The sequence below is a fragment of the Phacochoerus africanus genome, chromosome 2, assembly GCF_016906955.1.
Source record: "Phacochoerus africanus isolate WHEZ1 chromosome 2, ROS_Pafr_v1, whole genome shotgun sequence".
Classification (NCBI taxonomy): Eukaryota; Metazoa; Chordata; class Mammalia; order Artiodactyla; family Suidae; genus Phacochoerus; species Phacochoerus africanus.
Window position 1 is genome coordinate 233,204,917 of NC_062545.1, and position 71,630 is coordinate 233,276,546.

The 71,630-nt window shown below is 43.7% G+C and overlaps 1 protein-coding gene across 2 annotated transcripts; it reads left to right on the top strand.

Annotated features, from left to right (window-relative positions):
- The first annotated feature begins 579 nt into the window (after positions 1–579).
- PSAT1 (phosphoserine aminotransferase 1) lies at positions 580–29,710 on the top strand. Of its 2 annotated transcripts, XM_047767812.1 has the most exons (10): positions 680–733; positions 1,717–1,825; positions 4,243–4,303; positions 5,241–5,310; positions 8,234–8,439; positions 9,253–9,425; positions 11,683–11,852; positions 17,434–17,562; positions 27,555–27,692; positions 28,590–29,710. In XM_047767812.1, the coding sequence occupies exons 2-10, from the start codon at positions 1,718–1,720 to the stop codon at positions 28,693–28,695; spliced, it is 1,161 nt and encodes a 386-aa protein (XP_047623768.1). In that variant the 5' UTR covers positions 680–733; position 1,717; the 3' UTR covers positions 28,696–29,710. The 2 variants fall into 2 exon arrangements, with proteins under 2 accessions (XP_047623769.1, XP_047623768.1); XM_047767813.1 differs by lacking the exon at positions 1,717–1,825 and having other exon boundaries at positions 580–733.
- The last annotated feature ends 41,920 nt before the right edge of the window (positions 29,711–71,630 follow it).

A 71,630-nucleotide genomic window follows, 5' to 3' on the forward strand; every position in this document is an offset into this window, starting at 1 on the left:
CTTGGCAAAGAACATCATCCCCCCATCCACTTCCCCCACCCACATCTCCCGCTCACAGTTTCCCCTGCAATGCCATTATTGGAGGACCCGCCTCTCCCCTAGAGTATCTGGCACCCATGGGGGTGCTTACCAAAGTTTGGCGATTTAATGATCGCTAGTTGAAATATGCATCAGAGCCCAGCCCAGAATGTGGTGAAGATGTGGTTGAATTGGGGGCGAGGGGGTATTTATTTCGCATCTTCCTGTGCAGCGGAGGGAGAGGGGCTGCGGTCAAGGTTGGAGGACTGGAACGGGCCTCGTCGAGGGTGCAGAAGCACCAGTGCAAGTTGGCAGGGGCAGCCTCTTCTCGCCTCCCACGATTCTCCGGCGGGCAAGCAGCCGAAATGCCTGGCTGGTGCAATCTCCCACGCGACTTGCACTGATCAAAAAAGGGGCTGAAACTGTAAACGCGAGGAGGAGCAACAGCTCCTGAGCCTCCACTGGGAGCACGACCAATGGGGATGCGAGCTCCTTTGCAAGGACCAATCAGAGCAAGGCCAGCGACAGCGCGGGCCAATGGGGGCGCTGGCTCGGGGCTGCAAGAAAACGGAGCAGAAGCTGGCTGCAAGACTTGGGCTGCCCACGCGATCGGTCCTCTCCGACAGACTCTCCGTCCCGATTGCCGCACCGCACCATGGACTCCCTGATGCAGGTGGTCAATTTCGGGGCCGGGCCAGCCAAGCTGCCGCGCTCGGTAAGTCACCTCGAGTGCGCGCCGGGAGTGCGCTCCGGTCGGGAGCAGGCGCGCTTGTGGCTGTGCATCCCCGCTCGGGGCGCCCCGATTCCCCCCTCCCCGCCCCGCACGTCTCGAGGTCCCCGAACGCTCTGCGCAGTGCGCACTTCCAGTTGAGGGTCTCTCGAAAGTGAACCTCTGGAAGAATACTTTGGGGAGGGAAGCTTGGCGATGTTTGCCTGTGCAGCTGCTCTTGGCGCCAGTTGCCTGTACACCAGGTGCAGAAATCTGCTTGCTGGGGCGCACTCGGCCTCACCGCTGCGCACCTACAGATTCCCGTGCGGAGCCTTCTCCCTAGCAGGGCCGGAGACGCGTCGGAAAAGAAAAAGCTCTCATCTCCTCGTTCGCGAGCCAGGCAGTGTCGAATGGATGCATGAATGGACGCTAAGAATGAAGGGTGAATGGGATTTGCCTTAACTGGAAGAGATTGCAAACTGGAGGTCTGCGCACGACCCCTTGTAAGCCAATGTTGGCTTTAACCAGCACTTGAGATCATTACTTTACAGAAATGGAAATGTAAAAGCTTTCAATCTAGCCCAGACTTTCCCTCGTAGTCTCTCGGAGAAACTTCCTTCCCTAAAGCCTTTTTTCTCCGCTCTGTTTCACGTTTAGTTTTTTTTTTTTTTTTTGAATTGGCGTGTCCCTTAAAGGCATTCGAGTATTCAGACTCTGGTAGGCGTTGGGCTGCTAGCCCAGTTCACTTTACTTTGTTCCCGAGCAAGTGAATGATTGAATTCTCCCCTGGGCCACAATTAGACCTTTCAAGTAAGTGCAAGTGGAACTCTCTCCCTGCCTTCCCAGCTCCCAGCCAAGTTCCAGCTCCTCTCCCTGACCCCCACCCCGCTGTCCACTTCCCCCCAGCTGTGAAAGAGGCCAAGTTTCTGATAGGCTTTGAACTGCTTGGACCAGTTGCCAATGCTGATATATATATTTTTTCTAACCAGGATGATTCTGATAATATGTTGTAGCAACATGAGGCACAGTTGCTTTTACAATTATCTATTGTTGAACAGAGTAGAAATCTCCCTGGGACAGAGCCTCCTCTGTGTTGTGGTAAGAACAAAGAATTTTATAATTTTGGAAAGGAAAGGACGTTTTTCTGTTCTAAGGGCAGCACTCTCAGGAACTGAGAGAACAGGGCTTATTTTTCTCTTAGTTTTTGCTGTCAATTTTAGATGAGATTCCTTGCCAGAGCTCTGCAAATGTTTCCTCTGAAGTCACCATGAACCCCTCTCTGTGTTTTGGTTTTCTGCATATTTGTTTCATACATAATTTGTTCTGAATTTATTATAAAGGCAGTTGTCAGTATTACAATTGTTAATTATTTATTTTCTCTGGGGGGATTTATGCCCTCATATGTGCTCTCTAACCTGGGGGCAGATGTTACTTTTTATGTCTCTTTTTGGTTTAGTTGAATTGTAAGCATTAGACAAACTTTTCAAACTTTTTTTGGACTGTAACCACAGCCTTTCACAGGAGTTTGCTTGTGGCACAGAGGGTTAAAGATCTGGCAATGTCACTGCTGTGTCATGGGTTCCATTCCTGGCCCAGGATCTTCCCAAGCCATGGGTGCAGCCAAAAAAAGAAAGAGAAGAAAAATACATTTCACAAAACTAGCAAGTACCTGAACATAATTGAAACAAAAAGTTTATGAAATGTTTAACCTGATGTTTATAACATGCAGAATTTTGTATTCTATTCTGGCCTAATCTATTTTAGATCATTTAAAAAATTAGTTGTGACCCATTAAAGTGATTGAATTTTGCATTTTGAAAAAGATAAACTGCTGAATTAGAGGGGTGTGCTTTTTGGGCAGAAGTTTAAAATTCTTTATAATGATTTTGGTTATAAACTTTTATAGATGTCTTTTCAAGGAATATTATCTGTAAGAGAAATATGGTCTCAACAGAAGTTCAAGGATAATTCTGTCACAGACAGATGTTTCTTTTACTAAAGGAAATGATTTGCTAAAAGTTTGTTTGATCAGCTAGTGCTAATAACTGTCCAACAGTTTATAAAAATGACAAAGTCTTGACTTCCCTTTTTTGTCTAATTCTTTACTGTTAAAAAAATTTTTTTAGACAAGTTGCAATCCAGTGTAGATTATGTTTTATGAGGTCTTTAGCCTGTATCTTTTAAGAGAACCTCCTTTGATAGCAGGATGCTTCTATTTTGTGTACATTTTTAGAGATATTCCTTCTCTTTACTTTATGGCAATTCGCTCACACACAAAGGTAGAAAGGGAATGATCTTGGACCCATCCAAGATTTAACTACTGAGGACGTTTTGCCAATCTTATTTCAATAGTCCCTCCTTCATATCCACTTTCTCCCCTTCTGCCCTGAATTATTATTATTTTTTTCTTTTTCAGTCACACTCATGGCATATGGAAGTTCCCAGGCCAGGGCTGGAACCTGTGCCACTGCAAAGACAGCACGGGATCCTTAGTCTGATGTGCCATAGCAGGAATTCCAGCCCATGGATTATTTTTAAAGCCAATACCAGATGTGTCATTTCATTCCTAAATACTGCCACATGTATCTCTGATAAGGGCTTTCTATTCTTCCTACTAAAATGTGTATGTATATAATATATAAAAATGATAGGTGTTTTTCTTTTCAGTGTATAGTAATTTGGGGCTGGGGAATGAGTCTTGCCTCTTCTCCCCTTTCCTGGCACTGGGGTATTGGCCATAAGATGGGTCTAGTCTGTCCAGTTGTCCCTGTAAGGTAGACCATGTTTATGGGATTGTAGGGACCTTATAAGGCAGGTCAAGGGGCCGGGCAGGGGCAGGCAGCTGAATACCATTGGAAGCTCAGCTGAGATTCCCCATCTGTAAATTGGGGATGAGACTATCACCTTCAAGGCTGTTGTTGGAGAAGGAAGGAGATCAGTCCAGCAGCACTCCCAACCCCCAGGCCAAAACTTAATTCCTAGCAGGTGCTTCCTAATTCTTGCCCATTCCACCCATCCTGGTGGACCAAAAAGATGGAAAATTGAGTTACCAAATTTGGGCCTAATTGACTTTTTTTGTTGTTCTCTGAAGCCTGAACTTTTTGCCTTTTGTGCTTTAGCCTTTAGAGAGTGGCAAATGCAATTGGGGAGGGGACGTTTTCTAGGGAATCAGATTTTCCCTAAAGGGCTTATGTTGCCCGTTAAAAGAAATGTTATCAGAAAAATTCAATACTTTTTTTTTAAGTCTCAGTGAATTTTTATATCTAAGTGAATTCATGCCTGTCTCAATATTGGTCATGTTGCATAATTTCACACTCAACTTGAGTGTAAATTGCATCATCCGGGCTCTGTGGGAACCAGGGAAGGAAGTGGATTGGCTGTGGGCAGGGACTAAAGCTTCCTCACAGGCTGGTGGGTGGAACCTCTCTCCTCCCCCCACCCACCCTGCAGTTTGTGTGTCCAGGGAGAGTTGTGCATGGCATATTGAAATCATCTTTCTTTTATTTTTTTTCTAGGTATTGTTGGAGATACAAAAAGAATTATTAGACTACAAAGGAGTTGGGATTAGTGTTCTTGGTAAGATTTACTTTTGGAGTCTGTGAATGTCTAGGATTCAATAATTTAAATGCATCATCAAGCCTGGAATTTGCGCAGGGTCTTCCTTTAGGCCTTTGTAGATTTATTTTTAAATTTTGATAACTGCCATCGCCTGTTTGACAGAAGCAATTTTGAAATCGACCTAAATGCTGGTGAGGGGTTTATACATTTCAGCTTATTCTTCCATAATTGGTTTTTGCTATTCATTGGATCTGAGATCAAAAGATACTCTACATTTACATAACAGTGCCCAAACATTTATAACATTGCTTCACAATCATTTTACAGTTTTTGCTATTCTTAAACAAAAACTCATTAAATGTTTAGAAAGTACACAAGTCCTTTTTTGAATATTCTGCATGTTAAGAGTTTCATTAAGTTTGCCTCCCCTATATTATTGGGAAAGGAGACCTTTGAGTTCTCAAATTGACTTTTAAAAATTTTAATTTCCTTTTTCTTTTGTGGTAGTTCCAGAGACTTCAGTGCATTAAGAGACGGTAGGGTTAACTTTGTGCTTATTGCTATTAAATTTTGCTCCTGTGGATTTGGCACATATACTTAGATTTCTGTGAAGTTAGAGCACAGTTTAGAATTCTGTGCTGTTATGCACACAGATTCCTGTTTGTAAGAAAGATATGAGAAATCAGAGACTGAAAGATAAAACTAGTAAAAGCCTTATTCTGTGAATATTGCCACTTGAAAAGTCACTCTGCTGATTTTGGCCAAAATGTTTGCAATTTGAAAATCAGTTCGGATTTTCCCTTATAGTAATTGTGGCCTACAATTTGAATGCAAAATAACTGACATTTCCTATTATTATTTTATTTGCAAATTTTGTAGTTACATCCACAGTTACTTTTGTTCCTTTGGTTTTGAGCTGGAGCTTTTTTCATTTTGTTTATCTTTCCTTCCCCAGAAATGAGCCACAGGTCATCAGATTTTTCTAAAATTATTAACAACACAGAGAATCTTGTGCGGGAATTGCTGTAAGTTTAAATCTTTTAAGACAAAATTGTGTTACTCTTGTATGATAATCCATATATGTGGGCGTCTGTTGCATTATTTGCTAGAGTCAGTTGTGTGTTCAGCATATTGCATACTTAAATATAATTTTTAAGAGACTCCCAGATTCACTAAATCACTACATAATGCTTTTTGTTTGCTCCTTATCTTGTGTTTACTTGTTTATTTTTGTTTTATGTGGTTTTTCCAAAGATTGAGATCATTGTCTGTGGGAAACATTTTCCAGCACTGTGAAAGTTAAACTGGCTTCAAAGGGATATAAACTACAAGGAAATGGTCATCTTTGTCAGCATAATTAACTATAATTTAGCTCACTGGCTCTTGAAGTATGGGCCTCATACCACCCATCAGAATCACCTGTTGGAGGAAGTATCAAAAAATTCAAGTGCTGGACTCCACACTGTCCTGTCAAATCAGAGTCAAAATAGAAACTTTATTTTTAACAGGCTCTTTGGGCAATTCTAAGAGCTCTGAACTTGGAGCTTCCTCTACAGCACAATGGAATTAGTGGCATCTCTGGAGCACTGGGATGCAGGTTCGATCCCTGACCTGGCACAGTGGGTTAAGGATCCAGCTTTGCTGCCGCTGTGATATAGGTCACAACTGTGGTTTGAATCTGATCCCTGGCCCCGGAACTCCATGCAGTGGCTAAAAAAGGAAAAAAAAAAAAAAAAAAGAAAAGAAAAGAAATAAAAAGAAAAGAGCTCTGAACTCTGGGAATTGCTCCTCAAAACTCTCCTAGTTATCCACATTTCATTCCTTATCCAGAAAAAAACCATATTCTTTTTTTTTTGTCTTTTGTCTTTTTTGTTGTTGTTGTTGCTATTTCTTGGGCCGCTCCCGCGGCATATGGAGGTTCCCAGGCTAGGGGTTGAATCGGAGCTGTAGCCACCGGCCTACGCCAGAGCCACAGCAACGCAGGATCCGAGCCGAGTCTGCAACCTACACCACAGCTCACGGCAACGCCGGATCGTTAACCCACTGAGCAAGGGCAGGGACCGAACCCGCAACCTCATGGTTCCTAGTCGGATTCGTTAACCACTGCGCCACGACGGGAACTCCAAAACCATATTCTTAAATAGATTGCTGCTTACAAGAAAGGTTTTATATATTATATAAATTTATTCACATAGACACACAAAAATGGTCACCTTGAAAACAAAACACTTGTATCTTTTTTGTCTGTTTAGTTTATTTATTTATTTTCTGTTCATAAAACTAGAGCGTGTTCAGGGTGGAAAGGTGAGAGAAAAAAGAAACTCACAAATTCAACTGGAATTGTTCATAACCTCACTGGTCATGGGTAATCATTGTTAACGTTTTAGGGCCCATCCTTGCCTCATTTCATCAGCAAAATTGGAATTGTACTCTTTATTTCATAATTTTCCCTTTAAAGTGCCTTGATATAATAATGCTTCAGATGGGGCAGGCTGGGTGACATTTTTGTGAGGAGCACTGGAAACCCGTAGCAATGTGTGTGTTCAGAGCTGGTTGTTGTCTGCTTGGCTTAGCATTCCAGGGCTGCCTGCCGGGTCCTCTGTCATGCTCAGTGAACAATCCTGTCCTTCATGGGGTGGGTACTTGGAATGTTGGCCCAAGATATGTGGCGTTTGACCCGCATGGCTGTGAGCCTCTCCACTCTAGACTTCCAGTTCAATTTAGGGACCAATCCCTTTGTCTCCTAACCAGGTTTCTACTTTGTACCCCTGTACCTAGGCCACTATCTGGTGTCCTGCTGCCCAGTTCTTGGCCATGTTCACTGCCCTGCATCTGGGTAAATTAACCAGGAATCCTGCCTTGGGCTGCCTTCCTCCCAGCTGCTGAGAACCTCATGGTTAGAGTTTCCTAGGACTTGCTTGTGTGCTTTGCTATCTTCCTGAGCACTGGATAGAGGCAGGCATGGTTCAGAACCAGACATATGCATACCACCTCTCATGCTGATGAGGCCAGGACCCCCTCACATTACCCAGCCCTTTGGTGCTTTCCTTTTGCCCCTGTGTGCTGAAGGCCATCTGCCTTCTGTATAGCCTGTGTCTAAGCTCTGACATTGCCCAGAGGCTCAGGTACAGTTTCCATGGCATAATGCCTCTGGAACTGGCTTTACCCGACTGCCTGTAGCCATTCCAGCCATCATCTTAATTTTCCATGCTGAGTCAAATAATTTGATGTATCTCAGTAGGTGATACATGCTCAGGCCTAAAGCATTATCAAAGATCCTTCTCCAGTGTCTACTTGGTTCATTGCATGGACCAGCACATACAACTTTTAGGACTTTTGGTTGCAAGGGACAGAAACCCAACTCTTGGTTTAAGCACAAAAGGGAATGCATTATCTCTGATAACAGAAAAGTGCAGGAGTGATTTAGGAGCTCACCTCGTGTCAGGAAGTACTTTTTCTCATCTCCTAGCTCAGCTTTTTTATTTATTAGCTTCACCAGATGGCCACCAGTAGTTGCATGATTAGCTCCTACAAGTTCCTTCTTTCCCTTGATAGAAAGAGCTCCTCTTTCTTAGAAGTTTGATCCAAGGTCTCAGAACCAAACCCCACTGGCCAGCTTGGGTCACATGTTTATCCCCCAGAGCTGGGATTGGCCACCCTTGAGCCAGGTGGCCCGAGAGTGGCAGTGGGATGCTTCCTTAAAGGAACAGCAGGGTACTAATAGCTTCTGTCCAAACAGTACCCATAGGCTCCCACCTTAGGGCCCAGTACATATTTGTACAAGGAACTGAGTAGATAAAAAGTGGATTGGGGAAGGCAGAATAATAATGAATTTTACTATCATTCTTGTAGTGGATCCACCCAGGGTAAAGTGCTGGAAGAGCATCAGTCATTCTCAATCTTTGATCCTGTGAGTCTCTATTTACTGTCACCTCTGTTTTGGCTCAGATCCATTCCAGACAACTACAAGGTGATTTTTGTGCAAGGAGGTGGGTGTGGCCAGTTCAGTGCTGTCCCCTTAAACCTGATTGGCCTGAAAGCAGGAAGGTGTGCTGACTATGTGGTGACAGGATCCTGGTCAGCTAAGGCTGCAGAAGAAGCCAAGAAATTTGGGACTGTGAATATTGTCCACCCTAAACTTGGGAGTTACACAAGTAAGTGCTGGGAGCTGAGCTGGAGAGTGAAATGCTGGCTGGTGGCTGGTTCCTTCTTAGCTAGCAGGTTATTCCTGCCTGGGGCAATTCTTTCTTCCCCTTGTCTGTCGTTAGATAACATTTAGATTGGCTGGCTGTACCCGTTAAGATTACTGCTGCAGAAAGATTAATTCTAGGCTAACTTAGCTGCAAAGCTTGGGAGCCTATTTAGCTTTAGGTATGGTTTGATCAGGGGCCTCCACAGTGTCTCATGGTCCTGGTGTCTCTCCCTATCTCCTCCACAGTCAATAAAGTTGCCCTTTCCATTGTAACAGATGGCTACAGCTGCTCCTGACTTTATATTCTCCCACATTTCAATGGCTTTGCTCAAGGGTGCCCAATGACAGTCTCATGTCTCCTATACCCCTTTCCACATCAGTCACATGGCCATGCCTGTGTGGCATTCTGCCTTCCAGGATGTGGGTGGAATTGGCTCTACTGGATCTCCATGGGCCGAGAGTTGGGGAGGCTGGTGCTGGAAGAGGCCATAGGATGGATGGATACTGGGTACTAAGAAAAAAACCCACAAATTCCCACCACACCATTCTTAAAGAGTATTTTCCCCCAGTAACGGTCCAAAAGGGTGGGATAGATCATCCTTTTAGGGTGTTGGTGGTGATTGTAGTGTAGGGTGGATAGGGCGTTTTCACTCGTGAATGTTCTGGAATCCATCTTGTACCGCTAGGGGAGGGGCGTCATTCCTGATGGACATCCATCTCTCTAAGGAAAGAGGGATGTAAATGTGCAGAGTCCCCAGCTTGTCTCCTGTGATAGAAATTCCAGATCCGAGCACCTGGAACCTCAGCCCAGACGCTTCCTATGTATATTACTGTGCCAATGAGACCGTGCATGGAGTGGAGTTTGACTTTATCCCGGATGTCAAAGGAGCAGTGCTGGTCTCTGACATGTCCTCAAACTTCCTGTCCAAACCAGTGGATGTGTCCAAGGTAGAGACTAAATGAGGCTTGGGTTGGGGATGGGGATGGGGAACCCAGCGTCTCAATTCCTTTAAGGACATTTTAACGTATGCTAGAACAGGGAAAGGCTGACACGACTGGTTGTCAGAATGTCTAAGTCCTGACATTCCCAGCCCTGTGTTAACCATCTCCTCCAGGGTCATGCTCCAGTCCTTGGGAGTGGCTTTTAGAAAATATTTTTGGTCAACACATTGGTAGTTGCTTGCAGTCATCAGTGGAAGATGCTCGTGCTCTAAGCTGGGGGTGGGTGATATGAAGGAGCCCTGCTTTGCTTTGTACCTTCCTCAGCTGCAAGAGCATCAAAAACGAGTGGCACATTAGGGTGGGCAATGGGAGCAGTGTGCCAGAGGCATGTCATGGGGAGGAGGTTGTATCTGTAAGGAACTTAAAACAAAGTGGTCTGCCTTTTTTTTTTTTTTTTTTTCTTTTTTAGGGCCACATCTGTGGCATGTGGAAGTTCCCAAGCTAGGCTTGGAATGGGAGCTGCAGCTGCCAGCCTACACCACAGCTCTCGGCACCACTGCATCCTTAACCCACTGAGTGAGGCCAGGGATTGAACCCACATCCTCATGGATACTAGTCAGGTCCTTAATCTGCTGAGCCACAATGGGAACTCCCCATTTTAACTATTTTTAAGCATACAGTTTTGTAACATTAAATACATGCATACTGTTATACAGCCATCATTGTTATTTATCTCCAGAACTTTTTCTTCCCAAACTGAAACTCTGTCGCCATTAATCAATAAGCCCAGTCCTCCTTTCCCACATAGCCCCAGCCCCCGGCAACCACTATTCTACTCTGTGTCTCTGTGAATCTGAGTGTTCAACATAAACTCATATAAGTGGAGTCATGCAATATTTGTTTTTTTGTGTCTGGCTTATTTCACTTAGCATAATGTCCCCTAGGTTTGCCCATGTGGTAGCATGTGTCAGAACTTCATTCCTTTTTAAGGCTGAGTAATATTTTGTTGTATGGATGTACCGTTTTGTTTATAGCCTGCTTTTTATTATCAGTCACCATGCACTGGCAATTCTAAACAATGTCAACTATAAAATACTTCTCCCTGCTGTCCCCCCTCCTCCCACTTAGGATGCCACTGAATTTTCCCAAAGGTTTCGTGGGACTACATGTATGTCTTATTCAAAAAAATTTCCTGGAGTTCCTTTTTTTTTTTAAACTTTTTAAACTTTTTAATTAATTCAAGTACAGTTGATTTACAATGTTGTGCCAATTTATGCTGTACAGCAAAGGGACCCAGTCATGTATATGTATGTACACACACACACATTCCCTTATATTATCTTCTATCATGGTCTATCCCAAGAGACTGCATATAATTCCATGTGCTACAGCAGGACTTCATTGCTTATCCATTCTAAATGTAGTAGTTTGCACCTACTAATTCCAGTTCCCAGTCCATCCCACTCCCTCCCCAGCCCTCTTGGGAATTTGTTCTCCATGTCTGTGAGTCTGTTTCTGTTTTATAGATGGGTTCATTTGTCCAAAGTACCTTTAAACATTTTTTTTTCTGAAATTTCTTCTCTTTCAGGCAACTTGTCTCATTATTTCTCAGTATTTTCTGATTGTCCCTTTATGCAAATATAAATGGATAAAAAATTGGTTTCTTTAGGTTGCCAAAGCAAAGTAGTCTTACTTTGGATGTAGAAAAAAGGTATAGAGTGAATATGGTAGATACAAGGTTAGAAGGTCTTCATAGTGATGGGGGTGGGCTGGCCCCTTCCTGGAGAGAAGGCCTGGGCATATTCATAATCTGCAGGCTCTGAATTTATGAGTATTTTTTTTTTCTTCTTAGGGCCACACCCATGGCACATGGGAGTTCCCAGGCTAGGGGTCGAATTGGAGCTATAGCTGCCAGCCTATGCCACAACCAGGGCAACGCAAGATCTGAGCCATGTCTGTGACCTACACCACAGCTCATGGCAACACTGGATCCTTAACCCACTGAGCAAGGCCAGGGATTGAACCCAAGTCCTCATGGTTACTAGTCAGGTTCATTACAGCTGAGCCACAAGGGAACTCCTGAACTTGTGGGTATTGATGTATTGTCCCAGATAGAGATTTTGTTAGAGAAAAAATATATACTCGAATACTTATAGTCAGTTCCTCATAAACATTGCGCTTTGGAAGGAGACTGAGAAGTATGACCACATTTATGAAAAAATGACTTAAGAGCATCTGAAACAGCAGGCTTTCTCCTTTTCAGTTTGGTGTGATTTTTGCTGGTGCCCAGAAGAACGTTGGCTCTGCAGGGGTCACGGTGGTGATCGTCCGAGATGACCTGCTGGGGTTTGCCCTCAGAGAGTGTCCCTCAATCCTGGATTACAAAGTGCAGGCTGGGAATAACTCCCTGTACAACACACCTCCCTGCTTCAGGTAACTCCGGGGTGTGGTTTGGGGGCCAGTGAATGGGGGGGGGGCTCAGTATTTCCCATCAGTATGAGGTGATTTCTTAAAGTAAGGCATGGGCCTCCCTGGTTAGGATTCAGCATCATCACTGCTGTGGCTTGGGTTTAAACCCAGGCCCAGAAACTTCTTCATGCCGCAGGTATGGCTAAGAAAAGAAAAAAAAGTAGGGCATGATTCCATGAATCAATCCCTGACCTTAGTCCAGTTAGACTGTCCAGATTCTTTGCCCAGCTCACCTTTCTCTCATCACCCTCTGTGTACTGATTGATCAGCTTTTCTTGCCTTTCTTTTTTTTGGGTATTTTTGTTTGATCTCGGTAGCCTTGGTGGTTCACCATTAACCCAAAGGTTTTTGCACATGAAGTGACATGCCTGCCTCTCAAACAACCAGGGCAGCTTTGGAGAAGGAGTTTCAAAGGCGGAGCCACTGGCCTTTTTCTTTCCTCACTGGACCTGCTTGAAGCTGGCTGCCTGGCATCAAACACATTGTCTGGAATAAACACCCCTGTATTCTTTTACCCAGTTGGTAGGGGTCCTTGTTTTCTTGGAGCAAGGCTATCCTGTCTTATAGTCTTCAGTCCAAGAGAGTCTCAAGTAGTTTTTTAAATTCATTGTGATGCCTAGGATTTAACAATTGCCTGAGAAATTTTACTACTAACTAGCTGTATGACCTTGGGCAAGTTGCTTAACCTATGTGCATAGCAGGTGTTTCTGGGAACAATTGGTTGCACGGTGGGTGGCAGGAGGTGTTGTCCTTACCTGTTAGAACGTGCAGCCAGGGCCTGGCTGGCAGACAGGGCGAGGCAAAGGCCATGATGCTCTGGGAGTGAAAAGATGGGAGGAGGCAGGGCAGCACTGGCCCTGCACTGTGGCCTGAAGGCCGGCAGATTCCGGTCTGAGCACAGGCTAGAGGACCAGGAGGAGTTGTCAGCCCTCTTTGGCACCTTCTCCATGACTAACCTTGAAACAAATTTTTTTAAAGAGAAATTTTTTTAAAGACATAATCAAGAGGTTAAAATGTGATCTGTTAATATTAGAGTGAAAAATCAGCAGGAAAGCTGATCAGTGAGAAAGCAGACCAGTCTGATGGGAGGTAATAATGGAGTCAGATCCATGAAGACACTGAGAAAGTTCTCCTTTCTGAGCCAGACACACAAAAACAAGGGCTGAAAAAGAGTGAAGTTTCTTTTCCAGACAGATTAGGATAGGGAAAACAGATCATCTCTGGGCAGAATTGCTAATAATATTTGATGAGAACTGTTAAAAGATGGAGAATGATTAGAGATTGGGTTAAATGTGCTCTGATCCAAAATAACCCCTGGTATCTTGTTTCTTTTACCCTGAAGGAAGAGAAAAGAAAAAACGTAAAACTCTGTATAATTGAGCAGTTACCCTGAATCTATGACTTGAAAAACTTAGGTTTCATTTGGGGTACTTCAGTTTCTAAGGTTAGGAAATTGTAACTCACCCGGTGAGAACAAGTAACAAATGGAGGGAAGAAAGTTTGTGCAGAACACCCTCCCCGGTCCCTGGATGCAAGCTGATAAGGCACCCAGATCACTTCAAACTTTGTATCACATGCAAGTTCTTGAAAAGAAGCTTTTTTCCCCTTTTCTTTTCAAATCGGAGCTAAATGACCACAGGCCCTGGGCAGTTTATTTGAACTGAGCTGGATGACTGGCCCTCACAAAAAGTTGCCTGTAGCCCTGAGCAGTGAATTGGGGAGGAACGAAGGACCACATGGGTGTTCTGTTTAACCCTTTAGTGGAACTCACTAAGCACAGTTTGTGGACAAGCAAACAGATGCCTAACCTTCCCTTCTAACCCCACAAGGCAGTTATGCTTGTCATGATATACTGAATCCATAAGTACAAATTCATTTTAGCTGTAGTATGAGGTAAAGTAACTAATAAGAAACAGGAGTTCCTGCTGTGGTGCAGTGGGTTAAGGATCTGGCTTTGTCTCTGCAGTCGCTCCAGTCACTGCTGAGGCAAGTTCAATCCCTGGCCCAGCACAGTGGGTTAAGGATCCTGCATTGTGGTAACTGTGGCATGGGTTGCAGCTGCAGCTCAGATTTGATCCCTGGCCTGGGAGCTTCCATATGGTGCAGGTGGGGCCATAAAAAGTTAAAAAAAAGAAAGAATATAAACAAAGTAACTCTACTCACCCAGGCAACCATTCTTATCAGAATGGGAGTGTGGGCCTGCCCAGGGGGCTTAGTTCTTTAGGGAAAGTTTCTTGGGGGACTTTCTGGTGTGCTTTTCTAATCCATAGTGCCCAGAGAGGATTTTGTATTCCTTTAAAAAGTTAACACATGATCTTGGCAGAGATTTCTGAGGCGGGCAGAGCCTGCCAGGGTAATCACTGTTAACTGCTTGCTGTGTATCCTAACCCTTGACTGGGCACATGCAGATATACAGAGCTGTATAATTATGCAAGTGGAACTTTACCATGCAGGCTGTTTTGTGAATTCTTTTTTCCACCCAGCAATGTACTATGAACCCTGCCATGTCAGCTCAGCTGCCTGCCTTTTTTTCCATTTGAGTTGCTGTGTCATATTCCATCAAATGGACCTACGGTAATTTTATTGGTCATTTAATGCATGGGCTTAGACAGTACACCTGTGCTGTGTGGAGCAGATGGGCATTTGAGAGATGAAGGCAAACATAAGTTAAATGTGTTACCCTGATTAGTGGGGAGAATGGAGACCAAGTTGCAAAGATGCATAAGTGTTTTAGGGCCTGTGTATTTTGAAGATTTTGGATTATAGGAGGGTAGAAGCATGAGTTAATAATGAATTGAAAGCTGCAGTGGATTCACAGGGCATGACATCCTTCCTCTCCAGGGTGTCTGTTCTCCAGGAGAGCATGCCTCCTTCTGAGCCATCTGCCTCATGCTGAAACTTTGTATGTGGAGGCTAAAGGTGCTGGTTCTGGGCAGTATGTAAAATGGGTGGGCTCCCTGCTGACTGCACCTGCCTGGATCCCATTAAGATTAGTCAGAGAGCACGGGCAGTGGTCTGCATGTGGGGGTAAGTCACACAAGGGAAGTGTGATGGTGCTGAAGTCTGGCTGGGACTGTGGCCTCAGCCTTTGCTGCAGCCTTGATTTGATGAGTGAAATAGCAGCTTGGGAACCCTGGGATAACAGAGCTTCAACTGGAAGTTAAGCTTGGCCTCTGAAAAATACTGTTGTTGAACAGGTGACTCTACTTGGCTTATGTGCAGAGGTTTTTCTATGCTTCCTGGGGGAGTGAGTGGTTTGGGGTTAGATGGAAATTCTAGAGTATCTTACAGAACAGAGGAGTGGGAGGGCAGCATCTTATCTGGAACCTGCACATACACGTCTACACACATGCATGTGTGTTGTGATGCCACTGGAGCAGCTGCTCTTTGTAGCCATGTCCATGAGGCTTGGTGCTAGGCTGGCTGCCCTGCTAGCAGGTAAGATAGTGGTTGAGGGCGCTTGAGGTCCTAGTAAATGAGAGGCCTTTGGGCTTGGGAGTCTGACCAAGTAGGGTTGGAATCCTGGCTTTATCAGCCACTTAGTGGATGACTTGAACCAAGTTAAGCTCTCTGAGCCTATTTCCTTATCTGTAAAATGGGATAATGGCAGCTCAGACCTCAGATCGTTTCAATCAATAAAAGGGAGAGCAGCTAACAGGGCACCTGGCCTGCACTTGACCTTAACGAATATTCACCCTCTTCCCTTACTTTCCTTTCTCCGTTGACTCTCTGATTTCTCAGCCTGTCCATAGCGCTCCAGTAGAGACTATAAATTACTCAGCGGCTGTTTTCATTCCTCCCAGGACTTTGGGGGAGCTAGGCTGGGGAAGCTTCTGGAGAGGCTATATTGAACTTCTGGGTGCTAGCTGCTGGCTGCTTGGTGGCCACTGGGCAGCCCAGAGTTGGCTTCTGCTACCTAATGGGGGTAGAAATGCCTGGGTCTGCTCACCTGGAGACAGTGAATGAGCCAGTCAGCATCGTGGGCTTCCCTGGGACAAGCTGCTGGCTCTTAGAGCTTTTTCCAGATCCAGTGATCTGCCCCCCCAGCCCTCACCCTGTCATGGTGTCAGTAGACTCATGGCATTAATAAAGGAGGAGGCAGCTGTGTCCAGGGTCACCACCCCAGATCTTGGCGGGGCATTGACACCCAGCAACTAAGTTGACACAAATTCCTGTGAGGGACCTTTGTCCCCCTCCTGGAGAGGGCATAGCTGAGTGCTGACCTTCTCCCAACTCCAGCTCAAGGAAGGTGGTGTCTTTTCCCTGGAGGTCTCCACTCCCGCCCCATGAGCCTTCAGCAACGTGCACACAGGGCCCTTGACACCTTTTTAAACAGAGAGTCTTTCAGAAGATCATTGGGAAAACCATCCACTGCTCTCAAAAACCTGCATTTTGGGCTTAGTTTTGAGCACTTAACTACTAAAGGTACTGCTAACTACACTGTGTGGCCCACTTGCCATGTGCCAGTTTCTCACTAAGCACGTTTCCCAACTCATTTTCTGCAGTCCCCACAAGGACCCTGAGGTCTCTAGGTAACAGAATTGAAATTTTGGCTCAGAAAGGGATGTTCCAAGCTCCGTGAAGGACCAGGATGCAGCGGGTCCTCCTGGAGCCAGAGATCTGAATCCCACCTCATCTGCACTCCTAATTCATAGTTGAGCCTCCTTCAGATGTTCCCTGTGGCTCTTTCCTCATTTCTCCCAGTCATCAATACACCATTCTGCCTCTTCTCACTCCCAATTCAGAAAGTCCCATGGAAGGCTGTGATTGGTCCAGTTAAGTCCCCTGTCCAACTCTGAGACCAGGGGAGCAAGGTCCTGCTGGGTCTTCCTATTTTAAGAGCAGGGAAGTTCAAATGCTGGGTGTTCACCATGGCTTGGTAGGCCTCCCTGTTTCTAGTTGGGAAAGCCAAGGTTTGGATTCCTGAGGTGATGAATCTTGGGTAATCTGTTAGTGGCAGCACTGGGACTAGAGTCAGGACTGGAGCCCTACACTCTGTGACACTCTGCCTCAGCCAGGTGGTGGGCCCTGCATGCTGGGCTGTGCTTCCAGCCTTCTGTGTGTGTTTAGACACACAGATATAGAAAATATAGGAGCTAGTATTACAGTCTATGGGAAGTATTGGCAGAGGGCTCTGGGCATTCAGGAAGTGAATCGTTACCTGGGTGGGGGTGGGGAGCTGGGGATTAAAGGATACTGGTGGCAGGGATAAAATGTCAGATATGGAGACAGGGAGCTGTGCTCCAGGTGTCATGAAGAATTTGCACTGAGACTTGGGGCAGCTGGAGACTGATGTGACCTCCAATGAGGAGTCTAAATAACCCTCTTTGGAAGCACCCTCAGGGGCCTAGAGTTGGGTTGGTAATAGTTTTTGCTTCATGACACGGTCTTGTCTTTGGCCTCCACATGGCCCTCTTTCTTCTTATTGGTGTCTCAGTGTCCTTAAGTCTGTTTTAATACAACTTCAGTTTGCTTGGATGTCTTTCCACCTGTACAAAGCTGAACTAAATGGCTATACATGTATTTTTTTTCATCTTTATTTTAGCGTCTATGTCATGGGCTTGGTCCTGGAGTGGATTAAGAACAACGGCGGTGCCGCAGCCATGGAGAAGCTTAGCTGCATCAAATCACAAATGATTTATGATATTATCGATAATTCTCAAGGATTCTATGTGTAAGTCGATGGGGTTTTATCTCACATTTTGCCACTCATGAATTTACAAATGTGTGTAAACCATGTCCTTTTGGAATATGGAGGCAGCTACCTTTCTCTGAGACACTGAAGTCCCCAGGAACATGAAGCAGGTGGGTCTTCCCTCCTGTGTCCCTACCCCAGGTATCCAAGGCTTTGGGACCCGTCTCCCATTGGGTGGTCATGTTTCTTATACCAAGGACATAGCCCAGGGGAAGAGTCTCAATTCACCCCCAGAGGCCAACCCCCTATCTTCCTGCCTGTTTCCTCTGAGTGTCTCCTGAGGGCAAAATACACACTTGCTAGAAGTCTCAGCTTTACCCCAGGACTCCACTGGAGGGTATAGACACCCACTTATGACCCCTCCTCTGGGTTCTTTAGCTTTTGGGGAAAGTTTACTATTTCCCTTATTATAGAACAAATGCTCCCATCCCAGGCCTGCAGCCAGTGAATGGAATTTGCTGATAAGAATTGACTCCTAGTTAAACATTTTTGTGACCAATTGATTTGAATGTGTGTTGACCACAGGACCAGCGCCAGAAAACATATGGGCCTTGTATTAGTTTCCTAGTGCTGCTGGAGCAACTTGTTGGCTTAAAATAAGAGCAATTTATTTTCAGGGTTCTGGAGCCCAAAAGTTCAAAATCAAGATGTCAGCAAGGCTTTGCACCCTTCAGAGACTCTAGGGAAGAATCCATTCCTTGCCTGTTCCAGCTTCTGGATGCTCCAGGCACTCCTTGGCTGTGGCCACCTCACCCCAGTCTCTGCCTGTGCCTTCACATGGCCTCCTCCTTTCTTGAGTGTCTTCTCTTCTGACTCTTCCAAGGATGTCATTGGATTTAGGCCCCACCCAGATAATCCAGGATGATTTATCTCATCTAGAAATCCTTATTAGCTTAATTGCATTAACAAAGACCCTTTCTCTTTCTGTCTGTCTGTCTGTCTTTCTGTCTTTTTAGGGCTACACCTGCAGCATATGGAGGTTCCCAGGCTAGGGGTCCAATCAGAGCTGTAGGCGCTGGCCTGTGCCTGGGCCACAGCAACTTCGAATCCGAGCTGTGTCTGTGACCTACACCACAACATGCAGCAATGCCAGATCCCTAACCCACTGAGCGAGGCCAGGGATCGAATCCACGTCCTCATGGATGCTAGTCAGGTTCGTTAACTGCTGAGCCATGATGGGAACTTCAAGACCCTTTTTCTAAATAGGTCACATCACAGGTTCTGGAAGTGAGCACATGGATTAACCTTTTCAGAGGCCCCCTTTCAGCCCTCTACAATGGGCCCCTCACCAAAATACCAGCTCTAAAGTGCCTAGTACAGTGCCTGGCATATGAAGAGTGTAACAGATGATGTTTTCATTTCTTTTCCACTCCTTCAGTGTGGGGACAGCTGTCTGAGGACCAGACTTTGTCCTATGTCTAAATGCACGTGCATAAACATTCTCATTTACCAAGCTCGGATCCCCTTCTTAGTAGTTTGTACTCTTTGGACTTTAATATTGTAACAAAAATATCTGGCAGATAGTAAAAAGGGAGTTTTCACTCTCTTTTGAGGATTTGGTGGGCCACATAAGACAAAAAATGATGCCTCAATCTCAAATTAAAATTGTGTTTCACCCAGGGTTTGCTAACACATCTCCATAACCATCTATGGGATGTGGGTGGATGTGTACTTTTGGGGGCAGCCCTAACTGCTCTTACCACCTCTGCCCTTGAATGCTTGTCTGCTCCAGTGAGTTCTTGGCATGCAGTGACCTCCAGTCACAAGCCTCAGGGACTCGGACTTGGCTGAATGCCTTGCCCTTTGGGATGCTCTTCCATGTGCCATCTGGGGGAAGGTACCCTGTATTTCTGCCTGCTCTGTGGTTCTGTGCACCAGAGGCAAGTGCAAGGTCAGGGCTTGGTCTGGGAATTTTCCACCTTAGACCCTGATGTGTGAGTTGGGAGGCCACATTACTCCACGAGCGCTTCTGGGAGCCATTTTAAGATGCGTGGTCCAAGGTGTTCATGGCCAGGGGCTAAATAATGTGGCGTGAGCTGGGCGCAGGAAGATACTGCTTTCCCTAGAGGTGAAGGGAAGGCTTTTGGATGAGCTTGAGCCTTGGGCATAAGTAGAATTGGCAGAGAAGAGGACAAAAGTACTTTTATGAATTCTGGGGAAAGCAGGGAATGGACCCTGCAAAGGTACTGAGGGAGGAAAATACAGTGTTTTTGGAGAGCAGAGAGTGGGCTACCTGGAGGGCATAGCTTGTGCTCGGATTAGAAAAAAGGTTTATGGAAAGGTCTAAAGATGTTCAGTTCATGAGTGCATTTATCCCTTTGCCTCTCTACCCATCCATTGACTTACACATTTGTCTATCCATCCACCCACCCATCCACTTGTCCATCTACCTATCCATCCACCTTTCCATCCATCCATCCATCCACCCATCCATCCATCCATCCACCTTTCCATATACCCATCCATCCATTCATCCATCTGTCCATCCATCCAATGGTACCTGAGCACTACCCCAGGCTAGCCTTGTTCTAGGCTCTGGGGATACCCAGAGTAAGTCATCTTTCCTGTCTCCCTAAGAGTTCTCAGAACCTGAACGTAAGTGAGAGCCCTTGGCAGCTATTGTAGACTAGAGACCAATTTTCCATTAGTTTTTGGCTCCATATATTTCTCAAGAGATGTGTAGGCACAAAATGGAAGGAAAGAATTATGATGCCTCTGGAAGAAATCCAGGAAATTAGAAACAAAATAAAGTGTAGCAGTTACACCAAGAATCTCCTGAATTCTTCCCCCCTCCTCTGAGATCCTTTCACTCCAAGCACCTAGGCTGGCATTCTCCAGAAGGGAATCTGTTAAAGCCAATGTAGCAGGTGAGTTGTCTTCTGGGGAATCCGTCACCTTCCCACACAAAACTCCTTATTCACCTCTGAACTGTCTCTACACATACTTGCATCCTCTTCTGAATAAACCTCTTTCTGGGAACTTCCATTCACCCCCTGGGCCACCTGCCCAGGAATTTCATCCCAGTTCATGGTGTCCCTGTGGGACCTTGTTACCAGGGTTAGGGGAAGACTTGGCTCCCTCTCTCCTCTGTGTTTGAAATTGTGCTCCTTAGCTGTCCCTGTGTGCACTTGGGTTTTCAGGAAATTCTTCACAATGGAAATAGGGCCCCAAAGAGGTGTTGCACAGTTTGTAGGAGGAATGCCAGGTAGCCTAGAATGGGAACTTGAAGTTTACCATCACGTTTGCTTCTTATCTTTGCTTCTCTGTGCCCCCTGACTCATAACTCAGCCCCTTTACTGAACACAGTTCTGGGCAATTTGCTAGGGGTTGTACAGTTCTGCTAGGGACCCTGGCAGGGTACTCCAGGACTTGAGAAGGCACCCACTGAAGTCCCTACATCCATTCCATAGCCTAACCACCCACAGGCGTTGGTGGGCTGCAGGTTGAGCCCATGTGGGCAGAACAGCACTGTGGCCTTAGAAGCTCTGCTTTGCTAGTTTCTAGCATGTGGCTTTGGGCTAATGTCCTAACTGTTCTAGACTCAGTTTCCTCATCTGTACAACGGACATATTATGTCCATGATATCTTAGGACTGTCATGAGGAGTCAATGAAAATGCATGTGAATGAAGAATGATAATATTGGAGTTAAGAACATGGGCTCTTGCACTAGGTTCATTTGTGTAAAGCAGCAGAAACCATACCTGGCACATAGGGAGCATTCCTTAAGAGTTAGCTCTTAATGTTGTGATTTGTGCTTATTATGGAAAGCTCCTAGGGTGTTTCTGACGCTGCTTTTAATATGTGTTAAATTTTTAATATGATAAAGATGTGCAAGGGATAGAGTCCATATCCAGATCTGAGGTCACCTTTTCTCACCCCCTTTGTGTGGGGACCAGGCCTTAGGAAAGAAATTAAAGTAAAGCAGGCAGAGCTCTTAGTGCTTTACAGATATTCATACATTTTATTATCATCAGGACCTTGTGAGCAGACAGTGTTTGACGGCAGCACAGGCAGGTTAAGGTCAGTGGCAGCAGCGACATAGGCTCAGAAGATGAAGAGGGTCAAGGAGGGTTGGTTCCAGAGCCTTTACCTAAAGAAACAAGAAAAATCACAGATGATGTGACTTTCTATTCAAAATGTAGGAGTCAATGGAAAAACTTAGAAAGATCAAGTTCAGAATTGTGCGTAGTTACATCTAAATATGTAAAATTCCTATACTCCAAAAATAACAATAAAAAAAGAGGAAAGATCTCATTCACAATAGTCACGAAAATTAGCAAATATCTAGAAGTTAGTTCAGCATTCATCTGGGGAAGATAGTGCAAAAGGATAGCTGAAAAATTCTAAACATATAGGTTAACATTAATAAAATGTAATGTTAACACATGATCTATTAAAATATAAAGCCACTGGTAGAGGGAAAGACAGATCGGTGGAAAAGTCCAGAAACCAATCTATGTTTCCTTGAGGATTGCATTTTATGAGACTGATACGCTGCCTGCTGTGCTAAGAGGGCAGATGAGGATTGCATTTTAAATTAGACAAAAAAGCATGTTTGTAACCCATTGAAGCCTTGATAATTCATTGGAACAAAAACTAGAGTTACATATTTGCATACACAGGTTCTAATCACTTGAAAAATACAAATGCGCCTAAATGCAAGAAATAAATATAAAATACAGGAGAAAATTTCTGTTTAAGTGTAGAGAGTACAGAGGGCTTCCTAAATAAGCCAGAAAACTCAGAGGCCGTAGAGTAAAAGACATTTAATTACATGAAAATTTAAAACTTTTCTATAGTTCGACATAAAATGACAGACATGAAAAAAATTTGATAGCATATAACAGAAAGTTTACTGTTGATACAGGGAAGAACTCACAAATAAATGAAAAAGGATAACAAAATTTTAAAAGGGTAGGGGGTAGTTTCTAACTGTATGAGCACACAACCTAGAAGAAACATAGCTGGCTAATAGATACGTGAGAAGGGGCCAGCTTCCTTAGGAAATGCAGATTAAAACCATGATATTTTCTCCCTTCAGAAATTCTATTTATTCATTATTTATTTATTTAATTTTGCCTTTTGTCTTTTTAGGGCCACACCCGGGGCATATGGAGGTTCCCAGGCTAGGGGTCCAATCGGAGCTGTAGCTCTGGGCCTACGCCAGGGCCACAACAATGCGGAATCTGAGCCGCGTCTGTGACCTACGCCACAGCTCATGGGAACGCTGGATCCTGAACCCACTGAGCAAGGCCAGGGATCGAACCCACAAGTGCATGGTTCCTAGTTGGATTTGTTTCTGTTGTGCCACGATGGGAACTCCTAGTGTGCAAATTTTAAATTATTTTTTTTTTAATTTAAAAATCAAGGAGTTCCCATTATGTTTCAATGGGTTAAGAACCTGACATGGTGTGCATGAGGATGCGGGTTTGATACCTGGCCTTTCTCAATGGGTTACGGAGCTGGTGTTGCGGTGAGCTGTGGTGTAGGTCGCAGATTGGGCTCGGATCTGGTGGTGGTGTGGCTGTGGTGTAGGCTGGCTGCAGCTCCTATTCAACCCCTAGCCTGAGAACTTCCATATGCCACGGGTGTGGCTCTAAAAAGAAAAGAAAAGAAAAAAAGCAATCAGGAGAGACCTAGTGACTATTCTGTGGGCTTCTATCACCTCAGGATGCACTTTTCATGCCCTCCCTGTTTCTGTTATGTCTTGGAGTGGACGTCACTGAAATGGGTGTCTTATAATTGCTGGCCAACTGCCTGTGGTTTTCTTGCACCCTCCTGACTCTCACCACCTTCGTGAGATGGTCTCTCCCGTGGAGGCCATACCCCTCTGGTGCCTTGGAAAGTCCCGATGATTCTCAGGGGATATTTGAGGACGCGAATCCCAGATACGCAAAGGGTTTCTCAGGCACATGCATTTGGGGAAAACTGCGTCTATGTGAATAATCCTCCTGGGAATTCAAAATTCACAGCTACTCTAGAAGTTGTGCCAAGAAACCTGTGCAGCCCAGTTAATGCAGGATTTCCTAAATTTCTATGACTCCGGAACTGCTTTTCTGGTGATATCTATCAACAACTGTCCACTTTGGCTTCTATCATAGACTCGCCAGGAAGCAGTGCTCAGACTTTGTCCTGAAATCTTTTTAGTTGTAGGATTACCCAGCTGGTTCCATGCCCACCCGGCCCCACACTAACCCTCTGTCAGCCTTGGCATCTTCTTCCTGCACTCCAATGCATCCAGGCAACAGATCCTGCCTTTCTCTGAAGTTTAGTGATAATGTTTGAAAGCAGCGGCCCAGCTCAGCCCACAGCTGTACGGTGCTCGGTGTGGCTCGCAGTGTTGAAAACACAGTTTGAGCCATAATTGGAACATGGGAAGACCTTTAAAATCCAGATTTCTGGGAGTTCCTGTTGTGGCTCAGTGGTAATGAACCAGACTAGTGCCCATGAGGATGCAGGTTCTATCCATGGCTTCACTGTCGATAAGGATTATCATGGCTGTGGTGTAGGCTGGCGGCTGTAGCTCCGATTTGACCCCTATTGAAACTTTCATATGCCACAAGTGCAGCCCTAAAAAGCAATAAATAAGTAAATAAATCCAGATTTCTTATTCCGAAATCCACATATCTCTGAAAGTGGAAGAAAAGGAACAGACTGGGAGGGCCTTGAGTTTCAAGAAAAAAGGGAGGGAATCTTTCTCTATGGAAGTAAACAATAGGCTCACATGTTTAATTCCTAACTTAGGGAGTTGTGCTGAGTCTGTGCTGAGTCTGTCACTTTGGGCCCATTATACTCATTTGTAGGACAACTGGGTCTCTATCGCCATTTGAATTTTCTACCCGTGCTAGAAGTGGGTCTCAGCCATGGGCCCTAATTCCTTTGATCTAGAAAGTTCCTTGTAAGAACTAGAAATTGAGGACTCAGCTGGCATGCAGCATATCTGCACAGTGCCCAAGCGTATCTCTGGCAATGTCCCCACCCTTCAGTTTCTTTGCCGTAGTTAATTTTTTTTTTTTTTTTTTTTTTTAAGAATCAGGAGTTCCCATCTTGGTTCACTGGGTCCCAAAGTCCCCAGCCTTCGGCCTCTTTGTGTGTCATAGTTCTTTGTCTAAAAATGCAGATCTCCTTGTGCAAACCTCCTTGCTCTCCTTTGCTCAAGGATCCAAACCAGTTTCCAGGAGATTGTATCTGCAGCATCCACCGTTCATGGTTCTGGCCCCAGCCAGGCCCTCAGCACTTCAGCTGCTGCAGAGAACTTGCCAGGGTCCCCCGTGCCTTGGCAGACACAGCTGTCTGCCACGTGCCCCTCCTTGTCTCACCCTGTCCTAACCACACTCTTCCTCCAGGACCTTTCTACCTTCTCTCAGGCAAAATTACTTGCTCAGCTCTCTGCTTCCATGGTTCTTGTCCTGTGGAATTTTTTCTTATAATGATCTTTATTTTTTCCATTATAGCTGGTTTACAGTGTTCTGTCAATTTTTGACTGTACAGCAGGTGACCCAGTCACACATACATACATGTATATATTCTTTTTCTCACATTATCACGCTCCATCATAAGTGACTAGATATAGTTCCCAGTGCTATACAGCAGGATCTCATTGCTTATCCATTCCAAAGGCAATAGTTTGTATCTATTAACCCAAATTCCCAGTCCATCCCACTCCTTCCCTGTAGAATTTTAGTTCCCTACACAGCCATCTTGCTAGGTTGGGAGCTTCTAATTCCACATCATCTTCCCCCGCTCCTTCCCTCAGCCCCACACCAGAGATACACTCAGGCACTGTGCAGTTATCTGTTACATGCCAACTGAATCCTCCATTTCTAGTTGTTCTAACATTGTTGCTGTCGTCATACCATCTACTTTCACGATAGGATGGGCAAATTTGTGGTGGTGAACTGTAAATAGAGATTCCATGTAAATCCAGATTCTTAATTCTTCCCTCTTATAAATGTTTCCCTTAAATCACATATCTTTTTTGCCACTCCAGATCTATAATTGGACCCTTGCATGGGGAGCCAGAGGTAGCAGAATATCAAAAGAGAGTAGACTCTAAATTTTTAATTTAAATGTCAACCAGGAAACCCACTACCTGTGAAAATGGGGGGAACCAGATTTTTGGCTCAAAGTCTCTTATCAGATACTTGATTTCCCTCCTTGCCTTTCTTCTGCCTGTAGATATGCACTTGACTCCTAATAACTAGCAGAAATGATGTGTGTGCCCTCAGGGGTGACCATAACTTTTAATAGGGGCTTCCTCACACTGCTTTTATTTGCCATTTAATTTTAATGCATTCCACTCTGTAGAAGTGTAAGAATAAAACAGGAGGTGCTTGAGAAAATAGAGAGAGTTACTACATATTTTCTTTGTGTTTCAGAGTAGCAAGTCAGCTTTCTTTCTGTTTATCTCCTGTGGTTGTCAATAGAAAGTAATTTTAGCTTGCTTGCTTTCCAAACCAGAAACCGAAGTCAAATACTAACCTATCCTAGATGAAAATGGACTCATTCTATTTTTTTCTTCTTTTTTTTTTAGGGCTGCACCTGTGGCATACGGAAGTTCCCAGGCTAGGGGTCGAATTGGAGCTGCAGCTGCCAGCCTATGCCACAGCCCCAGCAACGCAGGATCTGAGCCCTGTTTGCAACCTACACCACAGCTCGTGGCAACGCTGGATCCTTAACCCTCTGAGCAAGGCCAGGGATCGAACCCGCAACCTCATGATTCCTAGTGGAATTCGTTTCCTTTGCACCAGGACGGGAACTCCTGGACTCATTCACTTTGGAGAGTCTGTATGAACACTGTCCAAGCTGGGAATAAAAAGACAGATTTATTGACTTTAACAGATACTTATGTAGCATGCACTGTGTTCCAGACACTGTTCTAAATTCTGTCAGTTTTCTACTTTTGCATCACAGAACACTCGAAGACAGTAACTTAAAACCACTGCCATTTTCTTTGCTCAGGATTCTTTTTGGTCAGCAGGTTGGGCTGCGCTCAGCTGGGTGGTTTCCTCTGCTGGTCTCATCTGAGATCGCTTATGCAGCTGAAGTCATCTGGTGATTCACCTGGAGGCATTGGTCTAAAATAGCCCTCACTCACCTGTCTGGTAACTTAGTGCTGCCTGCTGGCTGGGTCTGTTATTTCCAGCAGGCTAGCTCAGGCTTGCTTATATGGCAGTGATGTTTTAAGAGGATAGGTATGAAGCTGCATGCCCCTTGAGGCCTCTGCTTGGAAGCTGCACGGCATCGCTTCTGTTGTAATCTCTTGGCCAAAGCAAGTCACAACACCGACCCAGATTCAAAAGGTATGCAGAATTAGACCCCTTCTCTTGTGGGAGGGCTGCAGGGAATTTTTGGCCATTAAAAAATATACCACAGAAATTCTCTGTAAAGACTGGCTCATTTAATCCTCACATCAGCCTTATGTGGGAGGTGCCATTATTCTTCCCCCTGTTTAATAGATGAAGAAAGTGGAGCACAACAGAGAGATTTAGTAACTTGTTCAAGGTCACACAGTTTGGGACAATACTGTGTTATAAATGCTTTGAAAGCTGCCGCTCATTATTTTTAAGTCTTACAGCCACTATGGGGACCAACTTACTTCTTTTCTCCACAGCCTTGTAGAGCGAATGTCACTCTCGTTGCTGTGGGCCACCTGCCATGTGTTGGAAACTTCATATATGTTGTACCACTCCATTGTCACAACTAGTCCGAAATGGAGATATTATTCTCAATATTTAGATGAGGAAACTGAGGGTTGTGGAAATTAAGTGAAGTCGCATAAGAGAATGCTAACTCACTATTCCATATCCAAGGTCACTCTAAGTAAAATATAATAAACGTCCTGGGGTAGATCTTTTTCTTAAAAATCTTGTTTGCATCTAGAACATGGTTTCTAAACAATTTCTGCTGATTCGTTAATGGCAGTTGCACATTGCAGAAAAATAGCTGGAATAATAAATCTGTCTTTCAGATGTCCAGTGGAGCCCCAGAACAGAAGCAAAATGAATATTCCATTTCACATTGGCAACACCAAAGGAGATGATGCTCTAGAGAAAAGGTTTCTTGATAAAGCTCTTGAGCTGAAAATGATCTCCCTGAAAGGGCACAGGTGAGTACGTGTCCCATCCAGAAGTTTGTCAGAGAACTGGTTTAGTTTTTGGATGCAGAATGAAACACATCTAGGAGCCTGCCCAGCAGTTATAATAAGTCATTGGGAAAATCAGTTGTTACAGGGTGATCCTCCTGTAGCCTACAGAACCCTGAGCATGACTCCTCGGCAGAGAGTGTGGTGGGGCCACATTTGCAGGGCTTTTTGTCAGAATCACCTTTGAAAATCCCTGTGCTCTGACATCGAAGAGGTTGCCGCCTCATCTCTGGTGCAGCGTTCAGTGTAAGAACAGGTCACGCTTGCTGCCACTGAATGTGGGAGAGAGTAGTTGACCTTGCGTGCTCTATAAAAAATGTATGACTTTATTCAGGGGAATAGCTGACAGCTCCCTGCCCCCTGTATGGCAGACTCACCGAACTGCTGAGTTAATCTAGGTTACATGTGGCCATGATGGTCCTTTGCTGCCTTAGGAAGAATTTTCTTTTTCTTTTTCTTTTGCTTTTTTGGGGGGCTGTACCTGCAGCATACAGAAGTTCTCAGGCTAAGGGTAGAATTAGAGCTGCAGCTGCCAGTCTACACAATGCCAGATCCGAGCCACATCTGTGACCTACGCTGGATCCTTAACCCACTGAGCGAGGCCAGGGATCAAACCTGCATTCTCATGGATACTAGTTGGGTTCATTACCACTGAGCCACAACAGGAACTCCCCAGGAAGAATTTTCTAGTGACGGAGGTGCCTGAAGCTCTTGGCCACCTGTGGGGACTTTCAGGTGGGTGGTTGGACACGGTCAGGTGCCAAGACTCTCTCAGGAGAAGGTGACTGACTGGAAGAAGGGCTGCCTTGATGCTGATTCAGATGATTTTGTTCTTAATGGCTGCATCCGTGGTTGTTCTAGATCCGTGGGAGGCATCCGGGCGTCTCTCTATAATGCTGTGACCATTGAAGACGTCCAGAAGCTGGCAGCCTTCATGAAGAATTTTTTGGAGATGCACCAGCTATGAGCACATCCTAACCAATACACACTGTTCCCTTGAACAATGTACAGAATTGAAAGTCACTTGGGAATGGGTACACAAATTTAAGAAACACGGTATTTTTCTTGAATGGGCACACTTATGATAGATTCTTCTTTTTTCAGAGAACAACAAGCTGTTGGGACTTAACGTTAATGCTGACTTGAACTGTAAGGCTTTAAAAAAAACTTCCTCTTGCTTTTCTAACGAATTCTAGCTTATGTTGTCTTTGCTGCTAACTTTTTCTACCTAGATCTCATTCAGAGCTGCCTGTGGGTTTAATTATGCAAATTGCAGGTAATTATTTTTAGAGACAAACAGACACACGGCATGGAGGGTGGATGGGGCCCTCCAGTTGCTGAATTTTGATCCTTTGCAAAATGACAGCAGTGGGGTCTCCTGGGTTCTGAAACTATTAATTCAGGTCAGCACCGACCGTATGGTGAGTGTTTAGGAGTTCTAGACTGAAGGGCAAACTGGAGATTTCTTTATACTGTTATTCTCATGAAAAGGTAAAAATGACATACTACATTTTATATAGTGAGGCCTGTTTTTAATACAAAATCATTTATATCTATGCATTTATATTTCTAATAATACTGTTCTTGTTGGTATATGTTGAGACTGAGAATTTGTTAGAATCCTTGACCTTTGCCTTATGGTGTTACATTCTCAACGGTTATGTCCTTCCCTGCCCCCTCCCCCTCTAGGCTGCTTCATAAGGTTGAGAAGCTGCTTGATTCACTTTTACTTACCTGTCAGTGGGTAGAAGAAATGTTGGTTGGTTGGTTGGTTGGTTGATTGGTTCTTTGTTGATCAGGTATGCTGTTAAACTAAAAATCTCTGTTAAACTCCTCTCTTGTTTGTTCACATGCTTCTTCTGTTTGACCTGTGAAGCTGTGAGTTCTGGAAGGTCTTTGCTGAAGACTCTTTTTCCCTATTGTACATCCCTTGTGTTTTATGTTGAACATGTAAAGGACATTAAAGTCCTAAAACATCTAAACCTTTGTCAGTGAATTTCTTTACATGCTCTTTAGACAGATTGCTCTTTCACAAATTTTACAGTGTGAAAACTTGAGTCTAAAAATAGCATTCGAGAAAGGCATTTTGTTCCACCAAAGATGTAAGACTTGAGTCCTGTGCATCCATGTTTTGAATGACTCAGCACCCTGGTAGCTTTCCATTGGCTTTTGCAATGAGCATTATCAACAAATCAGCTTACAACACAGCTCACAGTATAAAGTCCTATGAACTTTGTCCCATTAGGCCAGAAACAAGCCAGTAGGAGAGTTTTGAGTTATCTTTGCGTTTTGTTGGATTGTGTAATGAGGGCCTTACTGATCTTCATTCCAGCTCTGCACCAGTTAGTTGTTTTGGTTGGAATCCTGTTTGGGGCTAAGCCTCCTTAGTCTTGGTTCTCTCACCTGTAACAAAGAGGTTTGAGATAACTCCCTGCTTATCTCAGGGATGTTTGAAGAGCTTAAAACAAAGGCTCCATGCCGGATGTGAATAATAACCACAATAAATGTTTAAATATCAAAAGCCGGACAGTCCACGGAATCCAGCCAAATGTTCACATGTAATAGTGCTCAGAGTCTATTTTGCCTCCTTTGTCATCCATTCATATGATGGTTGCTAGTCCCTGTGGTTTGTGCCAACCCCAGATGTCACTTATTTCCATTCCCATTGCCACAGCCCGCTCGGTCAGCCATAAGGGGACCATTCCAGCACCTTACCTGCCCTGCCTATACCCCACCACCAACCCCAGCACAGCCAGTTTGATGATCACTTCCCTCATGCTCCTCCTTGGTACATAAAAAAGCCCAGGCTTCTTAGCCCAGTAGTCACAACTTCGTAGCATCTGGTCTGGCCTCTTTTTTCTTGTGTGTCTGGTTCTTGGAATGTGGCATACACATGCCCCAGGTAAGCCAAGTGTTCCAGTCCCCATTCTGCAAAACTGACCTTCCTTAAATATACCTGCCAACCTCCTGACCTTGTTTGTGTTGTCTCCATTACAATGATGCTCTTTTCCTCTGATCTTGCTGGGGTGACCATTTTATCCCATCACAGTACCTCCATTCTGTTCCTTACTGTAATGAGGGTGTTTGCATATCTGCCTAGAGGACTGTGGAACAAACCCTATTTCCCCACCTCCATCACCTGGCATCCTGCCTTGCCTTTAGGAGGTGCTCAACAATTGTCTGTTTAATGAATGGAAAGGAAGGTCTTCCTGAATTTTGCAAGCAGCCTGCAGTAAAGGTAGAGGTACAGTCTTACATACATGGATTTTTTTTTTTTAATTTTCAAAAATTTAGTATACAATTAGATTTTTTTTACTAAAATTTAAAATCTTGGAGGGCTCCCAGATGCTTTCTATATCTGAAAGCTTCTGGAAAAGGGTCAGCAACCGCATCTATACAAGCACAAAGGGCAGTCACTGTGCGTGGACACAGGGAGGTTCATGTTCTGCAGCACAAATTTCTGGAAGATAGTCATTGAGGGAAAACCTTGACCTTTGTATGTCTCGAGTGGATGAACTGATGCCAGTCTGCTGACCACGGGAAGAGAGGTAGAAGGGGAGATAAGGACGCAGGCTCTAGGTCAGCAGGCTGCGGGAGCCACAAATGGCCTGTCTTTAAGATTAAAAGCAAAGTGGACAGACAGGTGTCTTTCAGGCCTTGAGAAGTCTGTGCGAGGCATGGTAACCTCATGTTCCTTCAGATCCTCCAAATTGTATTTCTTCCCTCAAACTGATTTTGAAGTTTTATTTTTCCCTTTCACTATTTTATAGCGCATAATCAGGTTAATGTCACCCAAGTGAGGGAAAACAGATTTGTTCTCCTGTTGCTAATGTTTGCCTCCACACCCAGCACAGAGGTTCTGTTCTCTGTTGGCACAAGAAACAAAATTGTGTTCTGTTCCGCACTAGTCTGTGTTTATCTAAGTATCCAGTGCTGTCTCATCACAAACTTGGCAGACACTGGAAGGTTTGGCAAGCCCTTAGGTGACTGATGTGATGTGACAAATAATTATTCCCTTCTTCCTCCTTTACACCCTAAGAAGCCACCAAGACCTGCAAAATGGACAAGACCCATTGAGAGATGTCCAGTTCTGCTGAAGGTGCTAGCAGGTCTGGCCTCTCATCACTCCATGATTAATGTTTGTTGCATCATGTTCTTTGGAAGGAAAGTTAAAACGAGGAAGAATTTTCTCACATTTGATCAGAATGAACATAATTAAAAAGTGAAATGCTACTGCGTCTGCAGAGAAATCAATCACTTTAATTGGAAAGAAGATTCCTTGCCTCTGTTAGTAATTGGGCTCTTGGTAATTTAGCATCGGAATCCATGACAGTTTGTGATAAATTGTCTCCTTTTGGGCTAAAGAAGGTAAGAAGTTCTAATTACCCTTGGATTACTCCTAAGTGGATGGAAAAGCTTGATCAAAGAGTTATTGGGAGAGAGATAGAAAAACTAGCAGTGAACAAAGATTTATTGAATTTCTTTTTAAGAAGCTAAAGAATAACAGTTCATTTGATGTGACAAAAAACAAGAACTTGTGGTATTTGAAATCCCAGAGATGTAAATTGGATTGTCTAAGGATATAGGGAACTGGGCATATTGGAAAAAGTTAACATACACAAAAGTTCTATAATTTGGTTGTAGAAATTGGCCTTGTTTACTTGTTAGCATGTGAGAATATTGACAACCTTGGGCCTCACTTGGGGAAAAGTATGGAATTCATACTTTGAGTGTTTAGACATCTAAGTAATTGGTACTAAGTTTAAGGAAGTCCAAAACATTTTACTCAAATGAAAGCATAATCTAAGTTAGTAGAAATGTAGACACAGTGCCAATTAATGAATCTACTGACCCAGTCCCTGCTGGTACCCTAGACTTTCTTTCTCTTCAGATTATCTAAGGATACCTGAAGAATAGGCTGGCTATTAGGTTGATGCATTTATTTTGAATTGTGTCTGTTTATTCTAAATAGCTGTAGGTATTTAGTTATAGATAATAATTTCAAGTTTAAATAAAAGTTGCAAGATTAGTACAAAGAACTCTTGAATATGCTTTACCTGAATTCACTATTATTAATATTCAGCTTTATTTGTTTTTGTATTTATTTTTCTTCCATGTATAAATGCTTTTTTTTCCTGAACCATTTAAGGGTAAGGAGACATTGTATCCCTTTACTGCTAAATAGTGATTATTGCAGTTCCTGTGTGGCTCAGCAGGCTAGGGATCCAGTATTGTCACTTCAGTGTCTTGGATCACTGCTGTGGTGCGGATTTGATCCCTGGCCTGGAAACTTCCACATGCTGTGGATGTGGCCAAAAAAAAAAAAAAATACAATAGTTATAAAAACATTAGTGATTTTTTTTCCAAGAGCAACAAAATTTTCTCTCAGAACCATAGTCTGAAATTTCTCATTGATACGGTTGACTAATCTACTGTATGCATTCAAATTTTCCAGTAACATTCTTAATGGCTAATTTTTCCAGCCCAGGAAACAGCTCACGATCATGTTGCACTGGTTCTCATGTCACTTTGGTCTAACTATGAAATAGCTTTTCATCCTCTTTGTTCTTCATGTTATGGACTGTTTGTGAAGAGTAGAGGCTGGTTGTTGTGTAGAATGATCCCCAGCTCGGGTTCACCCTCTGCTTCCTTATGATTGTCTCAGATTAGAGCTTTTGGTAGGAGTTACCCAGAAGTAATGGTGTTTCTGGGTACACCCTAACAGGATGCATCTGATGGTCATCTCTCTTGTTAGCATCTTGGTTAAAGTGATGCCCATGAGCCACAAAGGGAACTCCAAAGATGAAGTGATTCTTAATGTTTTTTTCCTACTAGTATTTTTAAAACCCACTCTCTTCTCTCTCAAAGGAAAAAAAAAAGACCCTGAAATGTAAGCAAAGATGTGCAGAATAGTTCATTGGGAAGTCAAAAGGGAACTATTGGAAGATATATATTCCAGAAGCCCTGAGAGAAACATATTTTGAGAATATGAATAGTTTGGGCAAATGTGTTTCTTGGAGAGCTAGGGAAGGAGGAAAAGAATCCCCTGATCAGGATATAGGGACCAACTTGTAGAATTTTCCTTCCCTGTACAGTCAAGTTTATTTATTTCTCAATATTTTTTAGAAGTACAGCCCTTCGGCCACACAGACCTTTAATCTAATAACTGAATCGTGAACTAAGAGCCTGATTATGCTTTGAAAGATGTCATATCTATATAACAACCTAAAGTTAAAGTTGCTTCTGATGACTCTAGCCTAGCAGAATAGCCCCCTAGAGAAAAATAAAATCTCGGCTTCCATTTAGTTGGAGGAAAAGCCATAGGCATCTTAAATACCTGAGGAATGAAACTTGAAGTTGAAACCAAAGAAAAGTAGGAAGTTATAGGTGATTCTGGGGGAAAAAAAAATGCTCTTATCTAGCAGAGTGAAAGGCAGCTAGAGGCTGAATCATTCCTTTCTGTTCCCTTCCCCCACTTTGAAACCATAGTTTCTTTAGGTTGAAAGTCCAGGAGTTGAAGAAGAAATTTCCAGGACTTCTTGGGAAATGACAGCCAAGCATGTTAATAACCTTAGGTTGCAAATATTCTGCTATAGAATACACTTTTTGGAGTTTCCTGGTAGCCTAGTAGTTAAGGATCTGGTGTTGTCACTGCTGTGGCTGAAGTCATTGCTATGGTATGGGTTCGATCCATGAACCAGGAACTTCCACATGCCATGGGCATGGCCAAAAAACAAACAAACAAACAAACAGAACATAAACACTTTGGCAAATACTTCTGAATTTCTGATGCATTTCAATCTAACATATTTGCAATCTAACATATTTTCTAAAAAATTATGTTCAAATTAAGGCTCCAGCTGAAGTTACCCAGTCACCTCCCCCAGTAAGCATCTCCAGTTTTCTCAATGGCCGATTGTTTCAAGATACAGGGTCTTCCATGAGCAAGGTTCTTGTGGATAAAGGGGCAAGCAAAACAATAAGGTATATCAGTTAAAGCTTTGTTGGTCACAATAGATAGAAAACTTGGACCAAACTGACTAAAAAGAAAAAAAAAAAGGAAGAAAAGAAATTTATTGGTTGATAGAACTGAAAAGTCCAAAGGTCTGGTTTGCTTCAGAGGCCCATGATAGCCTTTGGAGCCATATTTCTAGAACTGTGTGCCTTTGTCCTCATTTGTGTCATGTTTTGTGATAACCACCTTGGTGACATTGCCTCTTCCAAAGAGGTCTGTATCTCTGCCTTCCCTGCCAGAGCATCAGAGTTTACAGGCTTATTGTGCTCAGGCTGCCTTAGATTAAGTTCTTATTCATGTACCAACTACTGGGACTTGGAAGAAGGGATATGCTAAATGACTGGAATACAACTGGGTGCACCCTTGGAGCTGGGTGGTGGCCATTCCCACCTAAACCATATGGAAGCCTGTGCAGTTTGCCAAATAAGTTCCACTTTCTGTTGCCTTCATGGAGCTTACAGCCTAATTAGGGAGAAAGACAAACAAACAAATGGATACATGATATGAAATAAAATAACAGAGCTGTGAGACTGAATGACGGAGGGGGGGGGCAGGGTGGGGGATTGGGGGGGGGGGTCCAGACTGAGATCTGAGTTGAGATCTTAATGATAGACCAGGAATTAATCAAGAAAAGAGGATTAGAGAAAGACAAGAGCAAGGTGGGCATTTGGGGGGACATTTAACATTTGACTTTCTCTTAGGAGAGTTGGTGTGTGATGCTCAAAATATTGAACAACTAATATGGTACACTATAGAGGCTGAAGTTAGAAGTGGCCAAAGGAGGATGAGTGCAGGAAAGGACCAGCTGGCTGTGGGTGCCCACAAATGGGTCACGCCACTGGCCTGCTGCTAGTGTCTGAGGCCCACGGGGCTGGGAATGGAGCAGTGACTATTAACCAACTAGGATGGAAATAGTAGATAAATATATAATAACTGGTATGGCAGCAGAGGTATGTACCTGCTGGATTTCAGCCCTGAATGTACCCTGTTCTTTTGAGCTTCTTTCCACTATTTACTGACGCTCAGATCTTCCTTATGTGGTAGTCAATAAATATTGACTAAACATGTAGATGAGTGTTTTTTTTTTTTGCTTGTTAGGGCTACACCTACTGCATACGGAAGTTCCCAGGCTAGGGGTCAAATCAGAGCTGCAGCTGCCGGCCTATGCCACAGTCACAGCAACACAGGATCCGAGTCACAGCAACACAGGATCTGAGCCACAGCTCAGGGCAATGCCGGATCCCTGACCCACTGAGCAAGGCCAGGGCGAAACTACACCCTCGTGGATACTAGTTGAGTTTGTTTCCACTGCACCACAATGGGAACTCCCATAGATGACTATCTTGATAGGGTGGGAATATTGTTATGTTCATGCCTGATTGCTACTGATGCAAGATTTTGCCCCAGAACAAGTTAGCAAAATTTTTCCCCAGATTGCACAGAGCATCTTAGGCATTGATTCGCAACTAGAGGCTTCTGGAAGTTGAATCAACATCTACCTGTGGTTTGCAAGTTGAGGGGATCTCAGCCTGAAGATACATGTTGATTCCTCTGTAGAGTATTGGATGCCCACATGGAGTAACAAACTCAGAGTTGTGCTTTTTTCAAACTGTTTAATACTTACTAACTTAATGGCCACATTAAAAAAATCATGAGAGGAAACGTTCACATTTTGATTCCTGTCTTTTCTTGAAGGGGTAGAAAACTTGGACCTGCATTTCACTGTGGATGTTCATCTGGAGTCAGTAGAGGCTACCTCTTTAGATGGGTGCTCCAATTTGCCTTTCTTTCTGTTTTTAATTTTATTATTTTATTTTATTTTTTAATTTATTACTCAAATGAATTTATCACATCTATAGTTGTATAATGATCATAACGATCTAATTTCACAGGATTTCCATCCCACAACCCAAGCACATCCCCCCACCCCCCAAACTGTCTCCTCCAGAGACCATAATTTTTCAATGTCTGCACATCAGCATCTGTTCTGCAAAGAAGTTCTGTCTGTCCTTTTTTTCAGATTCCACATGTCAGTGAAAGCATTTGAAGTTGATGTCTCATTGTATGGCTGACTTCACTTAGCATGATAATTTCTAGGTCCATCCATGTTGCTGAAAATGCTGGTATTTCGTTCTTTTTAATGGCTGAATAATATTCCATTGTGTATATGTACCACTTCTTCTTGATCCACTCCTCTGTCGATGGACATTTAGGTTGTTTCAATGTCTTGGCTATTGTAAATAGTGCTGCAATGAACATTGGAGTACCTGTGTCTTTTTGAGTCATGGTTTTCTCTGGATGGATGCCCAGGAGTGGGATTGCTCGGTCAAATGGTAGTTCTATGTTTAGTTTTCTGAGGCATCTCCATACTGCTTTCCACCGTGGTTGCACCAATTTACAATCCCACCAACAGTGTACTAGGGTTCCTTTTTCTCCACACCCTCTCCAGCACTTACTGTTTGTAGGCTTTTTGATGATGGCCATTCTGGCTGGGGTAAGGTGGTACCTCATCGTGGTTTTGATTTGCATTTCTCTAATCATGAGTGATGTTGAACATCTTTTCATGTGTTTTTTGGCCATCCATATGTCTTCTTTGGAGAATTGTCTGTTTAGATCTTCTGCCAATTTTTGGATAGGGTTGTTTGTTTTTTTTGGTATGGAGCTGCAGAAGGTGTTTATAAATTTTGGAGATGAATCCCTTGTCAGTGGATTCACTTGCAAAGATTTTCTCCCATCCTGTGGGTTGTCTTTTTGTGTTGTTTAGGGTTTCCTTTGCTGTGCAGAAACTTTTAAGTTTGATTAGGTCCCATTTGTTTGTTTTTATCGTCAGTACTCCAAGAGGTGGATCTGAGGAGATGTTGCTGTCGTTTATGTCAGAGAGTGTTCGGCCTATGTTTTCATCTAGGAGTTTGATAGTGTCTGGTCTTATATCTAGGTCTTTAATCCATTTTGAGTTTATTTTTGTGTATGGTGTTAGGGAATGTTCTAGTTTCATTCTTTTCCATGTGGCTGTCCAGTTTTCCCAGCACCACTTATTGAACAAGCTGTCCTTTCTCCATTGTATAGTCTTGCCTCCTTTGTCATAGATGAGTTGGCTGTAGGTGCATGGGTTTAGTTCTGGGCTTTCTATCCTGTTCCACTGATCTATATTTCTGTCTTTGTGCCAGTACCATGTGGTTTTGATGATTGTTGCTTTGTAGTATAGTCTGAAGTCCTGGAGCCTGATTCCTCCAGCTCCATTTTTCTTTTTCAGGATGTCTTTGGCTCTTCTGGATCTTTTGTGCTTCCAAACAAATTTTTAAAATATTTTGTTCAAGTTCTGTGAAAAATGTCTTTGGTAATTTGATAGGGATTGCATTGAATCTGTAGATTGCCTTGGGTAGCATAGTCATTTTGATAATATGAACTCTTCCAATCCACGAGCATGGTATATCTTTCCATCTATTTGTGTCATCTTTGATTTCTTTCATCAGCATCTTATAGTTTTCAGAGTACAGGTCTTTTGTCTCTTTAGGTAGGTTTCCTCCTAGTATTTTATTCTTTTGGATGCGATGGTAAACAGGATTGCTTCCCTAATTTCCTTTTCTGATCTTTCATTGTTAGTATATAGAAATGCTATCGATTTTTGTGTATTAATTTTGTATCCTGCAACTTTGCCAAATTCGTGGATAAGCTCTAACAGTTTTCTGGTAGAGTCTTTAGGGTTCTCTAGGTATAGTATCATGTCATCTGCAAATAGTGATAGTTTTAGTTCTTCCTTTCCAATTTGGATTCCTTTTATTTCTTTTACTTCTCTGATTGCTGTGGCTAGGACTTCCAGAACTATGTTGAGGAGTAGTGGTGAGAGCGGACATCCTAGTCTTGTTCCTGATCTCAGTGGGAATTCTTTCAGCTTTTCACCATTGAGAATGATGTTCGCTGTGGGTTTGTCCTATATGGCCTTTATCATGTTGAGGTAGCTTCCCGTTATGCCCACTTTCTGAAGGGTTTTTATCAGAAATGGGTGTTGGATTTTGTCAAAGCCTTTTTCCACGTCTATTGAGAGGATCATATGGTTTTTATTCTTCAGTTTGTTAATGTGGTGTATCACACTGATGGATTTGCGGATATTGAAGAACACTTGCATGCCTGGGATAAATCCCACTTGATCATGATGAACAATCCTTTTAATGTATTGTTGGATGCGGTTAGCTAGTATTTTGTTGAGGATTTTTGCATCAATGTCATCAGTGATATTGACCTGTAGTTTTCTTTTTTTGTGAAGTCTTTGTCTGGTGTTGGTACCAGGGTGACGGTGGCCTCATAGAATGAGTTTGGGAGTATCCCTTCCTCTGCAATTTTTTGAAATAGTTTCAGAAGGAGAGGTGTTAGCTCTTCTCTAAATGTTTGATAGAATTTGCCTGTCAAGCCATCTGGTCCTGGACTTTTGTTTGTTGGAAGTTTTTAAATCACAGTTTCAATTTCAGTTCTTGTGATGAGTCCATTCATCTTTTCTATTTCATCTTGGTTTAGTCTTGGAAGATTGTACTTTTCTAAGAATTTGTCCATTTCTTCTAGGTTTTCCATTTTATTGGCATATAGTTGCATATAGTAGTCTCTTATGATGCTTTGTATTTCTGTGGTGTCTGTTGTTGCTTCTCCTTTTTCATTTCTAATTTTATTGATTTGAGTACTCTTTCTTTTTTGCTTGATAAGTCTGGCTAGGGGTTTATCAATTTTGTTGATCTTTTCAAAGAACCAGCTTTTCGTTTCATTGATCTTTTCTACAGTTTTCTTTGTTTCTATTTCATTGATTTCTGCTCTGATCTTTATGATTTCTTTCCTTCTACTACCTTTAGGTCTTGTCTGTTCTTCTCTCTCAAACTGCTTTAGATGTAAAGTTATCTTGTTGATTTGGGCTTTTTCTTGTTTCCTGAGTTGGGCTTGAATTGCTATAAACTTTCCTCTTAGAACGGCTTTTGCTGCATCCCATAAGTTTGGAGTGTCGTATCTTCGTTGTCATTTGCTCCTAGGTATTTTTTAATTTCCTCTTTTATTTCTTCAGTGATCCATTGGTTGTTCAGTAGCATGTTGTTGAGTCTCCATGTGTTTGTGTTTTTTGCAGTTTTTTTCTTTTTGTTGATTTCCAGTCATATTGCATTGTGGTCGGAAAAGATGCTTGATATGATTTCAATTTTCTTAAAGTTACTGAGGTTGGATTTATAGCCCAGGATATGATCCATCTTAGAGAATGTTCCATGTGCACTTGAGAAGAATGTGTATTCTGTTGCTTTTGGATGAAATGTCCTATAAACATCTACTAAATCCATCTGGTTTAATGCTTCATTCAGGGACTGTGTTTCCTTATTGATTTTCTGTCTGGTTGATCTCTCCATTGCTGTAAGTGGGGTGTTAAAGTCCCCCACTATGATTGTGTCGATTTGTCCTTTTAAGGTTGTTAGCAGTAGCCTTATATATTGTGGTGAACCTGTGTTGGGTGTGTAGATATTTAAAATTGTTATATCATCTTCTTGGTTTGATCCTTTGATCATTATGTAATGTCCTTCTTTGTCCCTGAAAATATTCTTCATTTTAAAGTTTATTTTGTCTGATATGAGTATTGCTACTCCAGCTTTCTTTTGATCCCCGTTTGCATGAAATATTTTCTTCCATCCTTTCACTTTCAATTTGTATGTGTCCCTAGAAGTGAAGTGGGTCTCTTGAAGACAGCATATATATGGGTCTTGTTTTTGTATCCATTCAGCCAGTCTATGTCTTTTGGCTGGGGCGTTTAGTCCATTCACATTTAAGGTAATTATTGATATGAATGTTCTTATTGCCATTTTATTAATTACTTTGGATTTGTTTTTGCTGCTCTTTTTCCTTTCCTTCTTCTCTTGTTCTTTTCTGCCTATAGAAGTTCCTTTAGTATTTCTTGTAAAGCTGGTTTAGTGTTGCTGAATTCTCTCAGCTTTTGCTTATCTGTGAAGGTTTTGATTTCTCCTTCAAATCTGAACGAGAGCCTTGCTGGGTAGAGTAATCTTGGTTGGAGGTTTTTTCCTTTCATCACGTTGATTATATCATGCCACTCCCTTCTGGCCTGCAGAGTTTCTGTTGAAAAATCTGCCAATAGCCTTATTAGGTTTCCCTTGTATGTTATTTGTTTCTTTCCCCTAGCTGCTTTCAAGATTTTCTCTTTGTCTTTAATTTTGGTCAGTTTGATTAGTATGTGTCTCAGGGTGTTCCTCCTTGGGTTTATTTTGTATGATACTCGTTGTGCTTCCTGGATTTGAGTGAGTGATTCCTTCCCCATGTTAGGGAAGTTTTCAGCTATTATCTCTTGGAATATTTTTTCTGTCTCCTTCTCTCTCTCTCTTCTCCTCTGGCACCCCTATAATATGGATGTTGGAGCGTTTAACATTGTCCCAGAGTTCTCTGAGACTCTCTTCATTTGTTTTCAATCTTTTTTCTCTTTTCTGTTCTGCATCCGTGATTTCCACTAATCTGTCCTCCACCTTGCTTATACATTCTTCTGCCTCCTGTATTCTGCTGTTAGCTGCTTCTAGTGCATTTTTTATTTCAGTTATTGTATTTTGCATTTCTTCTTGTTTAAGTTTTATATCTTGTATCTCTTTGGTCAGTGTTTCCTGTAAGTTATCCATCTTTGCCTCCAGTTTATTTCCAATGTCTTGCATCTTCTTCAGCATCAACAGTCTAAAATCTTTTTCCTGGAGGCTGAGAATCTCCTCATGGCATAGCTGTTTTTCTGTTTTTTTTCTTTCTCCCTCATCTGAATTATAGTTCTCTGTCTTTTCATTTTTATAGGTTTTTGGTGTGGTGACCTTCTTACAGATAATAGAGTTGTAGCCTCTCTTACTTCTGATGTCTGCCCCCCCTGTGGCTGAAGTCAGTATGGGGGCTTGGTGTAGGCTTCCTGATGGGAGGGGCTGATGCCTGCCCCCTGGTAGGAGGAGCTGATTCTAATCCCTCTGGTGGGTGGAGCTTAGTCTCTGGATGGGATTAGAGGCAGCTGTGTGCCTGAGGGGTCTTTAGGTAGCCTGTTTATTGAGGGGTGGGGCTGTGATCCCACCTGAGTTGTTGTTTGCCCCGGGTTTCTCAGCAGCTGGCTGACGGGTGGGGCCAGATTTTCCCAAAATGGCCACCTCCAGAGAAAGGCACTGCTGCTGAATATTCCTGAGAACTTTGCTTTCAATGTCCTTCCCTCACAACAAGCCACATCACCCCTGATTTCCCAGGATGTCCTCCAAGAACTGTGGTCAGGTTTGACCCAGATTTCCTTGGAGACTTCGCTTTGCCCTGGGACTCAGTGCACATGAAAGTCTGTGTGCGCCTTTTAAGAATGGGGTCTCCGTTTCCCCCAGTCCCGTGGAGCTCTTGCGCACAAGCCCCACTGGCCTTCAATGCTAGATGCTCGGGGGCTCTTTCTCCCTGTGCCAGATCCCCACACATGAGAGTTTGATGTGGGGCTCAGAACTCTCACTCCTGTAGGTGAGTCTCTGTGAACCAGTTAGTTTCCAGTCTGTGGAGCTTCACACCCAGGAGGTATGGGGTTGTTTATATCACAAAATCGCCCCTCCTACCTCTTGATGTGGCCTCCTCTTTTTCTTCTGGAGTAGGGTATCTTTTTTAAGGTTTCCGGTCCATTTTGGTGAAGTGTGCTCAGTCTTTAGTTGTGAATTTTGTTGTTTTTAGGAGAGAAGTTGAGCTCCAGTCCTTCTATTCCGCCATCTTAATCCTGTCTCTTAATTTGCCTTTCTTTCATCTTTCCTGCTTTCATATTTTACATACTGGTCTTTGGGTACTGGGTCTGAAAATAGCTAGATTTAATCCATTAGAAAACTATCCCAAGGTGAAAATAATAAGGTGATTCCTGGTATTGCCCTTCTGGCCTTTTCCATTTTAACCTCAGCAGGAGGAGCACAAACTTTACTGCTATGCAAAGGACTCAGAACTGAGTCAGAGCAATCCCCAAATCAGCTGAAGTTAGTCTGTTAGGTCTGTGCAGACTCAAAACATTAAATAATCATTTCCAGTTACACCCTCTCGCCATTGCCCATTTGTCTCTAGTTTCCTTGTCCAGGTTCCTCTCTTATACCCTGAAAAACTGGCCCAGATCTAACCTTGGAGCCTCCACTTGGGTAAGTCATTATTGTCATTACCTCCTTATAGTTTCTTAAGCATCCCTCCTGTTTAGGGCTGAATTCCAGTCCTATGTGATTTCAAGCAAAAACTCCCATCCATAGTCACACATCCATTCATCCAAGTTTACTTATTTATTTAGCAAAATGGGGAATCATATTGGCAAGATCATTATTCTCAAGCAATTTTGAGCCTAGTAGGGAAATTAAAATGTGAACATGCAGAAATTAAAACGTAGAAACTCTGGGACATGTGCTTGTCAGGGTTGCCAGATAAAATACATGATGACCAGTTGAACTTACATGACTCATTTGTTAGATCTGATAGTACTACCACTGGGGAAAGTGTTGGGGAAACACACATGAGGAGGATCAGGGAACTCTTTCTAGAAGATGTGCCATCTAGGCCAGCATGAGAGGGGTTAAGTCAGAAGAAGCGGAGTATAGAGGAGTGTTTTGTGAAGAAAGAAAATAGCACATGTGAAGGCCTGGACTTGAGAGCTGCCCCAGGAAATCCAGTGGCTTGAGGTTCAGGATGTGGGAGCTTGGAGGGTAGGGGAGTCAGTCAGGGGAGGGAAGCCTGCAGAGGCAACAAAGTCCTGCCATGGAAACAGGACTGGATCCTAAGCACAAAGGGCCAGCCATTGTAGGACTTGAAGCAGCAGAGTGATGTCAGATATGCATTTGAGAAAAATCCTTCTGGCTGGAGTGTAGTAGATGGATTAGAAGAGGGAGTCTTGAGCTGGAGAAAGGAGAGTGGTACCTTTTGAGTAATGATAATGAAAGATGGTGGTGGCTGTGAGGAGAGAGGGATGGATGGGCTACGTAGAGGATGGATGGTTAGATGTGAGAGGTGACTTTTGAGTAGAGGATGGTTCCCCTCAGTGGGACAGGAGAAGTGGGGAGAAGTGGGAATTGCACTGCCATTGCCCATTTGCCTCAGACCTATTCCCTCCTTCTCGAGTGCTCTCCTTTATGTCACAGGACTGACCCTGCAAACCCCATCTCCCAGATTTCCTCGCCAACTCTTTTCTAGGTGGTGTCAACTGAGGCAGGAGATGGGCTTCACGCTAGAGCTTTACAACTAGCCTCTTGTTTATACTTCTGGAGGGAGGAGATAGGTGGGTTCCAGGCTAGGGATTTATAACCAGCCTCCTGTTTATGCTCTGAGATAGAAACAATAACCAGAGCAGGTAAATAATTGGACTTTGTCTCCTGTGAACACTTTTCAACAATGGTAATGACAGGAGCAGAGTGTGGGCAAAAGATCAAGATGTCATGTATTTCCCATCTTTGGGGTCAGGAAGACCTTGACCACACACGCACAGAAAGACTTCTCAGGGTCAGAAAGGGAGGGGGTGCCTCCCCCTCTGTCGTGTCTACCTTTTTTTTTGGTCTTTTTGTCTTTTTAGGGCTGCACCCGCAGCATATGGAGGTTGCCATGTTAGGGGTCTAATCTGAGCTATAGCTGCTGGCCTATGCCAGAGCCACAGCACCGCCAGATCCGAGCCACATCTGCAACCTACACCGCAGCTCACGGCAACGCCAGATCCTTAACCCACTGAGCGAGGTCAGGGATTGAACTCACAACCTCATGGTCCCTAGTTGGATTTGTTTCCGCTGAGCCATGACAGGAACTCCTCTGGTGTTTATCTTGCAATAAGCCCTTGTGCTGGAATCCATCTTGCCTAAAAGATGCACACATATTGGGGAGGGCCCTAGGTTCAATCTGCTGTGAGAAATAAAGCAAGATAGTTGGCCAGAGGTAAACAAAGATCCAGAAGAATTGCCCCATATGTGATTTAATTCACCCCTTTGGCGTGCTTCATGCTAGCAAGTTTGTCTACGCTCCTGAGTGTGCTGTTTTACTTCTAAACTGCTTCCTTGTGTGCTTTCCCACATGTGCTGTGCTTATAATAATAAACTTTGTGCCTCTTTTTAGTTTTTACCTTGTTGAAACAGTCTTATTTTCAACCTGGGCAAGATTCAGGGCAACTCTCTTTTAGCCTCTAGCCCCAGGTGGTCTAGCAGCTAGGGTTGCTTGTTTTCACCCAGGCTGTCCAGGTTCCATTCCTGAGTGGGGAATTAAGATCTTGCTTCAAGCCACCACTCGGGACTGTCTCTGTGAAATCATAAGCAGTGGGAAGCATTGGCTGGAGGTTAGAGGACAGGAGGCAGGGAGAAGCTGATGTATTTCTCCCTCCTCTTCCACTCTCTCCTCAGGCCCCTGCAGCAGGGCTGATGGCCTGCTTTGCTTTGTGAGTCCCTGCCCCATGAGGCAGCCACTACCGCTGTGTTTCCAGCTCCTGCCTAGCGACTGCAGCAACACCACTTCCTTCTTTCACCCACCATCCCCAGCCCAGCAGTGGGGTGGCCATGGCTTCCTCTGTGGTGACTCTCTGGGCTGTCTCACCATCCCATTTGGCTTTTTAGCTTTCCCATCACCATATGAAATTTGCCATATCAAACTGCCTGTCATGGGCTGTTTTTCTGAGTGGATATTGAGTAATGTGGACATGTCGAATTTGAGGTGCCTTATGAGACACTTAAATGGAGATGTTTAATAGGAAGACATATACAGACTGAAAGCTGCAGAGAGTGGTCTTAGATGGAAAGATTTAACTGGTAATCAAAACAAAGGGAAAGGGTAAGATCCTCCAGAGAGATGGCATAGAGGATAATGAGCATAGAGCCTTATACAGAATCCTGAGAAATACCTGAAGAAAGATCAGCTCAGAAAGAGACTGAGAGGGCACGGCCAGAGAGAGAAAACTATTAGGAGGGTTGGGTGGAGCAGAAGCCAAGGAAAGAGATCTTCAAAACAGATATTGTTTGAAGACATAACTTGGCTTGGTGGTCAAAGACATAAGGATCGAGAAGTCGTTCCTGGACTTGTCAGCAAAGTAATTATCAGGGGCTTTAAGGAGATCACTTTGCTGAGAGTGGTGGTGGAGAGGCAGAAACCAGATCTCAGTGGGCAGAAGTGTGGATGGGAGGAGAACAATGAGGCAAGCCAACAAATCCGATGGCCAAGGGATAGAAGAGAGGGGTGGGTGGAAGGACACGAGAGGGGGATGGAGCAGGGCATTTCCGGGAGAGAGTCTTGTGGCTCTTGAACTCTGACTGAGGGGCCCGCAGTGGAGGAGAGTCTGAAAATGTGGGAAGAGATGTTGGCATCATGAGCCCAGACAGGGCTGGCTTCTGTCTTCAGCTGGATGTTCCTTTTCTCTACCTTCCCGCGTAGGCTGTGAAGGTTGCCCCTCGACTCCTTGAACCAGCGGCCCTAGATTCAATTGCCATCCTTTTCTTACTTCTCAGCACATCTGGGTCATATGCTATGTGAAGACAAAAAACCGAAACAAACAAACAAAAAACCCACTAATGGTGGTTAATTTTCTTGAACGATCCCCTAGACATGTACCATTTTGGCGACCTGCACATTGGGTCTCAAAAAGCCAAAGTAGCCCATTTTTCCTCTAGCATGTGGAGAGATGGTGTTTCGTGGAGAACTTGATGAAGGGGGTGACTCGCCCTTAGGAATAACGTTGCTTGAAAAGTGCAAAAGGTGAGATACTTTGACTTTGAGAGGCCTCTGAGGCCCTTGACTTCCTAAGAGCTGCCAGATTCACCGCTCCCATTTCCCTCTGACCCTCGTCTGTGAGCTGTGAATGAGAAGGTGCATCAAATCCCTGACATGATTTACATGATAATTTTGTTCTCCCTTTTTTCATTCTAAACAAATTTAATGGAATTTATGTAAAACGCATAGATAGAACATCCATTCAGTGGGGCTTGACTGCACGCTCGTGCCTCCCTTTTGCTTTTTTACATCTGCCCTCTTTAGCTCTTCAGAACATAACCTCACCCCATTGATCTACCCAGGTGGTTTACTGAGCCTTTCTTCCTCCTTCTCATCTGGTCGTTGTTGGCAACTTGCTTGCCACCATCCCCCTCTTGCAGTAGCTTTTAGGTCCAGGGACGTTGGTTCACTCTGCGTAAGTAACTGTCAACTCCATGAACAGGTGGAAGTGACTCAGCAGTGTGAATGAGCCTGCCCTGAGTTAAGTATACCCATGGGGGTCCAGGAGAATGAGGAAGTAGCTGGTCTGCTGAGCCCCAGCCATTTTGAGACACATTCTTGGATCCACATGTTGCTACATAGCCAGGCTTGCCTTTCTTTGTTCTCTGCCTTGATCCCACTCAGCTTTCTGCTGTCTTTGTCCCTTTGGGGAGAAAGGTCATTATCAGCCTCAGGGTAGTCCCCAAATGCTTCCTACTTCCAAGCCCTATGTAGACTTCTCAGTCGATTTGCTTGAGTTGCCCTGGCATTCATTATAACAAACTGAGTGGTTTCTGCCCTAGTCTATCTTTCCTGGCTTCCATCCTTGTTGCAATGTTGGAGGAGGTCATTGAGGGGACATGATCTCCAGGTGACCCAAGAGCTGGACCTGGGCAATCGGAGGCTCCTCGACCCCTCCCTTGTCCCTGGAATGTACTTCTGCCCACTATTCCCACGGTGGGGACCATTTTCAAGGATGCAGCCTTGAGAGAGTAATGTGTCATTAAGAGCATCTGGATAGTACACGAGACTGAACCCTGTTAAAATCTCCATATGAGCTTGAGGTTCTGGCAGGTGGGTGCCCAGATCTACTGTTTTTTCACTAACCAAGATAAACCTTGTAAGTTCCCTTGCTTGTTAAAACTGCCACCTACTGGAGTTCCCCCTGCAGCGCAACAGGATTGGGGGTATCTCTGGAGCCCTGGGACGAGGTTATGATCCCAGTCCAGGTTTGATGTCTAGCACAGTAGGTTAGTTATCTGGCTGTGTAGATCACTCAAAAAAAAAAAAAAAAAAATCCCAGGAACTCCACATGCCTCATGGTGGCAAGAAGGAGGAGAAAACTTGTCCACTGGAGTGGTCTGTCTCTCTTGGGTCTCTCCTTGCCCTCTGTGTATAGTGGCCAGTTTTCAAACCAACGCATAAGCTTAATGCCTTGTTTTTCCTCCAAGTCTATACAAATCAAATAGTGCCTTTGTGATCAACATTAGACAAAGAACCCAACATATAATTTCCATTGTTGTACTAATTGGTGAAACAGACATGTTTCTTCACACTTCTTGCTCTTTGGACTTTTATTTCCCCCCCCAGTTATGTCTGTTTTTCTTCAGATGATTGACTACTAATTTATCAAAATATGTGAATTTGGATATACTAATATATTTTACTCTCAACTTCAGTTTTCATCCTTTGCTCTCCAACAATAATTGGAAGGCTATTTTCAATATATCCACTCAGGGATTCAAAATAGGAAAAGTACTTTTGAAAAATAATGTCTTATGTTTACAGAGTGGTTTAATACAGCATATGCTTATGCTCATAATTCTTCCTCACATTCCAGCTTATTGCGACTGGAATTGCTCCTATACCTGTGGTGTCAGCTGCGGGCTGGTTGTCAGCTAGGCTGGGGGACTGACTGATATTTCTTAAGCCCCAGCTGGTCACTGGGGCTTGTACTCATGGTGGTGGCAGGGCTCCAACAGGGGAATAGAAGCTGCAGGCATCTTGGGACCTAGCTCTAAACCTGCACAACCTCGTTTCTGCTATGTTCTATTGGCCATGGCAACTCACAATGTGAACCCAGGTTCAAGGGTGGGGAAACCGACTACCTCTTGATGGAAGAAACTTTAAAGTCATATTGCCAAGAGGGAAAGGTACAAGGAGCCAATCTGGAGCCAGTTTTGCAATTTTGGATAATTGTTGCCGTCTTCCTCAAGGAAGTCACAAAAAACCTTCATTTTTCGAACATCTTAGGTTGCTATAAATCTCCATCTCTGGTTTGGTAGTCTCTAAAAATTCCCATTCAGTTTTGGTGAGGGGATATTTTGTGACAAGTGTTGTCTTTCTAAAATGAGTAGTTCCGTTATCAAAATTACATTGCTCCTCATACATTATTTACAAGGTTTCCTTGTGTGTATGTGCAACATATTCCTATGTATATTTTGAGAAATAAATTGTACCAACCTCTTTTTTCTTTCACACCCCCCAGAAATGCTAGAGAGGCAGTAAAAGTGTCCAAATTTGTGAGAAATTGGAATAATCAGGAGTTACCTGTATGGAAAGTCTGTTAACGATGGCAATTCACACTAGAGTACCTTTCATCTGAGACACTTAGGGTCTGTTAACAGATTAAAAGTAGTAAAAGACACCGATCTAGAGAATTTTCATTATCTTGTGCTCTGAGAACTTGGATTTTCATTGGTTTGAATGGGCCTGAAAATACATTTTTATTACTAGGGGCGTAGAAGCCTCTAGCGGTGTTCTTAATAAAGCAAGGTGAGTTATAAGCAATCATCTGATGGAGGGTAAATGTACCATACTCCATTTTAAGAAAAATACAATATAAAAGTCTTACCATGGAAGAAAATCTTTATGTGATCTTTTTTTTTTTTTAAAAAAAATACTTCAAGAAAAATAAAGACATGACACTATATTAAATTTAAAGCCAGTGACTTATAAGCAAAGAAAAGCAAAGACAGTCTGATTAAGGCTATTGCATTGTTCTGGCATTTTTTTATACCTCACCCATTTCTGTGACTTTTTTAGAACCCAAGTTTTAGGGCCCAGAGAACAACTCCATCTTGATGTAGGATTGAGCAAATGCACGGAGAGATCCTCAATAAATAGGTATTAAATTCTATGTCCAGAAGGGGCCTGGAGATGCCCTCTCTTTACTCCTTGGTAGAACTGTTTTAACCAGCCCAGAAAAACAGCATTTTTTCCTTTAAATCTCAAAGTTCAGAGATCCCATGATTTGAACCTACCCCTCACATTTGCCTTGTGGTCTGCTATGGACATCTTTGGAATGATGCGAAGTCTGTTTGGGGACCCTGGCCGCTCTCCTGACTCATGGTCTGGGAAGCTGTGGAGGGACGCTGTGCTGAGGGGCCTTCCTCTTTGGGGCCCTGGGCTCCTGAGAGCTTTGGCTGTGTTCTTTTATGGAAACTTCGGTGCTTGACCCCTCTGACCCTCGGTCTCATTGGCAGGATCTGCAGAGGATGAAATGAGCTCATGTGATAGGTATTCAAGTGACTGAGGTAGAGTAGGTGGGGGATGAATCTTTGCTTCTTTTTAATTAGTTGCAGAGAAGAAGATGGCCCTAGGAATGAACAACTTGGACTCCAGCTTGGTACCCCTGAAACTTGAATGTGGGTATGCCTCTCCTGTGGATCTTGTTAAATGTGGGTTCTTTTTTTTTTTTTTAATATTTTTTCAGCTGCACGAGCAGCATATGGAAATCCCTGGGCTAGGGGCTGAATCGGGGCTGCAGCCGCCAGCTTACACCATGCCACAGCAATGCAGGATCCGAGCCATGTCTGTGACCTACACAGCTCATGGCATCGCTGGATTTAACCCACTGAGCAAGGCCAGGGATCACACCAGCATCCTCCTGGACACTATGTCAGGTTCTTAACCTGCTGAGCCACAACAGAAACTACTAATTGCAGGCTTTTGTTCAGTAGTTCTGGGGTGGAGCCCGGATTCTGGACTTACAAGCTCCCAGGGAATGGTGATGCTGCTGGATCGTGGGCCACACTTGGATTAGTAAGGTTCTCCCTTCCTGGCAGAGCAGGGTGTCTACCCTGGGGAGGAGAAAACATCTGCAATGTGACTGCTTTAACCTCCCTTCCTCACAGACAAGGGGCCTGTACCGCTGTTACAGAACCGGGTTCATTTTGCCAGAGGTGCAGCAAGACAAAACACCAAGATGCTGAAGTTTGTGGCAAAGAGAAGGTTGATTCGTAAGGCAGCCAAGTGAGGAGGAGATGAGAGAATAAGTCTCAAATCTGCCTCCCAGAAGGCAAGAGGCTCTGGGCACCAAGGGGTAAAGAATGAAGAAGTGGGATGGTCTGTGCAGGCATTACTAGACTACAGGTCTCTGTGTGTTTGGAGGGTGGAGTTTTCTGCCCTCTGATGGCAGAGGGTCAAAAGGCGCTTGCCCAGTTGCAGTATTGGTGGTCCTATCTGTCTTACATGACTTGGCTTAACGAGACTCAGCTGATTCCAAATTCCTGGAAAATAACTGGGGAAAACAACTTAGTGTTTATGCTATATGCCACTCAGAGGACCTGAAAAGTCTTAAAACTACCTTGGTTAGTGAAGACAGGATTTGACCAATCAATACCCATAGTTTCACCACCAGTTCAAGGCAAGTAGAAGAGCCCTGTTGGCCGAGTCTGGTTCTTGGCATCTGGAAGTGTAGGCAGATGGTCTGGGTTTAAAAATTGGTTCTCCCACCCTCTGTGTGATCTTAGGTAGATTACTGAACCTCTCTGTGCCTGTTTGACCATCAGCAGGATGGGGATTCTCGGAGTCCCTGTATTGGGGGCTGTTTGGGGGGTTTTCAATTCAATGAGATATAGACACATGCAGAGGCATGTGGTAAGAACCCAATGTATGTTACCTTAGCTCTCATTTTTATTAGGAGGCAGGTATTATTAGAAGATAAGGTTTCAATAGGACTGAATGTGTTTTAAAACAAAAGCTCCTGCAAAAATGTCAGTCTCCTTGCCTTCTGCATCTTGAACACACAGGAAAGAAGCAGGTGCGGTAAAAAAACCTTATACAAGGGGCATCTTGCCTCCACCAAGAGGGTCCAAGGGACGGCTCTGCGGGCCGGTATGTCAGTCCTTGTCGCCCCAGTCCTTTCTTTGATTTCTCCCCCTTATCTTCTGTGGGTGAACTCACCTCTTTCTGCAAGAAGGGAGAGGGGAATGTGCATTAAAACAAATTGATGTGTACCTGGAAACTTGACTACTTTTTAAATTAAAAAAAACTCCTGACCGAGAAGAAGGAGCCGATTCAGGATGGACTTTAATTGGCTATTAGTGTGCCTACTGGCAGTGGAAATCACTTGGCCTTTGGCTTCAGACCCTGCCGGGCACCCATGGCAGGCACTAATAGCCCATTAGTGCACACCCTGTCAATGCTTTATTTCCTAATTAATACTGCCTGCTTTAAGGATAGGGGAGCACAGCTATGAAACTGTTTCATCTATTGCTTCAGCAGTGAAGGAGAAAAAAATGTTATTAGCATCTCATGCTTGTCACAGTTACAGCTGAACTAGAAAATCAGAGAGATCAGCACAGGTTTTATTTTCTTAATCCTCACCTCAGGGTGGAGAAAGGTCAATCCCAAACCCAACTTCAAGATTAGGTCAGGAAGCCCTTGGGTTCCTTATAGTATCTCAGAAGTATGGGAGGTAGAATGATAATGTGGGGGGCAGATAAACCTCATTTTCCTGTGAAGCTTGAGGAGAGGGATGGAAAAGAAGAATGACCACAGGCAGTTGGGCAGGTTGTGCACTATACAATACCATAGACATGGAATGTTTACATATATTATTATGACAGCTTTATGACAGATGGAAATAAATGTTTTGAGGAAGTATATTTTTCTGTTTCTCTTAGAGGATAGAGAAGTGCTTCTCAATGAGGGTGATTTTGTCCCCTAGGGGATATGTGGCAATGTCTGGGGACATTTTTGGTCATCGCAAGTGGCTGAGTGCTACTGGTATCTAATGGGTAGAGGACAAGGATGCTGCTTAAATATCCTACAGTGCATGTCACAGCCCTACACAACAAAGAATTACCTAGCTCAAAATGTCACTAGAGCTGGAGCTGAGAAACCCTGGTCTAGAGGATGAAGGTGAACCTCCTTGACTCAGGTATGTTTTCCCTGCTTGTTCTGGAGAAATGACTGATGGAGAGGGAGCGAACCATTTCTGACTCTCTCTCCAATATGCTCCAGCAGCCTGCAGTCCATCAAATACCCACAGGCCCTGGGGAAACCCAAGGCTTCCTGATGGCAGAGCTATGTCTCTGCAGAGCTGTGGATCAGGGCAACAGCCATCATGGAAAAGTCTTTGTGCATCCAGACTTTTGTTCCAGAGGCCCAGGGGCCTCCAAGATGAACTAGCTTTCCTTGTCTCTCCAAACCTTCCCAAACTGTTTTTTGTTTGTTTGTTTGTTTTTTTGCTTTTTAGGGCTGCACTGTGGCATATGGAAGTTCCTAGGCTAGGGGTGGAAATGGAGCTGCATTTGCCGGCCTATGCCACAGTAACAGGGCATCCCAGCCGTATCTGCAACCTAGAGCTCACAGCAACGCTGGATCCCTGACCTGCTGAACAAGACCAGGGATCGAAACTGCATCCTCACCGATACTAGTCTGGTTTGTTTCTGCTGTGCCACAACGGGAACTCCCAAAGCTTCCCAAATTTTAAGTCCTTGCCTCTTAAGAATGGGGCACAGTATCCTTATATTTGCCTTCCACACTGCCTCCTAGACCAGTTTTGTGGATGATCAATTAGGGGATATTGGCAGAAAATTGAGACAAAACTCTCAGCCTCGTGACTGGGTTCAAATTCCAGCTTTTCTACATGCCAGAAATGGCCTTAGGCAATTCACTAAAACTCTCTGTGTGTCGGTTTTCATCTTCTTCTTTTTTTTTCTGGCTGTGCCTGAGGCATGTGTAAGTTCCTGGGCCAGGGATCAAATCCATACCCCAGCAGCAACCTGAGTGGGTCGCAGTGATAATGCCGGGTCCATAACCTTCTGTGCCCCAGTGGGAACTCCTGTCCCAAGTTTTCTTTTCTGTAAAATGGGGATAAGAATAATAGTGCCCACTTCATAGGACCATGGTGAGGATCGAGTTAGTTGGTAGGTAGAAAACTCTAAGTGGTAGGTGTTCCAGGCCTCCTTCCATATTCATTTTTTGGTGTCTGTATTAGTTTGTGAGGGCTGCTGTAACAAAATACTAGTCTGGTTGACTTACATAGCAGCAATTTATTGTCTCACAGTTCTGGATACTGGAAGTGTGTGATCAAGGTGACAGCAGAGTTGGTATCCTCTGAGGCCTGGATGGGAAGACTCTCTTCCAGACCCCTCCCCTTGGCTTACAGATGGCTGCTTTCTCCCTACATCTCCTCTGTGGGCATGTCTGCTGTCTCTCTGGTGTGCTTATCTCCATTTCTCACAAGGACACCAGTCAGATTGGATTGGGACTCACCCTAATGGCCTCTTTAAAGGCTCTATCTCCCAACACAGTCCCATTCTGAGATGCTGGGGTTAGGGTTTCATCCTATGAATTTTGGGGAGATACACCTCAGCCCCAAACACATGATAAGGACCTGGTAACAACCTCAACCTAGTCCCGAATGTTTAACTATGGTACCAAGTGCAAAGAAAGCCAGGATGGACCTTGAGGCCATCCCACTAAGTGAAATTAGTTAGAGAAAGACAAATACTGTATGATCCCCTGTATTTGTAGAATTAAAGAAAACTGAGTCCATAGAAACAGAGACTAGACTAGAGGTTGTCAGAGGTGGGGTGGGGAAGAATAGGTGAAGTTGGTCAAAAGCCCAAACTTGCTGTTATAAGATGATGAAGTCCTGGGAATGTGATGTAGAGCATGATGGCTATAGCTAACAATACAGTTATTATTGCTATTATTATCTTTGCTTTTTAGGGCTGCACCTGTGGCATATGCAGGTTCCCAGGCTAGTGGTCCAATCAGAGCTACACCTGCAGGCCTACGCCACAGCCATAGCAATGCAGGATCTGACCCGTGTCTGAGACCTATACCACAGCTCATGGCAATGCCAGATCCTTAACCCACAGAGCAAGATCAGGGATCGAACCCAAAAACTCATGGTTCCTAGTTGGATTCATTTCCGCTGTACCACAGCAGGAACTCCGACAATACTGTTTTTAATTTGAAAGCTGCTTAGAGAATAGATCTTAAAAGTTCTCAGTATAAGCATGTGAGATGATAAATGTGAACTCAACTTTTTGTGGTAATTGTTTGGCAATATATACACATATCAAATTATTATGCTGTACCCCCGAAACTAAGGCAATATTATATGATAACTATATCTCAGTAAAATGCAGGGGAGGGGAGCAAACCTGGCATCTTAAATATAAAGTCTTCCTTCTCTCCTGTTGCATTCCAGGGAAGACCTCAGGCCCAGGTCTTACACCTGCTTTCATTAAATTCCTATTAACTGTGTCAATAAATGGTAGCTGCTTCTCTTCTACACTGTCCTTTGCCAGCCGTATGGGGATGTGTTAGAGCTACACTGTAAGAATGACCACTTATCTCAGGTTTTTCTGGACAATCATGGTTTCAAAAATTCTGTCTTCTAGTCCACCTAAGAACACTTGTGTTTTTCATACAATGGGTTCCAAAATTTGGTTTAGAAGTCATAGTCACGGAGCATACCTGGCCAAGGGGGCGACCTGGAGGGGTGGGAGGGAAGGAGGGGCTGGTGACAGGTGGGCGAAGCCAGCAGCCAGGAGGAGGAAAGAGAGAAAAAAAAGACCCAGAAAATCCATAACTCTTGAACACATTCTCAAAGAATGATAGTTTACTGTAGCACCAAGTCTCAGCTTCTAGTTTACTGCTAAATCTGTTCCTCAAGTAGCATAGTAGTAGGAGCATTTAATACCAAATTTCCTAACTATACAATGGAAATATTAATACCTGCTTGTTGTGTTTGAATGTTATTCCCCAAAGTAATGCTAATATCAATAAAACCCTTTATAAATGAACTAAAGGAACTTGTCAAGTCTTATTTTTTTTTCCAGTCATTCTTCATAGCCCCCAAGCAGTCATGGCTCTATTTGTACTAAATCCTCCAAGTATCTCTTTATCCTGGATGTGCTGCAGGGATCATCTTCACACCTGCAAAATATTCCTGCCTCATGTGTGCAAATGATTATAGCTCAGCTCCCGGGCCTCATCTAGGAGCTACTGCAGGAGAGGATCAAATGGATACACATTAGGGCATCCTGGAGCGTCTTTGGCAAAGGCCTACAGATTACTTTGCTGAAGGCATCTGCTAATTGGACAGCAGACCCTGAGTGGAAAGAACAATGTGCTTGTCAGCTGGGAAAACCTCCTCCAAATACCACCAGATACAAGCGAGGCGATCTCGGTGTGAAGGTTATTAGAACGGGGCTTGTATTTTGGATAATAAACCCTATTTATGGTCGTCTCCTGGTCATTAAGAATCTCTGCTGTGAGAGAAAACTGGGCTATTAACTTCTTCAGATAGAACCAGAGGGAAGAGTGATCATTTCTTTTGTAAGCAGAAGGGAAGGTTCTGCTCAATAAAGATCAATTAGACATCTCTGTTAAAAGACTGCTTGGAGCTGGTGCCAATAGAAATCCCACTGTCTTAACCCATGCTCCTTACAGCCCTCCCCACCTCTGTATCTTGCACTGGGGAAAATTTTAAGAGGACACTGGCTCTGGTAAGCTCTATCAGGTGAAAGAAACTCTCATATCCATGGCTGAATGAGCTCTGATGTTGAGTGACTTTCATGCATTTAGCAAGGGTATCCTCAGAGGATGGCAGGCAAATCAAATGCTCCCCTGGATTCAGCTGAGCATCAGTCATCCTCATGAGGGATTTTAAAAAAGAATATAGGAGTTCCCGTCATGGCGCAGCTGTTAACGAATCCGACTAGGAACCATGAGGTTGCAGGTTTGATCCCTGCCCTTGCTCAGTGGGTTAAGGACTCGGCGTTACCGTGGGCTGTGGTGTAGATTGCAGACGCAGCTCGGATCCCACGCTGCTGTGGCTCTGGCGTAGGCTGGCAGCTACAGCTCCGATTCGACCCCTAACCTGGGAACCTCCATATGCCACGGGAGCGGCCCTAGGAAAGGCAAAAAGACAAAAAAAAAAAAAAGAATATAACAATAGGTACCCTGAAAGATCAGGGGGTTTGAACTACTAATTCCCAGGAAGTAGGAAGGATCTGGGGGGCCCTGGAGGGTCCACTGCATTAAGGAAACCCTCTACCATCCCCTGTAATATCTTACAAGTATCATCTCATCCCCTTCCTTTAAAATACAATGTGCTTCTAGTCCCTGGCTTAGACTGTGGCCTCTTATGTCAATTCCATCTTTTCTTGCTTTCTGAGCTCCCGTATGGTTTTCTTACCCTTCAATTATAATACCTGCCTGACAGTTAATTTTCCAAACATCTGTCCCTCATCTAAGATGTAAACTTTCTTTTGCTTGCTTGCTTGCCTTCCTTCCTTCCTTCCTTCCTTCCTTCCTTCCTTCCTTCCCTCCCTCCCTCCTTCCTTCCTTCCTTTCTTTGTCTTTTTAGGGCCGAACCTGCGGTATATGGAAGTTCCCAGGCTGGGGGCCGAATCGGAGCTACAGCTGCTGGCCTATACCACAGCCATGGCAACACCAGATCTGAGCTGCATCTGTGACTTACACCACAGCTCATGGCAGTGCTGGATCCTTAACCCACTGCATGAGGCCAGAGATTGAACCCACATCCTCATGGATACTAGTGTTCATTTCTGCTGAGACATGAAGGGAACTCCTTTTCTGTTTTTTAATCCCCTATTACCCATCCACTCCCAGTATCTGGTCTGATCTCCACATATGACAGGCATGTTGAAAAAAGCCTGGATGTTGGTTTTGTTTATCTTGATTACCACATTCCTGAAAGGGGGCCTGTGTTCACTGGACCAAGCCAGGTGAGAATTCAGAACGAATGAATATGGATCTAAGGGGAGACATCATCTATACTTAAACTCAGAAGCTACTGGACTTAAAAATCCCCCAGCAGTAATTCCAACATCAATGTCCTTTGCCTTTGTGTAATATATTTCTATTGCTGTGTAACAAATTAATACAAACTTGACAATTTGCTGTACATAACTTTATTTTTACTCTGTTTCTATAGGTCAGAAGTCCAGGCATGTCATGGATGAATTCCCTGCTCAGCTGGGGGTCTTACTGGCTGATGTCAAGGCCTTGGCCAGAGTGCTGGTTCTAGTCTTGGGCTTGATGTCTGCTTCCAAGCTCGCAGTTGTTGGAAGAACTCATTTCCTTATGATTGTAGGGCCAAGGACCTCTTTCCTTGCTGGCTTCCAGGTGGGGTGGGGGGTACTCTCAGGTCCTAAAGGTCACCTGCTTTCCTTGCCACATGGCCGCTGCCATCTCTAATGCTGGCAATGGAAACGCTTCCTCCATGTTGAGTCCTCTTCACACTTGGTGTCTCTGTGACTTCCAGACTCAGGTTTAAAGGGCTCACTTGGTTTGACCAGGCCCTTTAGGGTGATGTTCCTATCTGAATGTCAGCTGATTTGGGACCTTAATTACATTGATGGAAATCCCTGCCAAGTAGAACTTAAATTAGTGTGATTGGATCATTGGAGAAGGGTATATGTTCAGCAGGGGATGGTCATCTTGGAGGCCTTCTTAGAATTCTGCCTCCTACATGAGCCATGATGCTCAAATGAAAGCTTTGCTTATCTGCCTGTGTCAGACTTACTGATGTCATCCCTTCAATGAGTCATGCAGACAAAAGAAGCATAAACCTGTATTGGACATGACAAGTGCTGCAATCTGAAGAAGGAGGGAAAACCCAACCTTGGCTTTGTCCCTTGATAAAAGTGATGTTTCATGGTGTTGGGAAGATTTTCATTGGGTCAGTTGTCTGATTGAGGCACAGCCTTAGTGAGGTGACAAATAGCCAAGAATTACTGCCTCTTTTTCATGGTATGATGAAGGTCTAAGAGCGGGGTCAGCAAACTATAGCCAGCCCCCTGTTCTTATAAATAAATTATCGGACAACCACCAGCCTTATTCATTTACAAATTCTCTCTGGGTGCTTTTGTGTGGAGTGGTTGTGCTAGAGACATTGTAATCCGCAAAGCCAGAAAGCCCCTGGTGACCTCCAGTCTAAGACCATTCCTGTAGTTCTCTGATAAGGATCACTTGCAACATTTGTTAAAAATTCAGTTTCAGGGCCTGGCTTGGAAGCACTCAGCCAGAATCTCCAGAGGAGGGGCTTTGGGAAGGTAAGAGTGAATGAGCTTCCCAGGTGATGCTTATCACCAGGGAATGCCTGTGCTCAGGTGTGGCTGCCCCACGAGATGAGGGACGAGGCTTTAAAAGAGACAGTGGGAGGGGAGGGGGTTGCTTTCAAGAGCACAGACCTGGAGATTCCACCGTCTTGACCTGCGGCCCAGCTCTGCCTCTTACCAAATTTCACCACCTCAGGTAAGTTATTTTTGCTTTGTGTTCTCTGCTGAGAAATGAGGGTCACGTGTCTGGGTGGCAGTGTGTTGAGGTAGGTTGAGAGCCTAGTACAGTGATCGGTGTGGTCACTCTCACTGAGAGGAGCAACACTGTGCAAACACAGAAGACCCCACTGTGGAAATGGGTCATAAATAAGTCAGGCCCAGCAGGGCTTTTCAGTAGTCCTTAGTGTATAGTTGTCTTCCTCAGAAAGGAAAACTCCTTTAAAGGAATCTCCCCTATGTTCAAGACAGAATTAAGGCCCCTTAGAAACTCTATTCCCTGCACATCACTGAGTATTGTAAGATGTAATCATTATTTAAGGGTATAGCTACATTTGCAAAGGAATGTTTAATTTTATAACTGAATATGCGTGTACTTAACAGTAGCCATATATGTATATTTTTTTCACATTTCTGAGGTTAATTTTTTTAAAAAAATCTTTGCTTGACGAGATCATGCAAATTCAGCCATCTGTGTAGCTGTTGAAAGACAGTTTTTAGATACATGACCCATAAATTCTTGCAAGACACAGGACTCCAATAATACTTCAGGTTACCAGGGAGTTTCATATTTTATTAAAAGGGGGAAAAATCAATCCTGAATCTTTTTAGTCCAATGACTAAAGAATCACTCCATTGATTTTGTTCAGCTACTCAGGTGGGTGTGCAATTTATCTTGATTTGGTCTTATTCAAGTTTACTTTTTCTGGGAAGTATTAATTCGAATGCAAGGTGGAAAATACTGTAATATGAGACCATCTTTAAAGCCACTTTACACAGCTTGTGTAAACATCCTAGGGTAGAGTTTTAATGCTTTTTTAAAATATGGAACTTGAGATGACTGTATGTTTTTCCTCTTCTTAACAGAAGAGGGAGGCAAAGGCTTGGCTAAACAGTGTTCCAAAGACCCAGGCTAGAGAGAAATGGATCCATATTCTTAGAACAGGTAAACAAGAACAGGATGAATTCTGCCAGGTATGATTAGGTTTCATGAAAGAAGAAAAAAAGCACAATTGGCAAATGAGTGTGTTTGCTGATGTATTTTTAAGCTTTCTTCTTCTTCTTTTTTTTTTTTTTTAAAGAAAGTACCAGTGAGAACCCCAGAAAACAAATCTAAGAGAGCAGGGGGAGGGATATTCATTTTAATTAAATGCAGTGTTGGAATCTTGCAGTGCCCTAAAACACAGCTGGTGTGAACAAGGTTGTTCAGGATCTGCCTGAATTAACTCCCTAAGCAAACGTTGAGGTCGCAGACCACCTGGCTGAGCTCCAGGCTAGTGGCTAGTGATGCTGGATTATTCCTTTCTCCTCTTGTCAAGGGGAAAAGCCGGAAGGCTGACCACCAATAACTGCATGTATCCCAGCCAGGTTATCCAATGCTTAGAGACTCTCTCAGGCTAAAGTCTCTTGTGCAGACACCTTTCCTTGAAAACTCCCAGAGAGTTCCTATGGCTCACACCTGGTGCCAGCCAGCAAGCCCTTGTGAAAGTGTGCTGCTAATAGAGAATTCGAAGGAGCTGCTTGTGGGGTGGCCATCTTGGTTAAAGGCTCTGCCTCCCACAGTTTCCAAGGGAGCACAGAGGAGATGCAGGGCCTTATTTGCTGGGAGATAGGGATATTTGGGCCAGGTTCACTTCAGAGATTCATTTTCCTTGATAGATATGAGTGATACTCTTTTGGGGGTTGTTTTGCTTTGTGTGTGGGTGGTGTCGTGGGAATACTAGGGCATGGTAATCATTGGAGTCAGCTGAACTGAGTTGAGATTGCTCTCACCCTGCAGTGAGACCTTGGACAGGTTTCTATCTGGTCTCCATCTGCAGAGTGGAAATTGTAACGCCAGTCTCATTTTCCTCTGAGATTGTCATGAAGAGCTGGTGAAATGTGTTTATGAAAGTGCTTTTGTAATGGTGTATATAGGTGTGTGGCAGACAGCATGCCAGTTTGGATTTAAATGAGATTCAGAACTATGCTTAACAAGATAAGCGGGTCAGAAGAGGGCCAGGATGGAATGAGGGAAGCAGGATGGTTTGGTACTCAAGTTAAGGAGGCACTGCCTCCCAGGGTGTTTATATATGGGCTCTGAATGTGCAAAGCCCTGAGAGTTGGTGCCTCCTTAAATTTTGCATGCTACTCACCCTGCTCGCCTCACCTTTGTCTTGAGTGAAAGTAAAATATATATATACTTATTAAAATTATAAATGTGATATGCTTTGACTGTAACAAAGCCTACCACTGCTTTTTTTTTTTTTTTGTCTTTTTGCTATTTCTTGGGCCACTCCCACGGTATATGGAGGTTCCCAGGCTAGGGGTCCAATCGGAGCTGTAGTCTCCGGCCTACACCAGAGCCACAGCAACTCGGGATCCGAGCCGCGTCTGCAACCTACACCACAGCTCACAGCAACGCCGGATCGTTAACCCACTGAGCAAGGTCAGGGACCAAACCCGCAACCTCATGGTTCCTAGTCGGATTCGTTAACCACTGCGCCACGACGGGAACTCCAGCCTACCACTGCTTAATCTAACTTGGTGAGGTTACCGCCAAGATAATTTCTGGAGTGTCTTTTCTTGTGTTTTCCATACACGCACTACCTTAAACTAGGCTTTTTGTTCTGACCTCAGGGGTAGCACAGAAACAGGTGAAAGAAATCCAAATCTGGTATCAAAACCTTGGTGTTCTTGAAGTTCCCTAGTGGCTCAGCAGGTTAAGGATTCTGCAGTGTTACTGCTGTGGAACAGGTTCGATCCCTGGCCTGGGAACTTCCATAAGCTGAAGGCATGGCTAAAAAGAAACAAACACCCCAAACCTCATTGGTGTTAAAGATCTTTGAGGTGGGTGTGTTTGCAGACTCTGTGGAGGGGGTCACACAGCACACGTGACACAGCAAAATGCACTTGGACTCTGCTTCACCCAGTTTTCTCTCCCATAAACCACACCTTAAGGAATTGCTCCAGATGTCCATCTAAAATTCGGGGTTCTTCTTGTCTTGCTTCTCCTAGTTGGCTGCCTGCCTTTCTTCATTTACGATTTCCTCTTTCATCTCGAGAAGACACATTTGGCCGTTTGAAGATTTTTTTTTTCTCTTTTATTTTTAGGGCTGCACCTGTGGCATATGGAATTTCCCGGGTTAGGGGTTGAATTGGGGCTGTAGCTGCTGGCCTATGCCACAGCCACAGCCACGCCAGATCCGATCCTTAACCCACCGAGCGAGGCTAGGTATTGAACCCACATCCTCATGGACACAATGTTGGATTCTTAACCCACTCAGCCACAACAGGAACTCCCATTAGAAGATTCTTAATACTTGTATCTTTCTCCTACTGTCTTAAAGGACCTGAGTGCTAAGAAAAGACTACTTTCAGGAATGGGGACGGGGAAGAAAAGTTGTTAATATTTCAATAGGTTTTGTTCCTGATAATATTATATCCATAGGTACATCTCCCCTGCCCTTCCCTGGCATCTTTGAAATGCCATCACACTGTCCCTCATGTCTTCTGATGGGCTTGTTTCTCTTAACAATAGTTGTGGAGATTTTCAGTAGGACCTATAAGCCCACGTCATTGTTTTTAACACCTGCCTATATGTTACCATGTCAGTGTGTCAAAACTGAACTCTTTCTGTACTAGGAGGTGTTTGTTCTTCCTTTTTCACTCTTGCAAATAATCTGCAGTATAAATCCTCCTACGCTTTTCCCTTCCTTGTACACTTAGGTTTAATTTGCTGGGCCAAACAGAATTTGCATTTTGACAGCAGAAGATGGGAAGGATGATTGTGAACACAGCGTGGGCTCTGTCCCCGGTGTTTTTCTTGCTGACCAATCTCCACTGGATACACATTCACATACAGTTCTCATTTATAGCTTAGGGGCTGTAGGTAAAAACGGGAAGAGCTGTTTTTCTAAAAAAAAAAAAAAATTCTTGGTAAAATATTGTGTGTGGCACCAATATGACTTCTTTGGGAATGGCAGCTGGAAAGAGAAATGAGGCATTTCCCTCTGACTCCATATAAACCATGCTGCAGTTTTGGCCTGGCTGGAGTCCCAGGCCTTGGGGGCGGTGCTCGAAGGCAGGAGCTATGCGGACGCAGCGCCACACAGTGGCCGGTTGGAGAGGACGCGCTTGTTTACAAGTGCAGGCACAAAATCCTTGGGAACTAGAAATGCTTAAGAAGCATTTTACTGGAGGCTGAAGTCCTGCATGAACAGCAGGGAGATTGGAGCCAGTGACATTTGGGGTATTGTTAAAGTGACTCCGCGTTTAGCCGAAGGCTGGTGCCTGGGGCAACTCAGGTTACTGTTGCTTTTGAGTGAATTTGCATTTTAGGTCTCACGGGCTATCTACATACATTAGAACAAACCAGTGGCAATATTCCAGGAGCAAATGTTTCTAGGCAGTGCATATCTGACTTCAGGGACCTCTGCCATAACTCTGTGGTCCATAAGTTGGGAACTACTGAGATGGGATATTGAAAAGCTGAGTGTAAATGAAATCGCTAACTCAGTGTCAAGGGGAACGTCCTCTTTTTAAAAGAATCCTGGGGTAGGTTCTCACCACACAGAAGGAACACCCTGTTACTCCTCTTCAAGATCTTAAAATGACCCCCTAATGTAACAAATCGACTTCTCCAGGCAACTTGTTACCCTTCATAAGGAACTCCCGCCCTATAAAGAGCCTCGTTACCTGCACTTTGATCAGGGCAGGTTCTGTCACTGCTGTGAGCAAACAGGAGGCTTACTTTTGCTTCTAAATCTCTGGTTTTATTTTTGTATCTCCCTGAAATGCCACTTCTGCCCCTGTAGCAATCCAAAGCCTTTCCTGGCCTTCTCGGCCAACTTGGGCCTGAAGTGACTTTGGATTTTGTAAACTCCTGAAGCTTTGACACTGGGTGTCAGTCATTTGATGTGGCCTCTGTTTCAGGTCTGTTGCTTGATGGTCTGACTAGCCTCTGAATTCTGACATCAGTGACACGTAAAGTCTTCATAACTCCTTGAAGGGAGATGCTAAACATGAAACAATGTAGTATTTCAGTAACTTGCTGGACAATGAAAAAATGAAAGCCAAGTGACATTTTTGTAAGTGTAGATCTTCATATATTGGCTCTGCTTTAAGTAGACATAAAAAAATCATCTTTGATTCATTCACTTATTGATTTGTTTAGTCACACAAATGCATGCTCCCTCATGCCTGCAGGACTGTAGGCACCTATGCAGGCATATACAGGGCCAGGTAGGTTCTTAGCCTTCCACCTAAAATAGAGATGTGTTCTGCAGAAAGCACACCCACCAGTGTGGAAGATCAAGTCATTTGCTTGCAAAAACAGAGCCTGTCTGCTTGGATCAGGGACTGAGAATCCAGACCACGTGGATCACATGTCCACCACGCGGGTTACATGTCCCACTTTCTTGGGCCTGATGGGCTGCTCAGGAAATACTTTTTTTGGGTGAGTAGTGGTAGGCTTCTGCTCTTTGCAGCTCTGCTTCCTCTTGCTTTGCTCTATGTAGACTTTTCCCACGTGAACAATGTGTTGCTGGCCTCTGGGTTAAGAGTTGTTAGTTAATGCACACAGGGCAGTGGACAGCTGCTAACTGGTGTGGGTTCAGGGGATGTTGTACCTTGGGAGGATTTGTGCCAATTACTTAGCTGCCTGAATACCAAGATCCTTCATACTTGCTTTATAATAAGATGAGCTGGGGTCTCGCATTTATCCCAAGAGGACAGCCTGTCCAAATCATCTATATTTTAGCGGGCAGTACCAAACTTCAGGCCTTGGCAACACACTTTAAATAATTCCTGCCATGCCATATATTTTAAGTATCATTAAAAAGCCATTTTCTTTTAAAAATATGTGCAATATGTTTTGTGAAACCTATAACAAGTCTATGAAAAATTGATGATTTTTCCACAGGGATATGTTCAGATGATTTTGATTCTGCTTGCCAAATGAAAAATCTAGCATGTGGGTGTCCTTTATCTTACTGACTCCCTCTGAGTGCAACTGCCATGTTCCCGAACAAAGAGAAATGGGTTCCACACTCTGAGTAGACATGTCCCTACCTGTGGTGGGCAGAGGATGTGGTGCAGATGTGAACTAGGAAGCATGGATTTCCCTTTCAAATGCCTTGTTTTCCTATTCTGTGCCTTTCAGTCAGCTCCATGTAAATTGGGTCAAAATGCACCATAGGTGCCGCTGGCATATACAGGGGATGGAAACAGGCCCAAGGAAGATGCAAAGAGAGCTTTACAGTCAAAGATAATAATCGTTCAATCTTTCAGTTAGGATTTTTTTTTTTAAACTGAAAAATATGTGCCAATACCCCCACATACTTTGTTCTCTTTCGAGTTCTCTGGCCCTGAGAGTTAGAAGCAGTTTGCTTTCCCTGATCCTAGGACTCAGAACCATGGTGGGGGTAGAGCAGGATGAGGTATTGCCCAGGTCTCTTGGGAACTACTCCCCATCAACCATTCCATCTGAGAGTCCAGGATACTTGTTAAGCCACCAGAACAGATAGCGTGGGGGGAACTGGACCCCTCGTGTGGGTGACAGTGGAACAGGCACAGCACTCGCCCATAAGTAAGGTGGGAGTAGAAGAGCCTTCTAGCAGAGTAGTGGTTGAGCACACAGCTCTTGCTTCACAAACAAGGATGAAACAGGCAATACAAAGTGGCTGAAGGGACTGTTGTGATGAATAATTCTGAGTGTGGGGGACACAGTGGTGCTCTGTAAGCTTGGACACTTGACCTGGGTCCACACTGTGGATGATCTCGAGGACTGGTGGTGAGCATGAACTGATTCTGCATTTGAGGGCCCTTGGGGGTTTTTGAGATGGACACTGTAGAGAGTAAGATTTGATCTGAGGCTTTGGAAATTGTCTTAAAGAGAATTTAGGAGTTGTCCCACACAGTGGTTTTAAAGGTTTGCTTGATGATCCCCCTGAGGGGCTGCTCTGGTGTGAGGGTCTGGGGAAAGAAGCCAAGAAGCTAGGGTCTTAGGCTCCTGTTCCCACTGAATTAGCTGCTGGACCACTGTTTTACTTGAGCTGCCAGGTAAGAGTCCTTTCCTCCATTCTTTCTTCCTTTCCTAGGTAAACACATGACAAAAATTTCCGTCTTAACCGTTTTTAGGTGTATTGCTCAGTAGCATTAAATATACTCAGCATTAAATACATCTCCAGACTTTTTCCTTGTGCAAAATGCAACTCTCTTCTCTTTATTATTATTATTAATTTTTTTTAGGGCCACATATGTGGCATATGGAAGTTCCCAGGCTAGGGGTTGAATCAGAGCTGTAGCTGCTGTCCCACGCCATAGCAATGCAGGATCCGAGCCACATCTTCGACCTACACTGCAGCTCACATCAACATTGGATCCTTAGCCCACTGAACTGGATTGGGGATTGAATCTGCATCCTCATACATACTAGTTGGGTTTGATACATCTGAACCACAAGGGGAATTATCTCTGTTCTCTTTTATTTTTATTTTTCAAGTTACTTTTAAAAAAATAACAATTATTACAATATTATTATTTTAGCAATTCTCACTTCCTTATTATGTGAACTCTTTATATTTTAATTTTTAATTATTTTTTTATTACTCAAATGAATTTATCACATCATTACAGTCCAATTTCACAGGATTTCCATCCCACAACCCAAGCACATCCCCCCACCCCCCAAACTGTCTCCTCCAGAGACCATAATTTTTCAATGTCTGCGCATCAGCATCTGTTCTGCAGAGAAGTTCTGTCTGTCCTTTTTTCAGATTCCACATGTCAGTGAAGCATTTGATGTTGATGTCTCATTGTATGGCTGACTTCACTTAGCATGATAATTTCTAGGTCCATCCATGTTGCTGAAAATGCTGGTATTTCGTTCTTTTTAATGGCTGAATAATATTCCGTTGTGTATATGTACCACTTCTTCTTGATCCACTCCTCTGTCGATGGACATTTAGGTTGTTTCAATGTCTTGGCTATTGTAAATAGTGCTGCAATGAACATTGGAGTACCTGTGTCTTTTTGAGTCATGGTTTTCTCTGGATAGATGCCCAGGAGTGGGACTGCTTGGTCAAATGGTAGTTCTATGTTTAGTTTTCTGAGGCATCTCCATACTGCTTTCCACCGTGGTTGCACCAATTTACAATCCCACCAACAGTGTACTAGGGTTCCTTTTTCTCCACACCCTCTCCAGCACTTACTGTTTGTAGGCTTTTTGATGATGGCCATTCTGGCTGGGTTAAGGTGGTACCTCATCGTGGTTTTGATTTGCATTTCTCTAATCATGAGTGATGTTGAACATCTTTTCATGTGTTTTTTGGCCATCCATATGTCTTCTTTGGAGAAATGTCTGTTTAGATCTTCTGCCCATTTTTGGATAGGGTTGTTTGTTTTTTTTGGTATGGAGCTGCAGAAGGTGTTTATAAATTTTGGAGATGAATCCCTTGTCAGTGGATTCACTTGCAAAGATTTTCTCCCATCCTATGGGTTGTCTTTTTGTGTTGTTTAGGGTTTCCTTTGCTGTGAAGAAACTTTTAAGTTTGATTAGGTCCCATTTGTTTGTTTTTATCGTCAGTACTCCAAGAGGTGGATCTGAGGAGATGTTGCTGTCGTTTATGTCAGAGAGTGTTCCGCCTATGTTTTCGTCTAGGAGTTTGATAGTGTCTGGTCTTATATCTAGGTCTTTAATCCATTTTGAGTTTATTTTTGTGTATGGTGTTAGGGAATGTTCTAGTTTCATTCTTTTCCATGTGGCTGTCCAGTTTTCCCAGCACCACTTATTGAACAAGCTGTCCTTTCTCCATTGTATAGTCTTGCCTCCTTTGTCATAGATGAGTTGGCCGTAGGTGCATGGGTTTAGTTCTGGGCTTTCTATCCTGTTCCACTGATCTATATTTCTGTCTTTGTGCCAGTACCATATGGTTTGGTGATTGTTGCTTTGTAGTATAGTCTGAAGTCCTGGAGCCTGATTCCTCCAGCTCCATTTTTCTTTTTCAGGATGTCTTTGGCTCTTCTGGATCTTTTGTGCTTCCAAACAAATTTTTAAAATATTTTGTTCAAGTTCTGTGAAAAATGTCCTTGGTAATTTGATAGGGATTGCATTGAATCTGTAGATTGCCTTGGGTAGCATAGTCATTTTGATAATATGAACTCTTCCAATCCATGAGCATGGTATATCTTTCCATCTATTTGTGTCATCTTTGATTTCTTTCATCAGCATCTTATGGTTTTCAGAGTACAGGTCTTTTGTCTCTTTAGGTAGGTTTCCTCCTAGTATTTTATTCTTTTGGATGAGATGGTAAATGGGATTGCTTCTCTAATTTCTTTTTCTGATCTTTCATTGTTAGTGTATAGAAATGCAGTTGATTTCTGTGTATTAATTTTGTATCCTGCGACTTTGCCAAATTCATGGATGAGCTCTAACAATTTCCTGGTAGAGTCTTTAGGGTTCTCTAGGTATAGTATCATGTCATCTGCAAATAGCGATAGTTTTAGTTCTTCCTTTCCAATTTGGATTCCTTTTATTTCTTTTACTTCTCTGATTGCTGTGGCTAGGACTTCCAGAACTATGTTGAAGAGTAGTCTCTGTTTTCTTTAAATAATAGTTCTCCCTCTGCCTGTCCTCCTCCAGCCCTTGGTAACCATCATTCTCCATTGTGTCTATGAATTGGCCTAGCCAAGTAAGATTTCTTTTCAAAAGACAATCATGTAGCTGAGGTAGCCTACTGATGTATCCATCATTCCTCATTGTTCTCCACCCCACCACCTCCCTGCTCTACTGACAGAAAGTGAGAAAACCGAAATCATGGAAGTCCTGGGAGGCCAGGGTGGCCACCCAGTACAGATGTTATAAGCACAGGCACTTTAGCCAGATTGTCAGTTTCAAATTCTGGTTCTGAGGCTGTGTATATGATGCTCAGAAAGTGACTGAATTTAGTACCTCAGTTTGCTCATCTGTTAAAGGGACATGATGGTAACAGAACCTGCTTTATCGAAGTTCCCATCGTGGTGCAGAGGAAACAAATCCGACTAGGAACTGTGAGGTTGTGGGTTTGATCCCTGACCTCCCTCAGTACAGATCTGGCATTGCCGTGAGCTGTGGTGTAGGTCACAGATGGCAGCTCAGATCCTGAGTTGCTGTGGCGTAGGCTGTCAGTAACAGCACCGATTAGACCCCCTAGCCTGGGAACCTACATATGCCGCAGGTTTGGCCCTAAAAAGAAAAAAAAAAAAATCTGCTTCATGGGCCTTGTTGTGAAGATTAAGTGAGGAAATCTAAATTAAGTACTTGAAATGGGACCTGACATTTATATAAATGTTTGCTATTATTATTAATGTTAAGTGATTTCCTAGCCTGATACTGCTCCTTTGAAGGAGAGCTGTAACTTTGGGCCTACAGCTGGCTACCTTGGTGCATGTCTTTTGAGTTTCCACTTAAGACTGAATATATAGCTTTGACTTGCAAGTTTGCTTTCTACATGTCTCTATATCTCATCTAGGGCATGCCATTGATCTTGAAGGATCCTCTATCAATATCTTATTCCTCAGGGGAAAGTCATGCAGTTCGTATTACACAGCATAAGGGCAGACATCTGATGGCATTAATTCAGCACATATGTATTGAATGCTTTGATGTAAAGACAACTGGTATAGTTGCTGGGGCCACTGAAGAAACAGCCCCAAATCCCTACTCCTGTCAGCTGTGTTCTCATGGGGACAAGCCTTTGCAATGTAGCCCTTTTAATAAATGAAGTATTTTTTTGAACTCACCTAGCCAAGAAAGATGGAGAGTTTGCATAAAAATGTTCACTTTTGGAAACGAATGCTCTAGACTTACTGCTAGTGGTGCTTTTGAAAAATGATTTGTCAATAGAGACTAAAAAATGGTATAGAAATAGTTGTGATTTCAGGTTTGAGATGATTTTTAAGATCCAAAGTTTCCAAATTGATTTATCTCCAGTTCTTATTGTTGGGTCGTGTGTATAGTTGAGTTCCATCAAATTTAGAACCCTGTGAGAACAGTGTAAGACTCATTTTACTTGGGCTTCAATCAGGTGTCAGGAGGAATGTGTGATTCCACCAGCTTATGCCTCTCCTGGGTTTGATCCTTTCTTCCTCAGTACAAGCAGGTGACAGTTAGACTTGGAGAAAACAGAAGCAGGCATAGTGGGTTTGGGACTAAGCTTCTAGGGAAATGAGAATAGGAATTGCCAGCACAGGCTGGGGCTATCCAGCTACGAGAAAAGGTCTATGATACAGATACCATGCTGCTTGCTATTGCTACTTCCCTGTGCTATTTTTGTCTCAACCATTGATATAAAGCACAGCACTTCATTTCTGGGATCCCTTCATTTGTAGATACTTTCCAACACAGCATTTTGGAGTGCCACTGCTAGTCAAGGTTCTTGGGTGATATGCAACCCACATACTATTAGGAACTGCTAATAGTGGCCTTAAAACCGTCAGAGTTAATCACTGGCCACTGTGCCCCTTGTTCATCACCCATGCTACTTGCCATCATCCCACCTCTTTCCCATATTGTTCAGGTAGAGTGGAGATCCCTTGATCTTAGGGAGTGGAGGCTTTCTTCTAACCCTAAGGGATGAAGCATGGAGATCTAGATTAATTGTAATAAACCCATTCTCTTTGCCAGACTCCTTTTCTTTTCAGCTCTAAGTGGCAGTGTGACACTGGCTTATGAATCTGGTGTTTCTAGGGAAAATTTAAAAACAATTGCCCATTTAAAGACAGAGCCTGGAGGAGTTCTCATCATGGTGCAGTGGAACCATGGGGTTGCAGGTTAGATCCCTGGCCTTGCTCAGTGGGTTAAGGATCTGGCGTTGGCTATAAGCTGTGGCTCTGATTAGACTCCTGGCCTGGAGACTTTGTTATGCGGCCATTTGAAAAAAAAAAAAAAGGCAGAACCTAATGAGGTAGCCTTATGCTTACACCTTCTTTCCAGTGTGGAACACTGTTGTGGTCATAAAATATCTGGAGCAGTAGCAGTCAGTTTTCAACCTTAAATTAAAAAAAAAAATGCATCAGAGGAGCCAAGTGGCAGGTGGTCACCAAAACTGGATTGTCTGCTTCCAGATTTCCTGTTACATGAGATGTTAGGATGTCTTTATGACATCAGCCTCTGTTCATCCGGAATTCTAACTGATGCAACAGTTGTAATCCTCTTTTTTTTTTTTTTGACATTAGAGACCCATAGAGACCCACATCACAGTTGGGTTTCCATGATTGTGACTATTAAGTAACTAAGAAAGCACATGGCCTCAATGTGCTGAGCTGTCTATGATTTTTGACCTAGGATCATTGAAATTTAGTGTTGGGAGAACAACTTTAGAGTACCTTTGATCCCAGGGTTCCCACACTAGGTTCTGTGGAATTTCTAGGCCTCTAAGACACTTCCACCCAGAAGGGTTCCATGGCCAATTAAGTTTGGGAACCCCTCCTATCCCCCTCTCACTCAGAAACAGGTTCTGTGTCTACAGCTCTACTCCATCCATCCCTAGGAGATTCCTTGATCTCCAGAGTTCCTGCCTTTGTTTGGGACTTCTTTCTCACTTGTCTGGACCTCTGCAGCAGCCTTTATTCCCCACCTTCTTTGATGCATCTTAAAATTACCTCCATTTACTCATAGCT

What these genes read in the sequence shown, in the direction of transcription:
- PSAT1 (XM_047767812.1), top strand. Translation starts at nt 1,718, where the DNA reads ATGATTCTGATAATATGTTGTAGCAACATGAGGCACAGTTGCTTTTAC. An exon ending in AACCAGTGGATGTGTCCAAG is followed by an intron (nt 9,426 to 11,682) that starts GTAGAGACTAAA and finishes TCTCCTTTTCAG; the next exon opens with TTTGGTGTGATTTTTGCTGG. An exon ending in AACACACCTCCCTGCTTCAG is followed by an intron (nt 11,853 to 17,433) that starts GTAACTCCGGGG and finishes TCTTTATTTTAG; the next exon opens with CGTCTATGTCATGGGCTTGG.